At 43.8% G+C, this 72,089-nt stretch overlaps 1 protein-coding gene across 1 annotated transcript; it reads right to left on the bottom strand.

The window, feature by feature from the left end:
• Window positions 1-34,642: 34,642 nt before the first annotated feature.
• Window positions 34,643-44,260, bottom strand: KCNA1 (potassium voltage-gated channel subfamily A member 1). The gene is made up of 2 exons (XM_005533303.2): window positions 43,648-44,260; window positions 34,643-42,904 (listed from the first exon to the last, which is right to left on the bottom strand). The coding sequence occupies exon 2, from the start codon at window positions 42,472-42,474 to the stop codon at window positions 40,999-41,001; it is 1,476 nt and encodes a 491-aa protein (XP_005533360.1). The 5' UTR covers window positions 42,475-42,904; window positions 43,648-44,260; the 3' UTR covers window positions 34,643-40,998.
• Between the last annotated feature and the right edge of the window lie 27,829 nt (window positions 44,261-72,089).

The raw sequence follows: 72,089 nt of genomic DNA, 5'->3' as shown, positions 1-72,089 counted from the left end.
AAACATCTAATAATTTAAGACAGATTTAGCACATAAATACACCCTTCACTAACAAAAGGGGAAGGTTTCAAAAGCAGAGCAATTCTTTGTCCCACTACTCCTGAAAATAAAACAGATTTTTCCCGGATGAACTATTGCTTCTTCAAAAAACATCTGATTGGACAATAATACACCAAGAAAAAAATATAGTAGCTGAACTGGTAAAACATTAATTTTCTTAATCAGTAATAGGAAAACAAACAAGAAAAAAACTGTCTTTGAAGGTATCCTTACTTTTACTAAGACATGTGACACCTTGCTTTGTTATTTTCTGTTTGAATTCCATCTAGTGAAGACCAAAATGGCTTTACATGCAAATGTCAGTTAAGAATATAGAGTCTTAAATAAGATCAAGGTACTTTCAGATTCTCAAAAGCCCCTAACTCTCAACCAATTAGCTTCAAGAAATCTTTAAGCAATGTGAGAGACTTTGGAGTCTTCATATAGCACTTGGACAGCTTGAAGTTTAGACCATTTTGTCTTTCCCTGGATTTTATGCTCTTGGATGCTTGAAGCACTTTTGAAGACCCATCCTACTGATGGAATCGATACCTATAAAGACTCAAAAGGCAACAGAGACACTGGACTTTCAGAAATGCATCTTTACTCTCTACAAGAGTTGCCTACCTGGAGACTGAGGGCAGCAACAGCAAATTCCTATTCCCACAGACTGGGAAAAGAACTTGATTATTAGACACAGATTATGCAGGAGCAGTGGATTTGACTAAGACAAACCCTGGTCCTTCCTGCTGCTTTTAGTCCAAGGTAAAAAGTTCTGATCTAACCCTGAAAGGGAACGGGCTAAAGAACCTAATCGTGGCCTTTCAGTGTCTGAAGGGAGGCTTCAGGAAAAATGGAGACTATTTACAACAAATTACACTCCCAGCCCAGGTCCTGCAAGGCAGAGAAGTTCTGGTGCAGGAGAAGTACAGAGTCACAGCCTTCCAAACCAACAAAAGAAGCCACAGGCAGAGTATATCTTGTTTTCTTTCCCAGCCTCCAGAAGCCTTCCCTGGAAGGGAAAGAAGACTGACCTCCTTCTGCAATGTGGCATTGAAAGCTGGATGTTAAATTCTCCCCCTTCCTGCCAAAAAGAGACATTTTCAGAAGTCAAATTCAGTTTCCTGACTCTTGTGTTTCTCCTTCTCACAGGATGATATTTAGCTCCCCATATTTCTTTCCCTCTAGCCGGCCTGTCATCCAAGGGTGTGATTAGTTCATCAAAAGAACAAAGGGCAGTTCAACTTGCCTGAAGAGAGGTGATGGAAAATACAGTCCTTGCTAACAAGAGCAGCAGGACAAGGGTCGCATATTGGTAGAGGTGATGAAAGCTCCTGCAGGTTTATTCAGTGTGGCTGTAGCTATGCGAGTGAAGAGATTTGCTGGCCCTGAAGCAGGGAGAGGACACAGATGCTGTTTTGTTCTGTATCAGTTACAGATTCTGGTCACTTGTGTAAGTTAATACTCTCTCAACTTCTTTTAGGCTCATTACAACTGTTCTTCTGTTACGGCTTGGCAACATAGTTCTGTCTCTCTTTCCACAGGGAGGACATGCTGCCTTCTGCCCCTAACAGGCACAAGGTGGCCAAGGGCAGATTTTAATCTCTGGATCTGCACTGGTGGTTCTAACTGAGGTTTATTACCTGTGGGGAAGAGAAAAACAACCTCAGGAGTGCTCTCCCATTCAGAGCCAGTCTAAGGCTCTATTTGTACTGATGAGAAAATATCTTTGCACCCCTGTTCTCAACAGGATCATGCTGGGCCATCTCCAGTCATTTTCTGCTGAAAACAATAATGTGTAAATAGGGAAGGAAATAAGGACTTGATTCTCTCTCTCCAGGTGAAATAAAAATATTGTAGCTATATGAAACAGGAAAGTTCCTGGTGCTGTTGAACTCTCTTTTGAAAGTTTGTTCCTACCACAATTAGGTTTTAGCTGTTGTTTTTCAGGGCGACAGCACCAGAATCATTGCCCAGAGCATTGCTTCAGAAATTAATTCTATTTCAGGGAGGATGACAGGTTTTGAGATAGCCAAGCAAACAGCAAGCTGAAGTACTGCCCATAATGTGGAGTGCTGTGAGTGCCATATTAAACACAATTTTAATCAGTTGTAATGAAGGGGAAATGGTAGAAACACATGTTCTTCCTCCCTGTTCAGCTCTTATAGCATTCAAGGGCTACATCCAGAGCTGAAGCCCCAGTACAAGACAGAAGCCACCACTCTAAGAGCATATGGAAGGTGAGGGCCTCTGCTTCATTATCCACTCAATAACTCTTCCTCTTCCAAGGGAATATTAAATGAAGGAGGCATTTGTAAACAAGAACATGCAGAGCCCCAAGCCAGGCACACAAGAGAGAGAGAGGCACTGGGAAAGAACGTAAGTCTTTAGCCACTTATTGATGGGACCACCAAGGACCATCAGGCACAGCTTTGGAGAGGAATCTGTAACTGATAAGGAGGAAGCAAGAGGAACAGGACAACTGAGGGTATTTGAGGTGGGCCTGAGGGACTGAACTTAAGGAATGTTTAGTGTGTCAGGGCAAAACAAGAGAGAAGGAAAAATTAGGACATTAAAAGGGTGTAAAAGAAGGGTCAGTCAAATGTAACATCTCACTGATCAGTGTATTTGGCTGAGCAATCCTGCACCCAGTCACTACAGTCCATCCTATATTTTTATTAAAGCCCCTTAAAAAGGTCTTTTTAAGTATTTTAAAGCCTTCCACTGTCTTTTTGCACAATTCCACAGTCTGTCCCATGTGTGGGAATGCCCTAAGGACAAGGTGCCAGCTACTGGGGACAGGAACTGACACAAACCAAATACAAAGCATTTTGGAAAGGTCAAGTAGGGTGAAATGTCTTTTTTTTCTAAACTCAGTTAGAAAAATGGACTTTTTTGCAATCTAATTTCACCTCAAAAATTTTATTTTTCAAATGCTCTCATGTGACAACAGCTGAAGCAGCTCTCAACAAATTTATGTGCTTAAATACAAAATGTTTCAAGTTGTAAAGACTGTATTTAAGGAGAAAATAGATGGTCTTTTGGGTCAACCCTAGGCAGCAGGTCTTGCTTCCTATAAGATGGTTTCAATATATTCTATAGATACAGGTACAGACACACTAATGTAGCATTTAAAAAAAACAAACAAAAAACCCAGAAAATGATAATAAAGGTAACATTCTAATTTTTTTCAGAGTCCTTATTATTATCTTCTGAGCACCAGTGGGAGAGGCAACAAGTTTCTCCTATGAACACATTACAACAGGAATGGTTTAGCAGCAGACTCTATTCCTGGGTCTCTGTTGAAAGACTCCTGATTTGAGCACCTTTCAGTCAAGAAATATAGAAATATATCTCCCCAGAGATATGGCTTTATCGAGGCATAATCCCTAATAAAGTAAAGCCTTGATTTCACAAGGGAAGCAGATAAGGAAGCAATGCCCAGAATGGGTTTAAACAGAGAGGCTTTAATAGATTCCCCAATTCCCTTTTATTTTGTGTATTTCTGGCCAGAGAAACAGGTGCAGGAGTTCCTGAAAACTGGAGTACATAAGGTTTTCTCATCACCATCTAACTCCACCCCAGCCTTATTTTGTACTTTTTTCACAAAGCCAACCCTTTAGCTTCTCTAAAATTTGTTGCCATAATTTTTTTTTTCTGACATCTTGCGGAGACAGGAAACCTTCAGAAGCAATCATACACTAATGCCAGCATCAATCAGCAACCACATTAAACAACAACAAAACCTCTTCCAATATGTCAATACAATAAACAGTGATCAAATTCCACTCAGTGCAGGCAATGAAACCTTGCCTGTACTTCCTCATGGTTTTTACATGACAACTGCTTAAATTTACGGGAACTGTCCTTCCCCATTTCTAAAGAAAGGAGTCAAAGAACTGTGGGTATTCAACTAAAGCAGGAGAGACAATTCTGTCTCTTCCCAGAGACAAATGCACAGCCATATCGTCTATAAAATGGATAAATTAAATTTCTGGGGTTTTTTTCTGAAATTGCTTGAATTTTAACCCAAATCCAGCAGCAGGCAGGCTCACTTGTGGTGGAACAATGCCTATGCTTTCCTGTGACCAAGATATCTCAGATTCATTTCAGACATTGCAGAAATTGCCTTTTTGGAGAGAAAAAAAAAATGCTTAGAGGTGAAAAAGCACATTCTAGGAGCTGCACAGCCAGTGCTCCCTGCAAGTACCATAGTGCATGGCACGAGCCAGGCTACCACAACTGCTGGAGCTACACATTCCCTTCAGGAGCCTCTCTTGCTCTGTCCTTCAGAAATCCAGCATCCCCTGAATCCTGGGGTGGGAGAAGGGTGAACTTCATGATGAAACAGTATGTCATTTTGGCTGCTTAAATACAAAGCTCATTTATTATGAAGGCAGGTTTTCCACAGAGTTAACAGCTGTGCTGAAACTAAGATTATAATGTCTGCAATCCATTCCCTTCTGGAATCTTTACCAATGGCCCAGGCATCCGATTGGAATCTTGCCTATATAGATGCCATTGGCTCTATGGTAAGCCACTAACCTTTTCTCAGCCTGTTTTTTGGTTTGTTTTTTTTTTATCTGTTTACCAGCATATCCCACAATTACAGTTTCCTGCAGTGACATGAGGAAGTTTCTCTAGGATGCCATCAGCATTCCCTAGTCTACAAAGCCCAGGAATTGCACTAGTAGCATATTTCTTGCATTGAAGAAAAATGAGGGCTCAGAAAGCTAAATTCTCTAAAGCTATCTCCACAGATTCAGCACAGCATTTTTTATTTCAGAAGTAAATACTCTAAAATCCAATTTCATCTCCTACGAAATTTCTATGCAATATTAATATGCATAACAGATTTTCCTAGTATTGCTTCCACTTCTTATCTTTCCTACCACTGCACTTTTTCTTTATAGAGTTATTGCTTATAGCGGAGAAACTTCTGCCACATAAGGCCTAAAAAAATAATGTTTTGATTCTCAAAGGTCTTTTGGAAATACAGTAATACAAACCATAAAGGCAAAATTTCCTGGCGGAGCTTTTCAATACAGTATTACCCACCCACCCCTCCCAAGAACTTACACCATAACTCTCTTTTTCCTAATGCTGGTAATTCAGAAGAAAACACAGAAATGACAGAATTTAAAGCAAAAAGACAGATGATGTAGACATTTGTCATGCAGCCCTTCTATATGCTTGTTACACTTTCTCATCCTACTTTTTCTCTCCCCAGATTAACTGATTTGAAACTCTGATATGCTTTGAAACTCTTCCTTCTGCTGGAATCTGTAGCACGAATCTTGATTGTTTTTAGAACAAACCGTGCCCAGTTCATTTTAAAAATAAGGGTTTCTGTCCTACAAGACCTTAGAACCCATCTCCACTGTCTGTAATGTGCAGGAAACTTTACTTTCTTCACTTCACTATCTCTTCCAACATTCCCATTCTGTGTTACTGCAGCATTTTTTTGTGGGATCTCTCAGAAATTCCTGCCCCACCACCATGCACGTAGCTCTGCAGTGCTTGCATATTCCTTGTACTTCATGGCATCTCCCAGCCACTCCCCAGCATTCCCTCAGCCCACCTCCTCTGGAGACAATAAAATACTCACTGCCAGGCACTGAGCTCCTTCATCTTGCCAGACATTGTAGGAAAGAGGACAGGGTCCATGTAGGAACTAAAATGGAACTGAGCACTGAAAAAGCCAAAGTCACATTTCGAAGACTGATTCTCTCCAAACATAATTTCTGCTGTGTATGGAAAAGTTATTAAATAGATCAAAGAGCCTCATTTTAGCTCCCTTCAAGGGGCAGGAGACCAAATCCAACAAAGCTGTGAACTCTGAAGTTTCTACACTAAAGGTTATCTCAGTTCCTTCCCCAGGAGATGATATCAGTGTGTTGGACAGGTGGATTACATGCAAAAGCTGCAGGCCAGGGTTTGCTCATCCTCTGATTTTATCTCAGCATTCTGCATTGAAATAATGTCAGCTGGCTCAGGGCTTGCAAGTGCCATGGGGGGGCAGGCAGGCGAGCCCAACTCACCTTAACTCACCCACCCTCCTCCCAAAATCCTGAGCTTTATGCTGAATTGGAAATAAAACCAGCTCACAGAATCACAGGATAGCTTAGGTTAGAAGGGACCACAGTGGCTGGTTGATTTGTTTTTTAAACAGCCAACTCAGGAGATCTCTAAAGTTTATGACAAGTATATCCTGATATTTACAGGATAAATTTTGTTTATAGCAATATTATTGACTGGACTAGAATTCGACTCCTGTGTAATTCTACCTCTACTTTTAGCAATGTTTTTGGATTTTCTTAAGAAGGACTCCACTGTTTTGGATGAGCAATGTAGACGTTTATAACCTTTATGGAAGAAGGACACATGAAGTATAGCAGGACTCACAAAAGTTCAGTGTACAAATGCTGAGGGACTCAAAAATGGGGAGGAAGGAGGTTCAGGTGGAGCACTGACACACTTTTAAAGGCTAAGAGAAAACACATTGCATTTTTCCTGTTAATGGTATCCACTTATCCACGGTATTTAGAGCATAAATAGGACCTAAAGAGCAGCCAATAGCTGTTTTCTAAGCACTGTTAAAATCAGTTCTATTCAGTGGAACGACATTAATCACTCTATAAGCAAATTTAGCATATGAGGAGCCCTATCTTAAACCCTGGGACAGTACCTGGATGCCATGCCTGGCCTTCCAGAGATCTGGAATTTGATGCTGCCCTTTAAGTTTGACAGGACTCCTGTGATTTTCAGCTTCAGGATACCAGAGTGATGCCATCAGGGTGCTTTTAGTTCAGGATACTGAGAATTGTATGGAATCCTGCTCCCTCTTGCAATTTTCCAGTCCTTCCCACTCCAGAGGGAAGCTTTGATCCAACAAGGATCACAGGCAAAAGAATGATGAAATCCCAGATGGAACAAGGCCAGTGCAATTAGACACAATCCCACTTTGAAACTCACGATGTTTTTCCTAAGTAAATTATTGCTAATTTGATATACCAGGAAACACAACTGATGTTTTTGAAGAAGGAAAGAAAAAAAACCTCTGTTCATGAAGACACAGCACTACAGGCCATAGAAAGAGTAAGCCATGCTTAAGGACCAGCAATAATTATGGATTATTGGAGCAGCTGAATTTACCTCAGGACCACTTGGCACAAGCCAAGTAGGCATCACAAATGATGTGAATGGATAGACAAAAAAAGTAGTAGAGAAGGAAATTTCTGTTTAAAGACTATGATAAATGAGTGACATGACTGTTAGCAGCATATTTTCTTAAGGTTACCCATCAGAAAACTACGATTAAATATAAGTCACATCACCAACATAGACAAATATCACAGAATAGGTAAATTTGGAAGGGACCACAGTGAGTCATCTGGTCCCACCTCTGTGCTCAAGCAGGGTCAAAATACACAGCCTAGATGGCAAGAACAAGAGAAGCTTGAACAAAGACCACGTCTCAAACAGTGCTTCAAACCTTTTTAACTTTGCTTTTAAGACTCTGTGCTTTTGGGTATGAACCTCACAGCTTTAAAATAAAAAAAAAATGCCCACACACACTTACAGCCTTGGGATAACTTCACAAAATCCAGCATTCCACTTAATTGGAGTTTGAGGAAGATCATTTCTGAAGAGGCAGCTTGCTTCTCCCCACTACAGACCAAATGTTCCACTCTTTCCTCATCCAAATTTGAGAGAGAGATTAATTCATCTTCCTTACTCCCTGTTGTGTAGAACAGTTTGTTCACTAAGTGGAAAAGCCTTCTGGAGACTTTATTAGGGAAAAATAAGGGACAGAAGCTGACAATTAATAACAGTAAACTCCTGGAGTGACAATGACTGTGGCTTGTCCTCCAAGTTATTACATTCCCACCCCCCATACAGATCTAAAATTCACGCTTTTCTGTTTGTGTGCTTTCCATCTGTTGCAAAGACAGCAAGAAGGAATATTCTACATGCATTTCTCCCACCATGGAAGAGACATGAGAGGAGCTGATACTCCTATATTGCTGTGCAGCAGCATCCAAAGGCTTCCCTTTGGATCAATATTTGCTGGGCTGGGCTCTGTCAGCGCAGAGGACTTCAAGACCATGCTGTTTACATCTGTTTACAAGGCAAAAGCAAGTGTAAATGTCTGTTAAAAAGTCTCTTGGACTTTAAATATAAGTATTAAGATTCTTAAGATTTCAGAGTGATGCAAAAGTGGGGACAACTGAACAGAAACAGAGCCTTGGGCTCTGTCTCAGATAAGACATTCTAACCAACCATCAGTACCTTGCCTTCCACACTTGTTTCCTACCTCTGTGCATCAGTGGGGGAAAGCAGCATTCTTTACTTAGTAAAAAAAACCCCTTTTATTTATTCCATAACACAGCACCCTCCTTTTCCTTAAGGCAAAAAGAACAAAAACCAAAAAAACCCCAGAACAAACCAAACCACCCAAGCAGCTTCACAGCAGTTATTGATACACCTTGAACAGCGTGAACTTAGAGGATAAATGTTAAGTTTATTTTCACTGATTATATAAGAGGGAAAGCCCTGAACAGTATAATAGGGAAAACAGTGGAAACCCAGTGGTACAAGTATGTGAGAAGTACATGAGCCACAGAGCCTGGGAATCTGCTGAGCCCCCCCTGCAGGGCTGCATCCAGCCCTGGGCCCAACACAGGAAGGACAGGGAGCTGCTGGAGCCAGGCCAGAGCAGGGACACCAAGGGCATCAGAGGGATGGAGCAGCTCTGCTGGGAGGAAAGGCTGAGGGAACAATTGGGATTGTTCAGCCTGGGGAAGAGAAGGCTTTGGGGTGACCTCATTGTGGCCTTGCAGTGCCTGAAGGGAACCCACAGGAAAGATGGAGAGAGACTCTTGGCAAGGGCCTGGAGTGACAGGACAAGGGAAAATGGCTTCACACTGACAGAGAGCAGGTTTAGATTGGATATTGGGAAGAAATTCCTCCTTGTGTGGGTGGTGAGGCCCTGGCACAGGTTTCTCAGAGAAGCTGTGGCTGTCCCATCCCATGGCAGGGGGTTGGAACTGGATGGTCTTTAAGGTCCCTTCTAACCCAGACCATTTTGTGATTTTCTATGAATGTTAAAGAAATACTGATTTTCTGTAGGGGTACTGAAAAAATTGGGGAAGTGGGTGCCTGCATCCATGTGCTGTGCATGCTTTAGGAGATAGGGATTGACTGCATATAATTCTACTTGCTGTGCACTCATTTTACAGCACCAGAAAACCCAGCAGGTTTTGTTTGTCACATACCAGGGTGTCCCTCTGCCTCCCCAGTCACATCCATCTTACACAACAAGAAGTTCAGATTAACTTTTGGTGCATATGGACTACACTTCTGTCACTAATGGACACAAGATAGGAGCATGGATTCAATTATAGCAGGCAGAGGTATCATCAGAAGAAGGCTTTATTTCAGGGTTTTCAGCCCCTTTTATAAAGTGTTCCGATACAGGTTTAATATGACTGGTAAAAGGAACAACACCTCTCTTGTCCCATTGGTGGGACAAGAGAAACACTCAAGACATCTGTATAATACTGTTCTGGGAACCAAAAACCTATTTACAAAAAACAGTCCTTGAAAGAGAAATGTTCCCAAAAGATTTTCCCCCAGGAACAGATCAGCCACTGACAGGTTGAAAACTCTTTCAGATTCAGAAAATCATGTCCACACACTTTGCCAAACACATTTTCTTAATGCCCTCCCAATCCTTTGTTATGAGATTAGTGCAAGCAATTATCCTAATGCCTTCATCTGTGTGAGGCCACCTCACACACGGAAGCCACCAGCAGAACATGGTTATTACCAGGCTCAGTGCTCCAAAGGGCAAGAGAAAAAATAATCCTACAGAGGGCTAGAAAGGCAAATTGCTCATTCATAGGCAGCAGAACAACCCCTTCCATCCAACTGCTCAAAGATACAACCCCTCCATTCCATACACAAGCTAGCCCACATCTACACTCACATATTCATTTCTCCTCAGACACAGTGGCACGCAGATATATTTTGCTCCTGTGGGTGCCTGTTACTACTAAGTTGCAAAGCGTTAGTGGACTTTCGTCCCACCTCCCTATCTTTGACAAAAATACTCTTTTGTTTTGAAAGAAGTGCTTTCTTCCACCTCAATCTGGTGTATTTTTGATAAAGCACATATCTCATACTTATTTTTTAACTTGGTAGACTCATTTCCATGGAGATCTCTGGAAGGCCAGAGAACAGAACCATCACACTTCCCCCTTCTGCCATCCCCACTAGAGTCTGCAGTGCTTTTTTCTACATTTTCTTTTCATCCTCTCTATTATTGCACTTGTGCTTGACTAGAAATTCATGTTTACCACTACAGCACTCCTGACTCATGCAAAATGTGAGATCCAACATTAACACAATTCATGAGAAGGGAATTAGAGAACAGAGAAAACGATGTCACCCTCTACATCTCACCACCCACTCCATCCCAGGTCCTTCTGTGGCCCCAGCTGAAACAGTAACTGAGCACTTCAGTGCCCATCACTTGGTGGATCTATCCCTAAAAAAATTCATACAGAAATGCATTCATTTATCTATTTAAGTTAGCAATGACCCATTAAGCACAAGCCAAAGAGAACTCTGATATTTATACAGAGACCAAAAAAATTTAAAATATACTGGAAACCTGAAAGATGATCCTGAAATACCACTACATCAATTGAATCACAGGCTCTTCTGCAGATGTTTCAAATATTGTGCTCTAGAGCTTCCCAGGTTCCCATGGGTCATCTGGGCCTGCTCAAAGGGACTGGCATTCCTCTCAAGGCTGAAAATCTGCATCAGACCTGTACCTAATCTCTCACAGATTTTAGAAATGACGGGTTTACCCTGGTTATCTCCAGTGATTTATGGACTCACTGAACAGCTCAGCCAGTGATCTGAACTCCCATTACAGTCACTGGGGTCAAACTGGTATTTCTGCAGCACGATTCACTTACTGTCGGGTCAACATTTAAGGCTGTCCATGAATCACACCCAGCAATCCCTTTTCCTCTCAACCGAGTGTATAAAAAACAGACAGCCAAATGCAGTGCTCATAGTCTAGGAAGGAGATCATCCCTTGCTCTGAGCAACTTGGTCCAGTGGGAGGTGTCCTACTCATGTCAGGAGCACTGGAATGAGATGATCTTTAAAGGTCCCTTCCAAACCAGGCCATTCCATTATTCTATTTTTAGGTAGTGTTAATTGCTGTAGTAGTTGAGCACTAATTTGTAGCCTGGCTCCCATTACCATTCACAATAATGCACAGATGACATTCACAGGGCAAACAAGAATGGAACCCCCAAAACCCAAGTAGTACATGAAGGCATGCAAAAATTGCTTCAGAGAGTCTTTGAAAGAAATATAAAGAAGATTAATGTTTTCTCTGTCATTTTTTCTCGCAACAACAGAATCAATGTGAGTCTGCTGCCCTGGACAACTCAGATCCTCAGGCATTGTATATTAGTCAGATAAATACAAATATGTATACAAATAACTTCCTACCCACAATGCAGCTCTGACTGCTTCTGTAACTCTGAATTTTCTTTTTTTTTTTTTTTTTTTTTGGCAGACTTCAAGAAACCAGTGAATGTCACCAAATGCTTTCAAATTGTTTTAACAAACTGGATTCTCATCTGTTAAAGGCTTAAAAAGGTAGAAAGGCAGCAGGAAGGAGAAGTGGATCGTGGAGCTGTTGAAGAACAGTACTAAAAGCCAAAAAGGGAAATACACAGAGCAACCAGTTTGATGGTGCAAGTCACCAAAAGAATCTTCAGCCAGGTTGTGTAGGAGGGTGTAACAACCTTATCAGCTCTGAAAACTGGAAATACCAGAAAGATCCTAAACCATATCCACCACTATCTACATCGTGCAGCATTGCAGAGGCAGACTCTCAAGTGAAGAAGAATAATGACCATCTCCAGGCAATTGTGATTCTCTCAGGACAGACACAGGATGGAGAATTAAAAAGGGAATCTACAACTAAGACTGATGAATTTAAGTGCAAAAAATGGCACAAGTGCCAACAAAAATGTCCCAATAGTAAGATGTGGAAAACAGCCCCTTGAGAGGTATAAAATAATACGAAAAGCATTCTACAAGGCAGTCTTTTCTTAAAAGGAATAGAAGAGGTTTAGAGAGATGTCTAATGCAGGGATATAGGTCATGCTGTTATATATAAATTCGTGATTCCTGACACTTTTTCCAGTATATTCCTGAACTTTATCTTTCATCACAACAGCAGAGTGAGTGGTACAAGAGTCCCTTCAGGATTCTGTTCTGCAGAACTGTACAGAGAAATTAGGAAGAAATTCAAGAGGTAAATGAAGTCACCATCAGCAGAAGCTTTTCCCAAATCAGACCTTGTGTTAATACACTGAGAAGAAAATCAGGATTATTTTCACTATTGATCACAGAAAGGCTGTAGTTATCAGGGACCTCTGGAGGTCATCTGGTCCAACCCCCTGCTCAGGTAGGGCCAGCCACAGCTGCCTGTGCAGAACCATGACCAGTCAGCTTTGGAATATTTTTGGATGAAAACTCCAAAGCCTCCCTGGGTAGCCTGTGCCAGTGTTCAGTCACTTGAAAAAAAAAGCCCAAATAAACAAAACCCCAACCAAATAACAAACAAAGAACCAGTTTGTGCCCACTGCCTTTGGTCCTGTGGCTGGGCACCACGGAAAAAAGTCTGGCTTCATCTTATGTACCTGCTCCCATCAGATAATTCTGCACCTTGGTAAGATCCCCTTGAGATCTCTGAAGAGTTACAGCACTCTCAGCTTTTCCTCACAGCAGACATGCTTCAGTCCATCCATCAGACTCTCTCCAGCACATCCATGACTTTCTTTTCCTGGGCTCCCAGCACTTAAGACAATACTCCAGGTGTGGCCTCACCAGTGCAAAACAGAGGGGAAGGATCACCTGCTTGACTCGCTGACAAGCGAGCTCAACAGCTCAGGATACCTTTAACTTTCTTTGCTACCAGAATATGCTTAGCTCACATTCATCCTGGTGCCTGCCAGGTCCTTTCCTGCCAAGTTGCTTCCCAGTCACTCAGTCCCCAGCAAACACTGGTGGCAGGACAGCCCCCAAGGACACCAGCCAATATTCCCAGCTCTGTCTGCCATGGGATACTCTGCCCCATTACCCAGATCATTAATGATGTTGTTGGACCCAGTCAATGAGATTGAACCCAGTCACTGCCAGTTACAGGCCTCCATTTAGAGTTTGTGCCACTGACCATCCCCTTCAGGCTGTTCTCTGTCTTATTTATCCCACCCTCCATCTGCTCTGCTGTGAGGGACACAGTATCAAAAGCCTTACTGAAGTCCAGGTGAACAATGTCCACTGCTGTCCCCTCATCCACCAACCCAGCCATTTCATCACAGAAGATTGTCTGGCTTGGTCTAGCAAGACATCTCTTTGGTAAATCCATGCAGCCTCCTCTTGGTCACCTTCCTGCACCTGGAAATACCTCCTAGGGCAAGTTGTTCCATCACTTTCTCCAGAGATCAAGGTGAGCATGATCAGCCTGTAGTTTCCTGGGTTCCTCCTTCTTGCCTGCTCATGAAAGGGAGTGGGAAGAGTATGAGGATATTCTTTTCAAGGAAAGAAAACTGACAAGTGTGTTGCATCTACTCTGTGTTCCAAAGGATCCAGCCATATCCTCAGCAACATTCCACTGGTAAATTGAGGACTTCAGTGACATCTAAATAATCTGCTTCAGTTTGAACCTCCCCAAAAGTGACTGTTTTTCCCTCCACAAAGGAGAAAAAAGTCTGACATGGGCATCCAGCAGCCCTCAAGAAAACAAGGCACTTCACATGCTGGTAAGAACACATTATGATAAGGCAACAAACAAACAAAAACGTACCTAGAAAGATAATGAATTAAGGAAAGGTATCTTCCATCTAAGAGCAATGCCTTTTTTGAAAGCAGATGGTCTAGAGTCTGAAATAAAATCAGACCTCCCCCAACTGCCTCCATCCCCCATTACTTGATTAATTTTCCTTAAAGCATTTGGATGTAACTGAACTCCAACCATTGAATTAGCTACAAAATAAACACGGCTTGTTGTCCTTAGGCTAAGTTGTTGCATCTTGAAATAGTATTCCTGTCGAAGTTAAAGTCTATTCAGTTAAAGAATTAGTAATAACTCCTTTTATTAACATTCCTTTGGCTGAACTGTTTGGTGTAAAAATGTTTTCTTTGGTAAGAAGATATTCTGGAAGAAGCAGTGTTCTATCAGTTGAGGAAGCAAACCCAGAAAAAACAAAGAAAAATAAATTATCATCAGTTCATGTTTTAATTGCTGCTATTAACAAACCAGAATTACAGCATGTGACAGGTTTGGGGTTTAGTTGTCTTTTTGGGAGGAGTTCTTTTTACTTACAAGTCCACACCAAAAATACGCTTTAAACACTTTTCTTAGGTACCTGAATTAGCAGAAGGTATCAGCTTAAATTATACATTTCTTCAAATTTATGTGGAAATGTGTACACAATAGTTGCTGCTGGGCAAATATTCATTACCTGCAAGATGCAGATATAACCAATGGCACAGCTATTTCTGCAGCATTATTGATCACCAGCAGAGATGACAGCTTCATGCACCAGGGTATGGAGAATGAAGTGGGCCCTGTTTTCTGTCTGCACCAGAACAATGCCACTCAGCATTATCTAACTGGGATTATCACCTGACTGGCAGCAAGAAAGGCTGATGAATCATTTTCATTCCAAAGCACATTAAAATGAGAAAGGGCACTACATTTCCAGTGGAAAACCTTACTTCTTCATGGAAGAAATCTTCATCAATATCAAGTTTCACCTTTCACATAACTCACTGCAAATCAATCTTGTGTACCTGAACAACTTTCACTTTTACTGGTAAGCACCTAAAGCTTCATTCCCCTCTTCAGGAGAGAAATTACTCTCAAAACCAATAGCTGGGACTCACACAAAAGCTCAGTTACCTCTGAGGGGCTAATACTACTCCTGGGATTCAGCATGTTCCCACTAACTTATGTGTGGAAAAGCTACGTGCCATCAACAGAACAGAGAGTAGCATCCTACTCACTTAAACACATCCCTGCAGCTGCACAGAAAGCAAGCAGCAAACCAAAAATTGCCTCTGAAACGCAATCACACTGACTGCAACCCAACATTTCCAAGAAAGCCTTGATTAAGTCCTGGAGACCAGCCAGATAGAAAATGAAGTACTTCTATGAAAATTATAGTCACTGATTCGTTTCTATTGCCTGCAAAGTTGTTTGTTTAAAAACGTTTCATTCCCACCACACATTTCAAGTAAACAGGTACATAGAAAGCTTTAGGACTTCATCCTTTCCCCTTTCTCCCTATTTCCTCCCCACCTCCCCCAGTCCTTAAGCTTCTCTCAGCAGCTTGTAAATGGTACCTCCTTCTTCCACTGAGGTCACCCCAAAGCCTTCTCTTCTCCAGGCTGAACAATCCAAATTCCCTCAGCCTTTCCTCCCAGCAGAGCTGCTCCATCTCTCTGATGCCCTTGGTGTCCCTGCTCTGGTTCAGCATTGAAAGCAGAGGGAAGTGGTGACTTGAACTACCTGGCCTCAGCATTTCAGAAGGGGTTGATTTTCCTGCCTGGTCACTAAATACCACACCTGCTACATCAATTAGTTTATCATGGGGATTTTGTTTGCCTGCTTTTTGAGCAAAAGAATTAAAGCATTTTCTTGAGGAAGAAAAACCAATCAATACAGTCCTCAAAAATGGGTAGTTTTAAGTCAATTCAACTTAGCTCATAATTCATCCTAACTGATGATACAAGGAGTCTGTCTAAGCAAGTACATGTTAGTGAAAGAGTAATATGACCACAATGAATCACTTAACACATCTTCATGTGGAGAGGGGAAAGCATTCCTAGGACAGTTATTCCTCTTTTGTTAAAGCAAAGTTACTTCAAGCCCCATCCTAGTACATACACGCCCTGCCAAGATCTCAGTCACCTTCAGTACCACAGAATAGAACCACAGGATCATTATTGTTGGAAAAGATGCCCTAAATCAGTGAGTATAACCTTTGAACAATCTCCACCTTGTCAACTAAAGCATTAAGTGCCACATCCAGCTGCTTCTTGGACACCTCCAGGGATAGAGACTCCATCAGTTCCTTGAGTAGCCCCTTCCAATGCCTGCCCACCCTTTCTGTGGAGAAATTCCTCCTGATGTCCGTCCAACCTGAACCTCCCCTGGCACAGCTTGAGGCTGTTTCCTCTTGTCCTGTCCCTTGTTCCCTGGGAGCAGAGCCCGACCCACCCCCCCAGCTGTCCCCTCCTGTCAGGGAGTTGTGCAGAGCCAGAAGGTTCCTCCTGAGCCTCCTTTTCTCCAGGCTGAGCCCCTTTCCCAGCTCCCTCAGCCTCTCCTGGTGCTCCAAACCCTTCCCCAGCTCCATTCCCTTTTCTGAACACATTCCAGCCCCTCAATGTCCATCTTGTCCTGAGGTTCCCAAGCTGCCCCAGGATCTGAGGTGTGGCCCCAGCAGTGCCCAGCACAGGGACAGTCACTGCCCTGGCCCTGCTGCCACACCACGGCTGGCACAGCCCAGGTGCCTTTGGCCTCTTGCCCCCCTGGGCACAGCTGGACTCAGGTCCAGCTGCTGTCCCCATGTCCAGTCGCTGTCACAGGAAAATGCTGTGGGAGACCCATGTGAGACCCTGTTACCACTTAAAGGACTGGGCCTCACTTTCTGCCCAGCCCATAACTTTGGCTATCCCGTTCTTCTCCCACTCCCCCATTTTCCTCCAGCACCACCAATCTTCCATTTCAGGAGGATTGAAAGCTGAGTTCTGAGCCAAGCTTGGGGAGCTGTTGTGAGTCACAGCACAGCGTCCAGAACACCCAAGTAGATTTGGGCCTGTTGGGAGCGTTAGCTGAGCACAGGCAGAGTAGCTGCTCCTTTTGGCACCACATCACACACAGCTCAGGGTGAGCTGGCTGTGAAGCCGCATTCCCAGTCAAACCCTTTCTTTACCTCAGCTCCAACAGCTGCAGCCACAGAACAAAATTCACTGAGCCAACAGGTTGCCAATCTCCCTGGCCCAAGGACCGAGTTTTCATTTATCTTTGTACAGTCCCCAGAACCAAAAGGCATCACAGCTCAAGTGAAAGTCTTGAGCTAGCTCAGCTTTCAAACTTTAAACTATCACAATCACTTCTCCTAGATTCACGCTGATCATGCTGTGATAAATGTAACCTTGGATAAAAATTCGTGAAAGAATAAATAAGTATATAACTGTATTTGTAACAATGTAAAAATTATATAAAATATAGTGTGGCCTAAGGATTTCTCCCCAGACCCAGCAGTAACTACCCATTCAGGCGGTAACGACCCTAGGTGACGTTTATCAGCCTGAAAGAAAGAGCAGGACACGGACAATCAGGCCAAACAATGAGAGGAGCCAGGCTGAGATGCCCATCGGCTCCACACCGCACCTGGACACTCCACCCTGAGAGTCCAACCAAGGATACAATCGGGAAGCACTCAGAACCTTTCACATGCGAGAGGACTCTGCCCAGTCGTCTATTGATTCAGTTCCACGGTTCCAGGAAATTCATTCAACCAGCCATCTAAACTCTTTGTTGAACAGTAACTGCTCGGAGTTTTAGCCTCAGGACACAAAATCCCTATAAAAACCCCGGACAGTCTACCCTCCTTCGTGGATTTGGGTAAATCTGTACCTCTGGGTATAGACCCCTGTCCACCCAGCGCTGTGCTGATTTATTTTATTGTGGTTTTTTTCTCTCGTTGTTTGTGATTGAAATTGTTTTATAATAAATCGCTTTTTGTATTAACCCTATTTTGCCATTGCATTTATAACAATGCCACATCAGAGTCCAGCTCTTGCCTCCCTGCAGAAAACAGACATATGTTTTATGAGCTTTTGTCATTCCTAAGCTACCCTGTCCCAAATAACCAAGCTCTTGGTTCTTTTCCCTCTGAACCCTGTCAGGGCTTTCTGCCATCTGCCATGTCTGTGACAGATGCTTGTATAACTGAGGGATCAAGCTAAATATAAGATATCAACACCCCCATATGCTCCAAACATTCCAAGTTTAGTACTCCGATTGTAAGTGAGGCCTAAATATAGCAAGGTAAACCAAAAACATCTTTTATGTTGAAGTATTCCTAAGACTGATGACACCTCAGCACAAGGCCTCGAAAGCTTAGCAGGGAAGGGAGGGAACAACATCTCCTGAGAGTGTTATTTGGAGATTTAAAGCATCATTGCCAAGGCTGTAGCAAACCCTTCCCCCACATGAGGATACTCTGCTCTGAAGCAGCACTACTTAGCTGTGTTTGCCACCATGGCTACAAATCCACAGTGCCATGGAAGCTCCCTGATGGAGAGCAGCACTCTGCAGGCAACAGCAGCCCAGCCCAGGAGGGGACTGACACGTTTTATACTCCTCATCTTTCTCAGCAGAGGAAAACTACCCTCTTTTCCAGGGCTCCAGGGAGCAACACAGGTAGAAAAGCTGTCCTCTTTTCCCCCACCAAAGCCACAAGGCTCCCATGTCTTAAGAGATGCTGAAATCAAGGAGTAGGGACCCTTTGCAGGCTGAAGAACACCCAACAGCACAGGAACTGCTGTCTCTGGAGAGCTTTTCACCTTGAAGTAATACACAGCACTTCATATACTCCAAGTAGCCACCATTTCACCCATCCCAGAAACCCAGGTACCCACAGGGTAAGCTGACAGCTGCTGAGGCAGGCTGTTGGGGGAAAAACATTTTAAATGTGAAAGTAGAACACACCACTGAGCAAAAAGCATCAGAGAGGAGGGAGAGGCACATCTAAATAAGGAAAAACAGATGCCCACACTGAACTTTGGCCAGCTACTCTGTCTTGAGAGACTTGTTGACCACAAGGAGCCAAAATCTTCTGGTTTTTTGTCTCAAATACACATTGATAACACAAATATTACACTGTTGCACCACTGCAGTGCCCAGATGCAGTCACAGTGCATCTGATGAACCAGAGCTACAAATACTACAACTTCCTTCCAAGTTTTGCTTAGGAATCTCCTGTTTGGGCACTCTTTACATGACAATACAAATTATTTTGTGAATTAAGTGCAGCCTAAACTTCTCACACTGTTTGTGAAGTCCTGCTTACTGCAAACAAACCTGTCTCTTCTGATTTTGCATTTCATTTCCCCTGAAGATAGCAACTGAGCTTTGGGTGACTTCAGTGAGCTTTAGAGCAGAGCCCAAAGGGTTGAACACCTCTGTCCAACAACAGAGAGCTGGCTGAAAACGTAAATGCTCTTCACCATCAACGAGAAAATCCTCCCTCACCTACCACTTCCTTAAACATAAAGAACAACTTGGCTGAATGAAGCAGGGAGGACATTGTATCTCTAAACAAAAGAGGTCTATCGCTTATTTTATGATGGGTCCCCCTCCTGCATTTTGATGTAAGTTAACAAGCACAAAGATATCCATACCCCATTTCTAGAAGTACTTGTGTGCTCAAAACAGCCAAAACTACTGACAGCACACATCCAAAATCTACCCAGTACAGCAAAAGGCAAGATTAGGCACAAGCATACCTGCAATACAAGTCAGACTGAGCCGGGTGCCTCCAGCCAGAGCTGACAGGGAGCTATCAGTCTGTATCAGGTGTGCTGCGGCAATCAGGTGAGCAAGTTAATTAAGTCCTATTAGTGCCCTCAGGATCATGACACCAAGAGCAGGAGGGCAGCTGCAAATTGTAAATGAAGACACAGAGAATTGCCACACATGGTGGGCAAAATTCCTGCTTCATTCTCAGACGTCCCAACCTTTATGGCTGAGAGACATGGAATTCAAACCCTGGGCTGAAGCAGTTGGTACAAGCCAAGGCACAGCCTCTCTCCCCAGCATGACTGGATGATGCACAGCCCTGAAGTCCTCAGCATCCCCCTGTCCCTGACAGATGCCACAGCATGACCTTTCTCCTGCTTTGTTCCTGGTGCAAGAAGGACAGCAAAGGTGATTTCTGAGCTCCATCCTGCAGCTCTAATAACAACCTGTGATGTCTTGCTCTTTCCTCTGTCGCTTTTTACTCATGTAGCACCTATTTTCATCGCAGATGTGCTGGCTGGAATTGAGGAAGTTTGGGCTGGGATAGTTTCTTCACAGGAGTTAATACAGGGCTATGGCCTGGAGTTTTGCTGGAAACAGTGTGGATTACACTGGGATATTTTAGTTCTTGCTGAGCAGGGCTTGCACAGAGCAAAGGTCTTCTCTGCTTCTCACCAGTCAGGGGGCTGGGGGTGCAGAAGGGGTTGGGAGGGGACACAGCTGGGACAGCTAGTTCCCCACTGACCAAAGGGACTTCTCATACCACAGCACACATGAAGAGGAGGAGGAAGTGGGGATGTTAACAGTGATGGTGTTTGTTTTCCCAAGTCAGCATTACAAGTGATGGAGCCCTGCTTTCCTGCAGAGAGCTGAACCATGGGCAATGGTGAACGAATTCTATGTTTTGCTTTGCTTGCAGCCCACAGGTTTCCTCACTTTCACCTTCCAATTCTCCATCACACTGCAGGGGAGTGAGTGGCTGTGTGGGGCTCAGCTACCAGATGATGCTAAACCATGACAACAGGTGACCTAGACCAACCTCCTGCTCAGAGCAGCACCACTATCAATGCTAGACCAGGTCACCTGCAGCTTCATCCAGCCAAACCCTAGACATTTCAAAGGCGAGAGGTGCCCAACAGCTCTCCAAATGACTCATTCCACTGCTGGAAAGGTCACATGGTGACTTTTACTTTTTCCTCATGTCCATTCTGTACCTCAGTAATCTCACTGGAGACCTCACAAAGGGATTTCTCTTCAATCCAATGTCTTTCCCCTTTCAGCTAACTCCCAGCCTTATCCACTGAACTCCCACACTAACACACACTGCTTTGCCCTTACATTTTCAAAGGTTTATATAGGACATACAGCTGTAAAGCTCCTGTTAAATATGACCTAATTTAGTTCCACGTTTAGCATTACCAGGACATTTTCAGGGATGGGAATTTCATGGACTTGTGGCTGTGCAGCCATGTGATTTTATGAAATAGCGTTCAAGTGCAACATTTTCAGTAAGGCACTCCAGAAGAAGATATTTACAGGGGATCACTATTTTCCAGGGTTTATAGGGTCCCGAAAGTTACTGAGCACCATTTGGCTGTCTCACACCAACACAAATTTATGATTCTATTTCAGGCCTGCCTGCATCACAGAATCCCCATGGAGCTGTCAGATACCTCGAGCATTATTTCAAAAGCATCACAGAGAAACCACGAAAAAGGTCAAGAGATCTGAGACCCAGGAGCACCAAGAGCAATGCCAGACCTTCCAAATATGAAAGAAACAAGCTGGGAGAATCCTGCCTCTACATTCTCAATGGAAGACAAAAAAATCAAAGGCAGCCTGCAAACTGAGAGGCTCTAACTGCTCTTGGTCACAGTGTGCAGCTCTCTTTGAAGCCAGCAGAACCACAAGAGAAAACACTTCTGATATGTTGCAGTGGTCCTTGAAGCCCTGTTTTGCTTTAGAGGGGAAAAAAGCCCAAACCATAAAATCCATGTTGGATTGTGCATTCTGACAGAAGAACAAAATGAATGGGCATAAGGAGGCAGGAGATGCAGTGTAGGCAATGCTCAGCACAGCACTTAACAGCGTTTCGAAAATTACTCTTGAAATATAATTTGGACTTAATAAACAGAATTGTATCAGAGAGCACCAACACCTTGGAGCTGATAAGAGCTCATTAATTACATCTGTTTAAACACCTGGATTTCAAAGGAGGGAAGCAAGAGAAACCAGAATGGAAAGGAGCAGCCCAGAAAACCCAGAGAGTAATGACAAAATTGGATTCTTCACTGACCAGGACATCAATGCTGAAGGAGAGCCATGCTTTTCAGAACAATCTGGCATAATCACACAATGAAAAACTGGATGAACCCTGTTATCTGATATGGCCACACTGCCTAAATCCTCTTCAGGGTTTCTCTATATGGGGAAATGACAGAGTGGGCAGAGAGCCCCATTTAGCCAGGGAGTTACAGAAACAGCTTTACAGACACATCACAAATGAAATGCCCAGAAATCAATGAACTAATTTAAGCTACAGCTCCTCTGCAGACATAAGGTCCATGTCTACACAGTGCCTTAAATAGCACACAGTATGGATTCTCCAGCTGGCCCCATGCAAAGAAACTGCACAGAGAGAGAGAGACCATGCCTCAAATGATTGCACTGATTTCTGGGATCATCTCTATTGCAAGCATAGAAGGAACCTGGAACAACTCCATTCAAGTGTGACAAAAAAGACTTCAAGGGCTCTGTTTATGAAGAAATTAATTCTGCCCTAATTTTACTCCCCGTTTTGCTTTCAGAGATTTGCCCAGCCTCTCCCAGACAAAATGTTACATCGAGTTGAGATAAAGCCAAGGGGAGTGACAGACATCTGTCATGCACTTGGGAAGAACCAAGGAAAAGAGTGGGGAATTAACTGCCACTAGAGGGAAAAGTCACAGGAAAAAGAAAATGTAGTATGTCACATTTTCCAGTGATTAAACCCTTGCTGAAGATGTTTGAATGACAACAAGGGTTGCTGAAGATTTCTGCTTCTCATATAAAACTTGGAATTCAAAGGTCCCATGCTCAAAGGGCTGGGTTTGTATCTTTCAGATGTATTAATCAAGAGTTACTCTGAGATAAGATTAAAATGCTCTCTAGAATGGGCTAGCAGGAGTTCAGTAAGCAGGGAATTTCTTTAGGCCTAATCACTATGCTGATGGGATTCCCGTTACTACAAACTTACGGTTGCAATCCATGTAAGCCCTGAAAAGGACCAAATATTAACAATTTTGTCTGGCTGAAAATTATCCATCAAAGCCTTGTCCAGCAAAAAAAAAAAAAGGGTTAAATTTGAGTTATCTTGTCTATAAAATATCGATGTTCAGAGAGTCTCTAAAGACTCTAGGATTTCTTTTGACCCCCCACAGTGAGTTCTGTTCTCTCTACTCTCTAGAGGAGACAAGTTCTCCTCTCTCCCCCACAGCAAGCAGAGAAGGATGTAGCTGAACTGGAGCTGTGGGAGGTGGTACCTGCTGGAAAAACTGAGTCTGTACTGCAGCAGCTCTACACAACCCCCTTTTTGGCAGGAAAACAGTCAGTGTCACAGGTAATGATTTAATAAATTAGGGAGCTCACTAGAATGAAGTCTGCTAAATGTGTGACAGTTTTTTCAGTTCCCTTTTGCCCTCCAAAAACAAAAAGGTATTTGTCCACAGACTGGAAGACAAAATAGTTTTATTTTTGAGGATTTTTTTTTCTTCTCTTTGGACAGCCAAATGTTTTCTTCTGCCAACAAAAGAACTCTTGGATGTGTTGCTGAAAAATAACGGAGAAAAGAGAAAGCTTCTACTTCAAATCATGTTTTTGCGTGTTTGAAAAATCTTTTCAGCTGTTTTTTCTAGCTGCGAGATTTTTATATTGTTGAAAGTAATTAAACTGAGGAAAGAAAAACTTCCTCTCTCTTCTGCTTCAGCTGGTGGTTTGTGAAAATATCACTCTTTACAGAATATTGATGGCATATCCTTTAGGCCAAAGTTTCACGTCTCTTCCATCTGACAAGCAGCAAAGTGAGCTCTCTTCTGTGACACACCTGCTTTGACTCCAGACCTCTTTATTTTCCCTCTTACTCACCCCAAAACTTCTGCAACTGGACAAAACCCAACACCCTCCTTCCACTCCCCAGGAAATCAGATTTCAGGTCAGAAGGTTCCCTAAACCAGAAAAATCTAAGCATCCTTTTTGATCCCTGATTCTGCAGAAACTGCTAGTTCCAGATGAGGACCCCCAGCCTGTAACTTTGTCCATGTTATTTTTCAAAGACAATGATTGCCTAGAATGGGGATATGAATGATTTATAACAGTGCATTCCAGAGCAGCATTTGTCCTTTGTGCCTGGTTTGTTACAGTGGCAGCATCTGCTTTACACTGCCATCAAATCCCAGTGATGTTTCCACTCTCTCCTCAGGCTATGATGAATGTAATTTTCCAGTGTTTGCCCGAATCCCACACAGCACTAATCAGCAATTATCAAAAGCAGCAAACACAAATAATTAAGATATTTCCACGGCATGCAGGCACAGTCTTCTCTGGGATGTGTGCCTTACACTGCCATGGCTAGAAATGTCTATACCACCCAGGAGAAATCCTGAGGGGAAGGGCAGTTTCATCTCCATGTCTTGACCCCAACTCAAGCAAAACAGCACAGATGAGGCATCCAAGTGATTTTCTGTTTTCAGAGGAAACAAGGGGCTTAAAAGTGACATCGTCTGTTTCATAATCATCCTTGTAAACATGGGCGAGCCCAGCCACTGGATGTAACCACATCAAGTAGCTTTAGTATCTGACAAGATTATAGGTGCTATGGCAGATCAACCAGTGACCTTCATCCCCTCACTCCCAATTTCTCCCAAATACAGCCCAAACCCAAGAGATTTCAATCTCCCTTATATAGACAAGTTGTTTCTCAGTCACGGCTCCCCGTTTGCTCCAGTCTGGGCTCCTCAGCCAGCCTCCAGTTCTGTAATGCTCTGCAGCCAGGGGCTCCTATCAAACTTTGACGTGGAGGATTTATTTTTGCTGATATGTAATATTTCCTCCTGCTACAATTAGAGGGATACTAAATAAGCACACTTACATATTCAAGTGTACTTATCACAAATTCCAAGGAATAATCAGTGAAGCTGTGTGAGCATGCTGAATGGGTGGGAATGCTTGCTGAAAAGCCTACACACCCAGCTCCCCTCTCCTCTCTCCAGCTTATTTTTGCTGCTGAAATCACCATTCCAATTTGGAGCTGCTATAAAGTGGCAGATCTTTGAGGAAATCAGTGGACCTAACAGCAGACCCCATGATGCAAGATCTTTTAATTATAAACAGAGCAGGTTTGACTTGACCACTGGTCTGCCGAAAGTCCAGACCTGAGAACCTCTCTTCCCAGAATGTGCGTCTTATGTAAATCTCTGCTTTAATCTTTATGTGTGTAAATCTGCACAGGACTCCATCCAAGAGAACTGAATCAGCATCAGCTCAAACAGGGGTCCTCCATGTGAATAATTCCTTAAGGGACAAGAAACATGAAAAGTTTTGCCTCCAGGTTCTGCATTTTCATTCTTGCCTTGACCAAAAACCATAAAGGGGAAGGGAAGGTGCGGGAAGGGAAGGGAAGGTGCGGGAAGGTGCGGGAAGGGAAGGTGCGGGAAGGGAAGGGAAGGTGCGGGAAGGGAAGGGAAGGGAAGGGAAGGGAAGGGAAGGTGCGGGAAGGTGCGGGAAGGGAAGGTGCGGGAAGGGAAGGTGCGGGAAGGGAAGGGAAGGGAAGGGAAGGGAAGGGAAGGGAAGGGAAGGGAAGGGAAGGGAAGGGAAGGGAAGGGAAGGGAAGGGAAGGGAAGGGAAGGGAAGGGAAGGGAAGGGAAGGGAAGGGAAGGGAAGGGAAGGGAAGGGAAGGGAAGGGAAGGGAAGGGAAGGGAAGGGAAGGGAAGGGAAGGGAAGGGAAGGTGCGGGAAGGGAAGGGAAGGGAAGGGAAGGGAAGGGAAGGGAAGGGAAGGGAAGGGAAGGGAAGGGAAGGGAAGGGAAGGGAAGGGAAGGGAAGAAAGGATCTTGACATATAGGTATCAAGGGTATTTCTCATTTCTATTACTACCTGTTTAACTTTTGAAAGAGATGCCGGCCATCACCTTTTAGGTTTCAAAACAAACTCTGTGTACCAGAAACCAGGCTGCACATGAGAATATATCTGTAAGGTGATTTAGATGACCATACATATAAATTTTCCAGGGTTTCTGTGCCTTCTGCAGCATCCAGTGCTAGAGGACAGGTAACAGGGCTGCCAGTCACACGAGCTTGGGACAAACTTCAGGCTCCTCATCTGGCAGGAATGTGCAGGGATGGGACTCCAGTTGCCTCTGTCTGGATTCACAGTTACTCATGATCACACTGCCCCACTTGTGATCACACATCCCACAGAGATGATCAAAGGACTGGGAACATCTACCATATGCTCCAGGAGAGCCTGGGAGAGCTGGGACTGTTCCTGGAGAAGGGAAGACTCAGGAGAACCCTACCGATGTGGACAAATCCCTGATGGGGCAGGGTGTAAAGAAGAAAGAGCCAGACCCTTGTCAGCAGTACCCAGTGACAGGCCAAGAGTCAACAGGCACAAACTGAACAACAAGGAATTCCAGAGAAACATAAGAAAAACACTGATTTTGAGTGTGAATGTGATTGAACAGTGGAACACATTTCTCAGAGAGGTTATGAAATCTCCATCCTTGGAGCTATTCAAAACATGACTGCATGTGATCCTTTGCAGCTGGCTCCAGGAGACCCTGCTTGGGGTACAGAGGTTGGACTAGAGAATCCCCAGAGATTTCATCCATGCTCAGCATTTCTGTGATTCTGTGCTACTGCTGAGCAAGAAAATAACGAATTTCAATACCTGGCCCAACACAAATGAAAACAGCACCTGACAACTATAATTATTTGTTAAAGAGTGCAAAGACAAAGTATTTACCATCCATCCTGAAATTGTGAACACAAGGAATGACAAGGGAAAGGGAGGGAGGCAAGGGGACAGGAGGGCAAAGACCGGGATGCCCTGCACTTTAACTGCTCTTTAAACTGTAATATTTCTTCACCCTCCTAAGAGGACAAAAGTGACTCCATGAGCCACAGACCAATATGTCCATGTGTCCCAGGGCTGCAGAACAAGTACCATATTCCTTGGAGAACTGAGGAAAAGGGGAATGCTGGGAGAAGTCTCCAACTTACCCCTCATGGTGATTCTGCTCCAAAGGCCAATGTTCATGGAACCAAACAGACCCCAAAGAACTCCTGTGTGCCCTGGAGTCCAGGACACCAGGAATTCTCTCTACTTCTATGCCCAGGGACTTTGCAGAGTCAGGTACTGATGGAAGCAGTGTTGGTACTCATATTTTCTCAGAGCAAATGACCATGTGTGTTGGATAGTGAATTTGTAGATGTGGCTGTTATTTTTATGTAGCTATTTATCCTGAAGACCAGGAAGGGTCAAATGATTACTTGAAAGACTGGAACTTGCTCACAGCATCATTGGATTATAATGTCCCATCACCATATTTATGAGCAGAGAGACATTCACCAAACGCATCTCCTAGCAGACCCATCAACTTGCTGCTTCTACTGAGCTTCACATAATGTGACTCAACAGAAACCCTAAAAGAAAGAGTGCAGCAAAGGGTGAATCAGTCTTCTATTCATACAATAAAAAATATTGCCTGGAACAAGTGGAAATAGCAAGACCGTTTTATGTCTCAGTTTCCCCATCAGTCACAATCTCATCTTCCAGAGAGATGCTGCTCACACAGGTTGTAAATAAAATGAGTCAGAGAGCTTTTCTCCCATTTATCCACAAAACACCTGCCTCACTCCAGATGTTACTGAATAGAAATAATCAGAGAGGGCTTTGTTTTAAACACTAATCACCAAGATTATATATTTTTTTTTAAATAAAAATGCTTGGTTTTACTCATGTTTTTAGTGTAGTCACACTCTGGGATCAAAGGCTCCATTTTACTTGCTGCTACTTTACACCAGCAGTTCCCATCTTGATTGGGTGACAAAGCACAGGAATTTCATCTGAGCTAACCACAGAACATCATTCAAGCAACAGCATCTACTGCCTTCCCACATGCAATTGTTAATGTAATTCCTGCTCAGTAACATATGAAGAGGTGCTGAACTCCACAGGAATTTAGGACACTTGGAAAGATCAGCTCAGAAATGCACGGGGACTCACAGACAAATGCCCTCAATCACTCCCTGCTGCCATAAGCGACTTTTGTACTACAATTTCATGGCTGTTTCATGCTCATTCACTTCACACTGGTAATCTCACAGGGCCACTGGCTTCCCCAGAACCCAGTCCATATAAATCAGCTAAGCATCTAAGTGGTCCTTAGTCTCCTTTCTTGCTAAAGAGACATTCTTATAGGGCCTTCATTCCCTCCCATGGCACCATCCTCTAAGGAGAGTCAGGACAAGGGGGAATGGCTTCACACTGACAGAGAGTGGGTTTACATTGGATATCAGGAAGAAATCAACCCTGTGTGGGTGGTGAGGTTTCCCAGAGCAGCTGTGGCTGACCCATCCCTGGAAGTGTCCCAGGCCAGGTTGGATGGGGCTGTGAGCAACCTGGGCCAGTAGAAGGTGTTCCTGCCCATGGCCAGGAGATGATCTTTAAGGTCCCTTCCAACCCAAACCATCCTACCATCCTGTGATCCTTCCCCACCCTGAAACAAACCAAAAAAATCTGCTGGGATGTATCTATTAACTCTCTGTGTGACGTTGAGGAGTCGGTCACATCCTACCAGCCATGATGGTCTGAAAAGATCCAGCTGTTTTAATTGCTTTGTCATCATCACTGCTCATCAGTGTTTCATCATGAAGATTAACAAGTCCTGAAGCTGGGTGTAGGTTTTGGTGCAATTCACGCTTAAATTGAAGAGACTCACCTCCAAAGTTGCATGTAGATTATGTTTGTAGAAAAAAGAATTCTGGTGTGCGTTTTTAACCATGTTCTGCATGAAGTGAGATACACAAACAGACTTAAAATATCACAGCAGAGACTTACTGTGAGAGAAATAAAGACTTCATTCCCCTACACTTCCAGATAATCTTTATCTGCAGGAGATTTTAGGTTCTATTGTAAAAGCAAATAAAGCCTGGAGCCTATTAATTTCCATTACAGTAAATAATGTTTTCTGATACTGCTACAGTAGCATTATCACAGGAGTCTTAAAAAATTTCTGGAGAAGAGTAGGAATCACAAGTTTGCTTGCTTTGTAGAAATCTCCATGAAAGCTGACCTTTTCCAGGCATCTTTAATAGTATAAAATTAATTCTCCATCTTTCACTCATGTTTTTAATAAACTGTTCCACATTAAGTTCAAATCTATGCACACTAAAAGAGAACAATTTAAACCTTCACTAAAACAGCAAAATGGGAAAAATAAAGGATGCTTATGTCTTTATTTCATTGCCTTAATTTTTATTATCTTAAAGCACAGACTGTGTAATCACAGAGCACTGTCCAGAGTCATAGAACACCAACAGATGAAAATCTATTTGAGTCACTTTAACACATCTCTCCTTTAAAAGAGGTGGGATTTTTTCCTATTCATTGTACTACAGTGGAACCTGATAGGCAAGATTCTTTCCTTCTGGCCAAACTGAAGCTCTTATTTACGTAAAACTTTATCAGATGTGAATAGGAAAGGAAGACCCTAAGCTGGTTATTTCAGAAGAAATTAGTTATGTTGACTTGCACCAGGGCATTTTTCAATTTATATAGGAGCAGTGAGCTGCACAAATGCAGCCAGTGAAATTTTTGTTCTCATGTTCTTCGCATTCATTTTGGTATCCAAGTCACAGGAGTAAGAACTGAGTAAGAATTACCAAAAAGAGACACAGAAATCAAAAGACCAACACCCCCCCTACTCCGCTCCTGTCAGCCAGCCCCAAATGTTCCAGCCAGGATGTGGGGTTGTGTGGACACACTGATCTGTTCCAAGCTGCCCGCTGTGTTGGGGGGTTTCAGCAGCCTTTTGAAGGTGTCACAAACAGGTGAGATCACAGACACCTGCAGGCCAGGAGAAGCGCATCCCGGTCCTGTCAGACAGAACGCAGACTTTGAATATTCATCAGCAATAGTGTCTTTATACCCTGCTGTGATACCCAGCTTCCATTTGCTACCTTTAATTAATAATTGAAGGTATTGACTCCCATAGTTTCCGACTGCTGTTCAGGATCCTTGATAAATAGATTGATACCCTGGATTAACACAGCACAGCCTGAGGATCCCCAGACCCTTGACTGGTCTAAGGCACTGACACAAAAGCTCCCTTCCCATTTCTGAAACTCCTGAGACAGGACATGGTTTCTCTCCAACACTGAAATGCTACCAAAGGATGAGAGCAGCACATGAAATATTCACAGGGCAAACAGACACAGAGCCAAAGCAGACCAGAACAGAACTCCAGGCTTGCCCAGACACCAGGAAGGCTTCACAGTTAGCAATGCCACCAAGATCTTATTGCACTCCTCATCCCAAGTGCCGACGAGGTACCAAGCTGGAGATAATTCAACATTACCCTTGGAGGACCAGAGCAGTGCATTCAAAATCTCAACATCAAACCTACAGACTTGCTGGAGACTCAGCAAAAACTTCACACAAACTGTATATTTTTGACAGACTGGCCACAAGACAAAAAAAGGCAGTGGTCTGGTTCACTGGCCACTTTTATGTTTCAAACACAAGAGCATAAATATAAGCCTAAAGGAAAAACATGCAAAATGTTAAGAGCCAAAATGCCAGAAGCCAATGTGGCATAAAGTCCACAGGAAGACATTAACCCATCATGACTTATTCCACAAGTTCAAGACAAGACAAGACAAGAAAGTTTGTGTCAGAGCAACGTTTTCCTCATAGGCAAAAAGATTTCCCCTTTGGTGTTTGGAGCCTTAAAGTTAAGCCATCCTTCTGTTGAACTAAAGCAACCACCCAGGGTGACTCTGGGGTCTCAGCTCAGCGGGCAACACCCAGTTCCAGCTGCATCCCTACACTCCAGTTACCAGTTGTGGATGTTACCCCAGAAGTGCACAGCCCTCTGAACACCACCCTGTCACTGTACAAATCCAGCAGCTGCTCCTGCAGTACTTACATCTTACCCTCTTCAGGATTTAAATATTAAATACCACAAGAGTTTAAAGCCTCATTAGCAGTAAATATTCTTCTCTTGGAATGCCAGCTGTTTTTTTTATCATCTAAATAATCATAACAAGGGTATGTACCCCAGGTAGCAAGATCTTTTTTGTTTCTCCTTCTAACTTTCCAAATTCCCTAAAATAATAAAATATTTTGTAACTGAAACAACCAAACTTAATGATACTAACTGAAGCTGCAGATGTCTGGGCAGAGGGAAATAAGCATATCCATGAGTATTTCAGAAACATTTGTAAGTTATTTATTTTGCATTAAAAGCCACAGCAACAGCCGAAGTCCAGCAAATCATGTTTATCTGGCTAATAGTAAATCACCAAAGGAAAGCTACATCCCTGAAAGACGGAATTGGCTATTTTTGAGCTCAAGATGAATACTGGAACACACTGAAAACAAAACAGAAGACTCAAAGAAGAAGGCAAAGATACATCTAAACACCTACCATTGCCCGAATGATTCCACTTGAAGGCAGGACACTGTTGACAGTCTCAGTTCCCACCACCAATCCAGAATGTGTCATGACCCACCGACCAGAGAAAACTAGAAAATCCTTCATCCAGAGTTTAGTGCAGAATTCTGCATGCAGATTTGTGTTCAGAATGGCCAAACAGCAATGAGTAAACATTCAGTAAATTAAAAAACTTACTTTTGGTCCCCAACCTGAAAAAAAGAAATAGTTAAAATCTATTGTGTGTTCTCAGTATTCATGACAAAGGAGCTGCAGGATCCATCTGGGTATCAGCCTAGGAGATGTGGGACTCTAAATGCCACTTCCGCTGCACCCGAGTTTCACTCAGCAAAATTCTTACGTGAACTGAAAACAGGTGAGGGAGGATGAAAAGGGTGACCCATGAAATGGACCTGTTCTCCTCTAATGCTTTTTCTGCAGCTCTCCCTGCCACAGTGACAACTGTAGGCTCCCCTGCTCCAAAGCCAAATGTGCTACTGCTCCTACCTAGTGAGAGGAGGTCACCAAATATACCATCTACAATTACAGTTTCTGCTGCTAGCTGTAGAAGGTTTCTATTCAAGAGTCGCAATTGTCTTCTCATTGGAATAAAATGTGAGGTATTTTAGGAAGCTCTTAGGGAAGCTGAGTGGATTGAAGCATTGTTGTGCTAATTAAAGCTTCTTTGATTTTCCAGCGCTTAATCTAACACTGTGAAGAGACCATTTGTATAGCAAGGCCAACCATGGGAGATAATGCAACCCCAAAAGTACCTGGTAGAAGCCTTGAGCACAGAATGTTTCTCATCATCTTTTCTCCCCAGACTGAAAAAGAGCACGAAATCGTGGTGTTTCTACAGCCTTCCAAGGGGAAAATGATGCAGGCCTGTTTACTCCTGTGGTCTCTGGGTTACTTCAAGAGCCTGTATTTGGCTGTGGCAGGCCAGAGCAGCTGCTCTCGGGGCAGCCCTGAATCAGATGTCTGATCTGCTTTGTCAGTCAGAGCATTTGACATAAACTGCCAGCCCTGAAGGCACCTGCTCCAGATGTTGCAGAGGGTGGGCAGCACTTCAACACTGGGGAAAGGTGCACCCATCAGAAAAGTTTGGTTTTGCTTTCAGAGCAAAAAAGTTGTTTTATGGCTTGGAGAAGTTTTAGGATTCTTATTCATTGAAGAATAAAGACCTGGTTTCTGCGTGGCAAGAGAGTGGATATTCACACCTGAGATCCATAGGATTCCATAAAGCAACTGTTTTATAGCCTTTAATCAAACAGTACATGAAAACTGACCAACTTCCAAGATTAACTACCAGATAAATCAAATCTATGTTTAAATCTTCAATATTATACAAAAAAGGTAATAGGAAAATTGCACCTTGTTACTGAATGGACTCAGTCCCTCTCTGTATTGAAAGTCTGCTGAATTATTGCTCCTCTTAGAACACACTTGCCAGAGCGGCTGAAAAAGAAAGGAGCTTATTCCATGGATCTTCATATCTGTTACCTAAGCTATACCTGCAGAGACACACATTTTTTCCCCTCACTGTAGGATGCTTTAGAGAGAACCTATACAGGAGGTGTCTTGGTGTAACCAAAGGAAGGACTCAATATACAACCTTTTTGTAAATTATGAAGTATAAAATATAACCTAGGAGGATTTTCATTTTGAGGTAAAAACCACACGTTTACTTTTGAGATTAAGAAAGGAATTAAGACAAAGATTCAACTAACCCAGTACACAGTGTTGGTTGGTTGGGTTTTTGTTGGTTTGTTTCTGTTTGTTTTGGTTTTTTTAATGTAGTGATTATAGAGGGCAAAATCATGTCCTAGGACCTAGTCCTGAATGCACAAATTTTCAACAGGAAATAACTGGAGCTTTGCTAAGAGCAAATGGGAGAACTACTGCTACTGCAGAGATGAAAAACAAGCTTTTTTTTGGTTTGGGTTGGGTTTTTATAAAGACAGGAAAGAGAAAATAAAGAAGCAATGAGACTTTAGACACACCTAGAGCCAGAAAAACTCAATGACAGTGATCACCCCCTTGACCACCACAAAGCCACCAACAACAGACAAACAGCTTGCACCAGACGCATTTAAGATCACTGCAAATCCTTACTGACAACTCAACAAAACAATTTCAGACACTTTGTAAGTGATATTCAATCAACTGACTAAACACTCAAAGCTATCGATGAATGAGGGTTTCATTGACAAAAGTTCTTCTCGACCAAGAAGGCAAAACAAGTCAGGGAATGAAATCACACGACAGGCCACACAAAATGTTCTGCCTCATGTAACGTCAGGATATTTTCACTTCATTTCGCCAAGTGTGATCAGCGCTCTGTGTGCATCCCACTGTTGGAAACTGCCCCCATCTCCAGAAAAACGTATCTCTGGGTCAACTCCCAACACACAACAGCTTTGGCACAAAATAACGAGAATTTATGTCATTGCCTCCTTTGTGTACAACACAACACTGGGACATGGCACACATGGCTCTATCGGAGCACTCTGCATGAAACACGCCTCCATAAAGCAATTTTCCACAAAAAACAATACCAAGTCACTTGGATTTGATGATATCCAACCCAACCCAAAGCCCATGGTCAGTCACATAGTGCTTTGAAACCTTGTTACAAGTCTGCACTTATATGATAATGTTAATACTCACAAACCTTTGGAGGGTGCAATCAGTTTTTATGGCCAGTAGATTTGACCTGATTTTGAGTTTTGGTAGGACTGAATGATGTCTCAAAATTGAGGGCAAAACAGTTTGGCCCCATAACATTATTCAGGGCTAGGTCCAAAGCCTAAAGAAGCCAAACCTTTGGATTAATTGCACTGTAAAGCTTGAATTTACATTTCTAAGCCTCTCAAAGCCCACAGCCACACTCACTACATTTCCCACTCACTACATTGCCACTTCTTATATCACTCAGTAGGAAAATTTTCAATAAAGCAACCATTCATTTCAGACAGAACTGGCCAATAGTGACAGCAGAGAAACCAGACTCCAGAAAATAACCAGACAGAATAAACCTGGGTAAGATCCTTAAAAATTATCTTTAATTGATGCCAAGTATGAACAGATGAACTAGTACAGAAGCAGGTAAAACTGCATAGATGAAAACTATGCATTTCAAATAGTTCAAGAACTCATAACATCAGATGTTCTAAAAATGGTAAGTCAAACAGTTTCACTACTTGGAAGTAAAATGAGCTGTAATGTGACAATGAAGTACATACTTGACCCAAAGTACAAGCGATTGATAAATGGTGGAAATAAGTACAGCTGTGTCAGCTTTAAATGGTTTGTTGCCCTGATGGTGCACTTTCATATGGAGACTATTCAGTTTATATATTTCAGATCGGCAATATTTAATCTTTAAAGTCAGAGGTATGTCTGAGAGGCCATTTACAGTTCTATTGACAGCTGTTATTTATTCATTTCAAACCGACATACTGCAAATGTTTTACATGTAAAGGAAAAGAAAAAAAAAAATCATTTTAGCAGGTTATAGGTAAGGGTTTGCTGAATTTAGTCATAAAAATATCATTTTTACTTTTGTACAAAAGTAAAATATACATTTGATCCCAATTACATTATAGAAATGTCACTGAAACAATAACATGGATCAAAGAATGATGCACCTAAAGGAACTGAATGCAGCGTCTTCATTTTATTATAGAAACTAGAAATGAAAGATGATTTTTTTTTAATATATATAACTTGTAGTGACATTTGCTAGAGCCTGTGAACAGGTGAAATATACAGAATTACATAAATATTAACAGAAACCTTGCGACAAATTTCAGTTAAGACCTCAGTTTCATTTTATTTCCTTTGAAAATATCAAAGCATGCTATGCCTTGACAGCATAAATTGTTGACCTCACTGTTGGCAAGTTCACCTGTACTGAGTGAAACTGTAGAACACCCTGAAGTTTCTTTTTTTTTTTTTTTTTTTTTGCAGATACAAATACTGACACCTTTAAGAATACTTGATAAGCATTTCAGGAAAAGGAAATTCCCTACACCTGATTAAATAAAACCAGAACAACAGAAAACAGAAAGAGAAACTCAGCCTGAATTAAGTCCAACCAAAACTGAAGTGTAGGTCCCTGGTTGAAGCATATCAGAAAAGGATCCTGTTCCAGACTTGCAGGAGGCAGGTCTGGGACAAACTTGCCCTGCTGTGCAATTGCAAGGACAGCATTCCAGTTCCATCCAGCTCTGCAGCTACAAAGGCTAAATCACACCTTGGAGCTGACTCTGCATCCCTGTGAGTCTGAAATTACTCTGAGGATCACTGGCATCAGGCTGCTGGAAGCCTACAGGATCAGACCATTCCTGGAAAAGCTGCAGTACCTCCCTCTTCTTCAGGTTAGGGGAAAGATTAATCCAGAATGGCACCCCTCAAGCAACAGTTATCAAGGTAGTATTTGGAAAGGAATACATTCTGTCCGTGTATTGCATATATATGTAGAAGATTTTGCTCTAAAATACAACTTTACACTTTTTTCTAATAAATTTCAGATGTTCCTGACCTAGTGTTGGTTGTATTTTGTTTAATAAATGCACATATAAGAAACTACACTGTTCAAGTGTGGACTATGGAAAAGCGAAACTCGCCCCCAGTTCCTTAAAATCAGCAGGTTTTGAGGTTATGTTTGGGCTTCAGCTCTCTCACAGTAGAAACTAAATTCCTGTACTTCTGCCTACTGAAAACAATTGTCCCCTAGTAAGGAAAAAACCCTGTCAATACAAGTTGCCACTGCTCCTGTTGCCAATTTGGGCCACTGCAGCCTATGATAAATGATACACACCTGGTTTGCTAAGAGCGGTCTGATCTCTGGAATCTCTGTGTGGGCAAAAACGACTGCTGCAAACAAGAGGACCTTGGCTGAATTTTGTCCTGTCTCCAGTGCTTCATTCTGTTTCACAAGTGCTTGTCCACTTGATTAACAGTACAACAGGCTAGCACATGTGCAGTTTTACAAAGTGGAAATTAATTTCCTTGGGCCACAATAGTTTTCAGCTTCCCAGAAGGCAGCAGAATGGATTATCCTCACAAAGGTGTAAACAGGGAGGGACTCACCAGAACTGGCACCAGGATCAAGTATTAGTTTTCCCCTCAGTAAGCCAGGCTGTGAACCTGCAGCACCCGTGTACCAAGAGTTTTGGTGCATGTGGGTACCCCCTGCACAATGGGGTCACTTCCAGTACATCTCGTGATTACTACAGGCTTATCTGTCTGAATGGACTTGTGAGGCAGATGAGGTAAACTGCATTAAGCCCCATTGTGTTCGGAATTAAAGCAGCCTTAATTCAATTCAGGTTACTTCCCTTTCAAAAGAATGACTCCAAATCAGATTAAGGTTGCTTTAATACTGCAACAGAATGTCCATGCTGGGCTTTAAAGCAGTTTAACAAATCTACTTTAACTGCACACCTTTCATTAATTCAGATTGGCTTTCCTGAAGTCCCTGGTGGAGATAAGCCTTAGGAGACCCCATGCAGGCAATCTGCACGGGTTTGCTAGGATGCTGTGAACTCACAGCCTGGCTTTCTGCACCCTAGCTTACTCATGAAGGTGACTAAATCCAGTTGATGGCCCGTGCTGGAGCTGCCATTCTGAGGGTTTGAGCTCTCAGCAGTCTTGCAGCAACCTCTCGGTTCTGTGAAGGAACAGGGTACAGAGTCCTTCATTTTCACTCTCACCCTTGCTCCTCTGCCTCTCCCTAGTGCTCTAGAGCTAAGTATGGTAGAACCAGATGGGTAAGTCTGGCAGGGATACCAGCCTATGGGATTCCTGCCCACTGACTCTCTGCTTCATTCCTGCTTCTGCACTGCAGTGCACTGCTGCCTCACCCTTTCCAGGTAAATTCCCTCACCCCTTTCCCTGAGTGGGTGAAGGAAAAGCTGCACAGGACCAGCTAAGAAGCAGAGAGAGGCGCAGAGCAGTGGGTGGTGGAGGGGGCTTGGGGAATTTTTCTTCTGGAAAAGCTGTCTTCCCCTCATCAAACTAAAGACTATCATGTCCACTGGGTTCCCTGTCCAGCATAACATGGGCATTACTTCTAGGAGGTCCCTACCAAAGGAATTATCTTGACTCTTTCAAAGAAGCACTACACTGGGAATCAGCTCATTTCCAGTCCTCTTCCAGTTACATTAAAAAAAAAAAAACCCTTAGAGTCCACATATGGCAAAAAGAAACATAAGGGCCAAAAGAAAAAAAAAAAAAAAAAGAGAAAAGAAAAGAAAGAAATAAAAAAGGGATGCTTGCTGATAAGAACAGGCAGTTTGTTAAGTGCACCTTCAGGCCCACAAAGACATTTCAGCACTCCTGTATAAAGGGAGTTAGAACCTTGTTTTTGTTGTTTATTGGTTTTTTTGTGTCAAACTTGTTGAAAATGCATGCCTATGCTACATGAGGTTAATTCTTGTGCTCCGTATGGAATGAGATCCTTTGCAGTGAGCTATAAATGGACAAAGTAACATTCAGGCTCCCCAAACCACGAGTTCCTATGATCCATCCTGGTCTCCTGATAAAGAATCGCTGCATGCAGCACTTTTCCCTGTGCATAGGCAGAATGATCATCACTCTGCACATTAAATTAAGGTGTGCACACCCAGCTGGGACAGAAGGTACCCAAGTGAGGCCCCATCTCCCAAATGCATCCTTCTGATCATCAGTCCCATAGCACTAAACCGATTATTGCTGTCAGATGGTGGTTTTATAAGCTGAGTGCAGCATTCAGATCCATTTTGACATCAGAAATCATATCCTACAATTCAAGAGTTTGGGAAGATGAGGAATTTAATAGGGAGAGAGGTGTACAATGGGCAAGAGCATGAGCAGGGGACAGGAAAGAAGCTTTACAACATTACCTAGAGGATGTAATGCCCTGTTTTATCGGATGCTTTGCACTTTTTGCAGGAGTTAGAGCTCCCTCAGTTCTTGATCTTTCTCATCACTAAGATTCACAAAAGTCACACAGTGAGAAATAAAGTCAAGTCTTTCTGGAAACCTGTCAGGTCAAGCTTGTGCGTAACTGCAGTTAGGGTTGGTTTTTAACTCTAAGTGCCTTGATTTTATTTTATATATACATGTGTCTGCATACATATGTGACGCACACAGAAGCAGACATACATATATATATATATATATTTATACACATATATACATATATCAGAAAGGGGAGGAAAGGATCTGTACAGCATGGAAGGAGATGTGTTCAACAGCAGTTGGCCACATGCTAAGTGCAGAATGAAGATCCTCAGCTTTGCCCATTTGAAGAATTGGGATTAGTGCCTACATTCGTTCAGATCAAAGGTTGTTATCTTCTAGGGCCTAGCTGTCAAGGCTGGCATGTTGCAGAAGATACCTTCTCCTAGCATTGCTTCCCTCACCAGGAAATGATGGAAGTACAGTAAGATCAGGACCAGGAAGAAGAACATGGCTCAAAGGCTATGATGGGATCTAAGATCTGAAAGGGGATGGAGGAGACAGGGATGGGAGGGCAAAGCCTTTCCCATCTACCTGCTGGGGAATCTAGGGGAAAGAAGAACACAGTCCTCCAGCCTGGTTGCCTGACTGGGCGATGCCAGGGCTCCTGCTCCTCCTGCGCCCTGCTCTGCAGGGACAGGCTGCCAAAAAGCCACCTTGGGGAAAGAAAGGGCAGGTGCAGTGATGGCAGTGACACCTCTATGAACTACCTGGGGAAACCTGAAGCCTTGCATGTACACAACTATGAGTTATTTGGCAGAAGCCAATGCAGAGCCCTGCAGTGTCAGACTGGCTGGGGAAGGAAAGTATTCCATGGCCACTGATGGTCTCTGCCAACCTCTTCTGCATTCCTCTCACTCACACTTGATCTTTTCTATCCCTAAACCCTTCCATGCTGGGCCAGTAGACAGCACAGGACACTCCTGACAGTGGACTGACTCCTTGTCCTTTCCCTCAGTGTCTCTGATCCGCTCAGTTCCTGGAGGCACTTTCAGCAGTTTTGGGGGGTGTAAGATAAAGGCACTGCACAACTCTCTCAATCAATCTGCTGAGTCTCTTCAGTGAGCTTTGCGGGGGGATACAAAAAAGTCTCAACTGATGACTGCAAAAGAAACCAGCTGCTGCAATTTGGATGCATATAATAGATAAGTTTCATTTACATTCTGAGAATGCACCAAAAAGCATGCATCTGCACCTTTCATCTATAGAGGATACTAGGTTTTTAGGTGTTGCTATATATAACTTGACTTCTTAATTTTCCATATAGCTTTCCCTTTAAGGGATGGGATATATTCCTTTCCAACAACGCCTGGACAAAAGTCAACACATTTCCCTGAGCAATGCAGGAAAACAATCAGATTTCTCTAATCAGTTAATTCAGGCCCTCAGTCTATCAAGCACTTTTTTTTTTATTTTTATTGTTATCATTATTGTTGTTATTATTATCATCATTATCATTATTATTATTATTATTAGCATTGAATTCATGCACTAATTAATTCAAGTTACACTTTAATCAAATAGGCCATAATGCTGAATATTTGAACATGCTTCGATCTCCAAAAGTTATTGTTCCCATTTGACTAACATATGCACTTAAATACAGTACTTTAAATTACTAGTCAACGATTTAATAAATTAAGGAGTGCACTTCTGGTGAATGCAAATCAAAAAGAAAAAGAAAAGGATTGAAAAAATAGAGGAGAAAGGACCTAGTTTTAGAAGATTCAGTTCAAACGAAAGCTTATCTGCTATTGTCTGAGGTAACGTTTCAAGCATGCTATCATAAAATAAATAGTATCAAATTCAAACATGCTTATATTAAACTCCATTGTGCTATCTTGCAACAGAGGGGTTTAGAGTTTTGTATCCAGTTGCAAATGGGGGGGGGGGGGAAAGTGTGTTTCTATCATCTGCATGTGAAAGAATTTAGCAGCATTGCAGATGTTTTGTCTTCAGTTTTGTTTGCTATTCTCATATTTCTTCTACAGACAGCAAAAGAGACCAGGCTTAAGTAGGTTTTTTAATAAGGTGCTGTGTGGATCTGTAGGTTGGATAGATGGAATCTTTCACAGAGGGGGCGGAAGGAAAATTTGCACTCCTTCATAAACACCACGGCAAATGCTTGCTGCAGGTTTTGGCTGATCTTTTTTACTATTATTATCAGATGCACCTTCTTGCAACTGTGCATTTTTGCAGAATATTTTTACTGGAATCCATGCATATGCTTAATAGCTCTAAAAACTGTCTTGCTTAGTTTAAGATAAATTTATCAAAAAAAAAAAGAAAAGAAAAAAAGAAAAACCCAACAAAGGAGATAGGAGAGGAAAAGTTTAGGTCTAGTGTCATAACACCTTAAAACTAAACTAGTTAAAATGGTTATCATTTACCAGGTGGGAAACATTTTTTTGAAAATAACCAAAATTTTGTCTTTTGTGGATCCTGGAAGCTTCTTTATCGCAGAGCAAAGATTTGCAATGCAACAATGCATTTACGAGGTAAATAAAGCATTCAAAAACTATCAGTAAAGCATCTACAAAGTGTGACTGTGTCACTAAAGTCTTCAAGCTGTGAGCGGGGATTTTGTTTTGTTTTGCTTTTTTCTGTTCTTTTTTGTTTTTTTTTTGTTTACACATCAGTCAGCAGCTTGCTTTTATTAACACAGTTTTGGTTGGCTACAGTGCAGTTGCCAGTTCTGAGATTAGCCTCTCTAAAATTGTCTATGCTATTATTCATATCCTCTTCGATTTCCATGTACTCAGATTTGCTGATTGTGGAGGAGCTGCGGCGACTGAGATCACTGTCAGATGCTAAATTAGGGGAGCTAACGTGAAGTAACTGAGCCTGTTCTTCCCCTTCTGTTTCTCGGTGGTAGAAGTAGTTGAAGTTGGACACGATGACAGGTACAGGCAGGGCAATTGTCAGCACACCAGCGATGGCACACAAGGAGCCTACGATTTTGCCTCCAATTGTCACAGGGTACATGTCACCATAGCCCACAGTGGTCATGGATACCACCGCCCACCAGAAAGCATCAGGGATACTTGTGAAATGAGACTCAGGTTCTTCAGCCTCAGCAAAATATACTGCACTAGAGAACAAAATCACCCCAATGAAGAGGAAGAAGATTAGTAAACCTAGCTCTCTCATACTTGCTTTGAGGGTCTGTCCCAAAATCTGGAGGCCCTTAGAGTGCCGGGAGAGTTTGAAGATTCGAAAGACTCTTACCAGTCTGATGACTCTCAGGATGGCCAAGGAGGTGGCCTGCTCTCCTTTCTGAGTCCCCTCCCGTTCGGCCATCTCGGTGCCCAGGGTGATGAAGTAAGGGATGATGGCCACAATGTCAATGAAGTTCATTATGTTCTTGAAGAAATCAGTCTTGCTAGGGCAAGCAAAGAAGCGCACCACCAGCTCAAAGGAGAACCAGATGATGCACAGGGTCTCCACAACAAAGAAGGGATCTGTGAAGATGTTGGATTTGTAGACCTGGGTGGTGTTGTCAGTGCGGTGCACTGTGTACTCCTTGTCTTCCTTCAGCTCAGGTAATGTCTCTAGGCAGAAGATTACGATGGAGATGAGGATCACCATGACAGAGACTATGGCAATAACCCTTGCCGGCCCAGAGCTCTCTGGGTACTCAAAGAGGAGCCACACTTGGCGCTGGTACTCTCCCTCTGGCAAGGGTCTCTCCTCATCTTTAATGAATCCTTCATCTTCTCGGAACTTCTCCATGGCCTCCTCGCCCAGCTCATAAAATTTGATCTCCTCAGAGAACATGTCCAGGGGGACATTGACCGGCCGGCGCAGCCGCCCCCCGGACTGATAGTAGTAGAGGATGGCGTCGAAGCTGGGCCGGTTGCGGTCGAAGAAGTACTCGTTGCGCAAGGGGTCAAAGTAGCGCATGCGCTTCTTGGGGTTGCCCAGCAGTGTGTTGGGGAACTGGGCTAAAGTCTTCAGCTGCGTCTCAAAGCGCAGTCCCGCAATGTTTATCACCACGCGCTCACAGCACTCGTGGTCGTCGTGGGCGGCGGGCTGGTAGCTATCCTGGGGGTGGCCAGGTAGCGCAGAAGTCTCGTCCATGTTCTCTCCAGCCATCACAGTCATGGTGGCACACAGGAAAGGGGACCAAAGGGCAGGGGAGAAGTGAGGGAAAAGGAGGAGGAGGAGGATGGAGGAGCACAGAAAGACCCAGGGCAGTTGTAGGGTGGGGGGGGTTGAGGTGGGGTGGGGAGCTTGAGGAAGGGGTGGATGTGGAGCCTAAAGGATGGAAATACTCAAAAGGGGAAAAGACAGGCGGGATGAAGGGAGAGGCATCAGGAATGATGGGAGGGTGAAGAAAGAGGGAAGAAGTACCTTTAGGGGGGGCAGAGGGCAGGTAAGGTGAGGGGTCCTGGTCCCCAAACCGGGAGGCTGAAGGTCTGTGGAGTGCACCCCCAGGCTGGGGTTTCCCTCCCCAGCTGTCGCCTTTAGCCTTTAACTCGATCCGTCCACTTTTCTTGCCGGCTCGACCATCACCGCAGCTGCAGTCACGAAGCTACCACACACACACACACACACACACACGCACACACACACATAAAATAAATAAATAAATATAGAAATAAATATATAAATCACGGGCTGGCTGGGAGGTGAGTCCTTGCAATGCCAACTCAGCAAATTTCCATCACCTGCCTCTTCCTTCCCCCCCCACCCACCATCACCACTGCCCTGGCCCACTCCTCTTTTGCGCTGGGGAGGGAGAGAGGGATGGAAATACTCTGCTTTGAAGGCATAAAGCTCACTTTAAGGATGGGGGCTGCCAGGGAGGAGAGAACCAGAATAAACCAGCCCCCAAGCCCCTCCACACACGCACACATACACACACACGGACAGGCGCAATGGATTGGCTTTCACACCAGCAGGAACATCCCGTTCTGCCCACTTCGGCAGCACATGCGGAGTTCTACGCGTTCCTACACATCCCCGTACATGCACCAAGGCCTCCGAGGCAGGAAGGTGCCCCGAACTCATCCGGAGGGCTTCCCGGGCAACTTCAGCTGGGTCAGCTCCTGCAAGGAGTCTCCCGAACACCGCGCTCTCCGCTGTGGAGACTTAGCTGAGCACTGACAACTTCATCACACCAGCTGAGGGGTGGGGGGGGATTGGGAGAGGGGGAGCAAAGCATCTCCTCTCCCGCTTTGCAGCAGCTAAAGGTAACTGAGAGAGAGACAAGGGGAGACCCAAACAGTCCAAAATTGAGTGTAACAGCGGACGGGAGAAGGGGCTTTTCCTTACCTGCTCCGGGTGAGACGCGCCGCTTAGGAGTAGGAGCCAGTGCCGGAATGCGTCAAGTCGCCTTGCAGCAGCATCCAAAAAAACCAAACCAAAACAAAAACCGCAGAGGCAAACTTAACCCTCCTCCTCCTCCTCTTGCGCCCCTCTTTATAACACAGATCGCTTTACAGGGCTGCCTGCGAGACACTGAAATATTCATACACTGTCTTAGGCTGCACCAAGGGCGAGTGGGTTCAATTAGTTTCTGCTGAGAACCGCAGTGGGGGGTGGGGGGTGCGCATGGAAGAGAGTGCAAAGTACCTTTTCCAAAAGGCTTGAGTTAGTCAATAAAATCAAGGAGTCCTAGATAGCCGCTGGCTCTCTTCCCTTAGGACATCTGGAAAAGGAGCCGGGCGCTGGGCAGCGGCGGCGAGGGAGACGTCAGAGCGCCGCAGCCCTGCAGCCGCATCCCCAGAGTCGGTCTTGGCTCGTCCCGGCAGCAGCAGCGTTGGAGGCAGGAGGAGACAAGAGCTGGACGCGTGCGGCAGGAGCGAGAGGGCTGCTGAATGCATAAGAGCGAGGAGCAAACTCGAGCCATTTCTTGACGCTGCAGTATCAGCAGAAACCTGAGAGCTATTTGGTGCAGCTCGGGGATCGAGAGGGCGGGGGAGCCGGGGGCCGGGGCCGGCGGAGGAGGGAGGGATGCGCGCTGCCCCCGGGCCGGCCGCCCCCGCACGCTGCGCGCCGCGCCCCCGACGCAATGCGGGCGGCCCCGGGATGGGACTGCGGGATGGGGCTGCGGGATGGGGCTGCGGGAACCAGCGGGAACCAGCGGGATCCCGGGTGGCCGGCAGGGGAGGCACGGGCAGACCGGACAGGTGCGCCGAGCAGCCGCTGCCCGACGCGCCGAGGGACGGCGGGACTGCGCTTCGTCCGCCGCAGGTCCCCCCGCAGCACCTGAGGCAAAGCGGGGCCGCACATCCCGCACGGAGCGGGGCCGCACATCCCGCACGGACCCCGGCTCCGGCTGCTACGCCTGCAGTGCCCGGAGCCCCCCGGGCCCCGGTCCCCGGTCCGCCTCGGTACTGAACGGGGCTGCGCACCAGGAGCCTCCTGGACACACAGTGGTGGAGGCTAAATCCCGAGGGGAGTGGCTGGAATTGGGAGGGTTAATCGTCAGGCAGGGACAGTGCCCTTTCACGCTGCTTTATCCCACCGAATTTGTTTAATTGATGAATCACATAACTTCGAGATGGAAAAGACCCATTATGTCATCAGCTGGCCTCCCCTGCCAGCACAGGATTGTTCCCCACAGTATATGATCATTTACATTATATAAAAGCCTGCTGCTCACTTTGTCAGAGAGGGAGAGGTGATCAAATACAACCCATCCCTGTGTAATATGAAGCACTCCAGAGCTAAGTAACACCAAGTCCGTGTTTAACAGACCTAGTCTCATTAGCTTTCCACTGCATAATACATTATCTTCACTTAAGATCACCACCTTGGCAGTCCAAAAATACTTAACCACCTGACCTCCCTGGTGATTTCTGTCTCTTCCTCCCTTCCCCTTACTTATGCCCATGTTCTGTTGTTCGGAGTGAGGTTTTTTGATGATGTTGTGGTTTAGTTTTAATTTTTTTACTAGAGTAAAAACCATCCTAAAATCACCTACCCCTGGCAGTGCTGCAATCACAGCTAGTTAGCATGCTGCATTCACCAGCCCTGTGGAAACATAAGTGCAAAGAAACAAACAGATTTCCTGTCTAGCCTGGTAAAAGGGTGGGTTTTGCTGTTTGGTTTGGGGTTTTTTTTCAGTATCATGTATGCTGAAAATTTTGTGAGAAACTTCTGGTGAAGTTCTGAGCAAAAGAAAAATCTCTTTCTTCTACACCCGAGGGAAACAATCAAAACACAAAATAAAAAGAGAGGGTTTTCTTCCAGTGAAAAATAAAGCACAGCTTTCTGTCTGAAGTTCAGCAGCTCGGCACCAGCACACAGCCCTGGACCCTGTAAAAAATAAAGCCCTCCCAAAAAAGAGAGGCTGTCCCATCACCTAAACTAACAAGGCTGTTTTTCAACCCCTCAAGAGACAATCTTTCACTCAATATCCTCTTATGGCAGTGAATTCCATGCCTGGGTAACACAGCTGGCTGCAGAGTATTCTGTATTCTGCTATGCATTCAGCACGCTCGGAGCTGCTGTGCAGACGGAGATCTGTGACTGAGAGCTCCCCCTGCCTCTGGTGTAGAGCTGTGTCCCCCTGACCCAGCCCAAAGGATGCTCAGGAGTGGGCTGAAAATGCAGGTCTGACAAGCAGAGGCTCAAGTTCGTGGTGCTGCTCTGTCCTTGGCTTCCTGCAGGATTGCAAGCAAGCCTATACATTCTGGTTTTGCATCTGCAAAACAGGACTTAAAAGTGCTTCCTTTGCCTGTCACAGCTCCTTAGGCTGCTGCTTTCTGAGAGCTGCCTTGGCACAGCAGAACCCAAATCCTCATTGGGAGCTGTGTGCACACCAGGCACAGAAATTAGAGGAGTGATAGCAACCTTCGTTTTTCCATTACAGCAATAGGACAAACTGGGATATTGCTCTCCCACCCTCCTCATTATGGATAGCTTTGAACTGTGGGATTTCTCTTTGCAATCCAACTACCATTACTGACAAGCAGTCATTCTGGAAGGGAGAGATCTTTCTAAGTGGCCTATTAGCCATAGGGTCAATAAAATCTTGTTAAAGCACACAGACTAATGAGCAGTGTAACTAGGGCTTGCAAGAATGTCGTATGTTACACATTATAGTGCTAAGTAGCTTCAATTAAATCTTGAGGAATGGAAGGAGAATCCAGCTTGCTGCCAAATCCAAAGCCAGGCTGCTGCTATTTCCTACCTTCTGTATTACAGAAAATGGCCAGCAGCAGTTGAACTGGTAATCCCCCAAAGAGCCACACTGAGAAGTTCTCTTCAGGAACAAAATTTTTTCATAGGTAAACTAAGAATTGCAAAAAAACTTTGCAGAATTTTTGTGGTAGGAAGTCTGGTGGTATTGTTGTGATAAGAAAGAACAGCATTTTTTGTTTGTTTTGTTTTTTGTTTTAGAAAGAAAGAATCAAGCTGTTGATTAAAAGTCCTTGTGTGTTGTGAGGATTACAAAAAGAAATTGTACTGAATGAATGTGAATCTGAAACAGGATTAAAAAAATAAGCATTGGCTTTACATAGTGAACCAGGCTTTAAACACTGTCACCAGGGAACATAGAAAATCCTGATTTAAATCAATGGATGCAGAAGCACAGGGGATTTCTGAGCATGATGTCATTCCTGTGAGTGTCTTGAGTGACGCCCAAAACTTCCTCACCTGAAAGAGACATTTTGTGTGATAAAAATCATTGTGAAATCCAATGGCAAAGGGTGTCCTGGTTGTTTGAACACTATAGATCCTCATGGGCACTGTAATCCCAATCCATCTAAGCCTGGAAACCAACCTGGAAACATTATAGCCCCATTTTGAACTGCCTAAAGCCTGCAGATATCACCACACACCTCATTTAATGGCCTTGGGAGGCAGAGGATAAAGTGAGGTGTTCTGGCCCAAATTTGCCATGCAGAGACTCTGTCAAATTGTTCTGGTTCATGACATGGAAAGAGTCAAGAGACAGAACTAAAGGAGAACTTGTGGTGTTGACAGTTGGGATTTCTTCCTTGAGGGGAACAAAGAATCCTTTAAAAGTTTTTAATCTTTTAACACTGATTTACATCCTTCAGTATTATTAGGCATTTTTTGTGACTGAGATAATCAAATCTCATGCTTCAAAGAATACTGAGAGCTGATGGGAGATGACAATGACTTTGGTTCCCTCTTGTTATATAATTTTATTTTTTGTCCTGTTCTCTTTTAAAGCCTTAAATATGGGCCCACTGTGATCAAAAAAGCCAAAGAACAGACCCAGTCTTGTTGCTCCACAGAGGGAAGAGGAGAGCTTGGGAGTTAATCCTGTGAAGAAGGAAGCAGAAACTGCCCTCACTCATATGATAGTTGTGCCATTAGGACAAGCCTGGAGAGAAAAGATGCCCCTACCTTGCCTCGATATCACACATCAGTGGGTTGGAGAGGCACAAAATGTGGCAATAGGAGAATGGCTGGGCAGAGAAGAACAGAAAATGTTCTGTATTAGGTTGGGTTGAGCTTTCTTCTGTCCTCCTCAAAAGCAGCTCTAAAATCAGAAATGGAAACAAAGTGCCAATCCACCCCAAGCATACTCAGGTTTGTAACACACAGGACTTTTTTCCTGACAGGACCTACTTTTGGCTTCCCATAATTGGATGACTTAGTACAAGATTTTATAAAATCACCACAGCAAGAATATATTTATCAAGAGTGCTGGTGGCCACCAAGTGCAGAGTGACCTTTCCCCATGTCATGAGGGGTGAGCACCACACGAAGCACCACTGGGGAACACCTGAGCAAGACAGAGCACTACCAGAACAAGTACGTTCCTGTAAAATCCCCAAAACAGTCCTTCCAGGGGGTCCTTGCAATACACAACAAAGAAATCAGCTTTGGGAAGTCTGAGTTTGCTCCTGTGTGAGTTCATCAGCAGGATGATTCCACCCTATAAAATATTATTCTGACACATATCTAAACAAAGCCCCACCTCATATGGCATTGAGCTGCTCAGGAGTGAATCAGAAAGTGGTGGTGTTTTTGAAACAACAAGTCTTGTTATGAAGCCCCAAGCTTGAGGCTGAGTGGTGATAAGTGATAGAAACACATAATCATAGAATGGTTCAGGTTGGAAGGGACCTTAAAGATCATCTCATTACATGCTCTTGCCATGGGCAGGGACACCTTCCTTTACCCCAGGTTGCTCAGAGCCGCATCCAACCTGGCCTGGAACACTGCCAGGGTTGGAGCAGCCACAGCTGCTCTGGGCAACCTGTGCCAGGGCCTCACCACCCTCACAGGGAACAATTTCTTCCTGATATCCAATCTGAACCTCCTCTGTGTCAGTGTGAAGCCATTGCCCCTTCTCCTGTCACTCTAGCCCTTGTCAAGAGTCTCTCTCCATCTTTGTTGGAGGCACTGGAATGCTGCAATGAGGTCACCCCAAAGCCTTCTCTTCTTCAGGCTGAACAAACACACTTACTGGAATTCTCTAAGAAAACAAAATGTGCGCTAGGAACTCATGGCATAACAGGATACTCCCAGTGCTCAAATAATCTACCAGTCTTGCCATAGTCATAATCACAGCTATCCTACAAAATCAGAGCCAGGTTTAGCCCTAGGTGGGCTGCAAGGTCACCTGCAACAGAACTCCGGAAGCACTCATTAACAGCAACGTTAGACTGCAGCAATGGGACTTAGAGTTTATAGCAGAGGATATTTTAAGACCCATGGACAGTTGCAAGCTCTCGATGAGTTGCCATGAAATGTGGCACATTATCATTTGGTCTTATGATAAAGGATACTCAGAAAGACCACCCATCACTGAGCAAGCCATGTGGAAGGAGAAGTCCTTATGGGCTTCATTTAGTCTTCCCAAAAAGTGTTGCCTTATTGTTTAAGCAGGCTGGTACCTGCCTCAAAAGCTGACTGCAGACCTGAAATTCAGCCTACCAAAACTTGGTGTCTTGGTTTTAGAAGACAAGTGTCTGCTAGGGAGGGCAGAAGCCTCCCTTGGAATGAAAGAATGTAGACCCCCTCCCTCCGAATTATTATAATTCTGAAATCAAGGGGCTTTCAGGCAGAGATCTGGGGATAGGAATAACAGTTCTTTACTAGTAGAACCAGGCAAAAAAACAACAGTAACTACAACATTAACAAGAAAACAGAACCAGGGACCCCGTGACAGCCTTCTCGGCTGAGACGGGATGGAGGAGAGGCTTTGTTTTCACAAACCCCTCGGGCAGTCAGTCCCGGTGCTCCTGCAGGGCTCTGTGGAACGGTCGGCTGGAACAGCAGGGATGAGCTGAGATCCTGGGCCGGTGGATGAGGTGTATCAGCAGCTCCGCGGCGGTGCCTGGCACTGCCACACGTCCCAGCAGGACAGGGGGTGCGAGGCCACCAACTAAGAGGGAAGAAGGAGAAGCAGTTCTGTCTGGGTGATGGTGAAATTCCCTTCTCCCCACCGCAGCAGCTCTGCCCCCAATGTGTCTTTCTCCAAAGCCAAAGAAAGCCCACCCAAACTGTCCCCACCCTCCTTTTTTCCTGCCCCCTTCCCCCCCTGGCCCCGGCCACTCTTTGTCCTTTGTTGAGCACCCACCAAGTACCCACAGTTAGGTTGTCCCCGCAACTGATGGGTAAAAATTCCATGGGCAAGCCAGAACAAAAAAAAAAAAGGACACCTAACCCCCAACACTTGGCAATCTGTTGGCACTCTCCATGTTACTGAGGGAAAATTCCTGAAAAGGAGAGATATAAAGGAGACATGGGAAGAGACCTACAGAGAAAGGAGCAGAGTATATATCAGTGGCAGTGAAAAAGAGGTATCTGCATCAAATGAGAATCTACACTGATGACAAACCAGTGTCTACAAGATTGAAGTCACCAGACTTCAGCAGTAATAGAAGTCAAGCTCAACTAGGTCTATCGAATTCAAAAGTATTCAGTGTTTCTTATGAGTCAGGGCAGCATCTTACACTGGATTCATGTCACCTGACAGAATGTGAATGCTGGGATCATGATCATGCATGCTCCCAGCAGAAACTAAGACATTGGAGAGATTCCCAGGCACCAAGGCAGTGGCTGAGGGCAGTTTCCACTGGAAATGGAAGTGTTGAAGAAGAAAGAGCCGCAGTCATGATTCCAGACCCTCAGAACATATTAGACTGAATACAGACAAGCTGCAGCTTTCAGAGAACAGTGACATCTATGAATTCTTCAGTGTTTCCAGTTATACCTCAAAAACCTTAGAGCCATGAAGGAAATGTCCAGAACAAAAGTAGTGAAGGATTTCTTGTGGTTCATAGAGAAGATAAACTACTAGATTATTCTTTTTGTCCTCCTGCTTCTCAGGACACAAGAATTATTGAAGAAGTTATCACACAGAGACAAGATTTGGCAGCAGTCAGGGCCCCATGTGATAGGATAAAGGCAATCCAGTGCAGGGAACCAGTCCCAAGTTGCTATAAACCCCTGGAAGAGGCAGAGCCACAGAAAGCTTGGACCTTGCTGCAAAGTCCGCACCTGGAGCACTTCCTGGTGGAGCCCTGACACTACTGGGTTGGAGCCAGAAAAACAAGATGCTGCTGCTCCTGTACAGGGGTTGGGACAAATGCCAGCGTGTCACTTTGGGGCACAGCATGAAGATGCAGTGTGAGCTCCAGCACAAGGAGAGCATGCTGACGAAATGCTGAGTGCTCCTGGAAGGTCTCTGGATGTGTCGATAAAGGCACGGAACTGCTTTGTGTCCAGAGTGTGCAGCTCTGCTGGGAGGAAGAAGGAGCACTGGCATTGCCTGTCTTGTTACCAGGCAAAGGTTTGAGTGTTTGTGTCTCTGTGTGTGTGCACATGTGCAAGATGGGATTTTATTCAAAGCAGGACAAGCAGTAATTCCTGAGGATAAAAGAGCTGCCATGAGGAAATTAGTAACTTCATACCTAGGGATAGAGGGTGCTTTATTGGAGCCAGACTATTCTACTGGCCAGGCACCACTGTGCACTTCAGAGCATATCAGGGTAAGCACTGATCAGTTGGAATCTTCCTGCCATTCCAAGACACCTTTGCAAATGGCCATTTTTAAGGACAGGATGGTCAGCCTTCTGGGAGCTGGCTCTGGAGAAAGCACAGTCAAGAGCTGATCAGGAGTGGAGTGTTGCCTTCTCACAGTCTGAGAGGCCTTGCATGCCCTGCTTTGACACGGCTCGTAGCACTCTGCAGCAGAATTTGTGCCATTCAGCACTTCACAGGCCAGATTTGAGCACCAGATGTCTTGCCATGGGTGTCAAAAATGAAGAAGAGCAAGAGCAAACAAAGTTAGCAGCATAAACACTGCTGGGACTGACAGTGAAAACAAGGCAGTCAGGAAAGCGATCCTTACCTGGCTAAGCTGGGACCCAGCAAAGCTTTTTCCCTAGGACTGAACAGGGAATGACCAATGCATCCACTGAAGGAAATGTGTGGAGGAGGGTGGGCTGCAGTCCAGCAGTCAGGCTTTAGAATCAGTTACAGTAAACAAGACACTCACAATAAAGAAATGGAGAAAACAGAAGGTCATTCACATCTGCCTCTCAAAGTGGAGCAGATACAAAGATAGACAGAGAGCAGCAGCACAGGTAAGGCCAAAGGGAAGCAGCTGCAGCCTGGCAGGGATCATAGATCACAGCTACAGTGACAGGACAGTGCTAAAGGAAGGCTAGAGGTAGCTGCAGAGCTGGGAGAAATGTCATGACACAGGCTGAGCAGAGACCAAACCAGAAAACATCAGTACCAGGGTGTTTGTGCAGCAGAGCCACACCAGTGGGAAACGGGGTAATGTAAAAGATATGAGGGCAATCAAAAGCCTGGCAATAAGGGGGTCCTTATCTCTTGGAGGGACTCAGGATCTTCTGCCCCAGCTCTAAGCCTGTAGAAAGCCTGGAAGAACCCCACAAGAGCAGAAAATACTGGGCAGGTAGTTGAAGTGTCTGTGGCAGAGGGCTGGAAATGCTGCCTGCTACTGCTGTCCTTCCTTGATGAAAATTCCCATTGCAGGTTGCTTTGCAGAGGTGCTTTGATGGCAGGGCTTCCTCTTGCATTATTTTCAGCATGCAGGAGAGGCAAAAATGCTTTGCAAGGTGTGTTTCAAACATACACTTGTCTTAGAGCCCAAATTTAGAGTTACAGTTGCATGTCCTCTTTCAGGAACAGGGTTCTTGCTGACCTGCCTGCCCAGAATGCTTCTTGTCTGCTGGAGAGACAGCTCAAGTGAAGCAGAAGCAATTATTTACTGAAAAATAAAGAACTTGAGTAAACAAAAACACCAGCGGCTACTGCACATTAAAGTGAAAGACCCAGATGCTTTGAAGCCTTGTCCTCAGGTGATTTTAAGTGCTTCAGAATAATTCTAAGTCTTACCCAAAATGAAGGCAGTGAGGCACCCATCAGACACTACCAGGCCATCAATGTCCCATCTTTTCTGTGCCTTGGGCACTGCTGTTGTTCCAGCTTCTCAGTCTTGCTTTTTTGTGTCTTGTCCTATTTTATATCTGGGCCAGGGTCTGCTCTGGACTCGAGAAGTTTGTGACCTATTCCCTTTCTGGAGTCTCCTCTGTGCTGGCTGTGATAGGAACTAGTGGTCTGCTTCCTGTTGGTTGTATTCCTTTAAGTGTTTGTTAGATTGTAGCTCTTGAGTTTTGAGCATCTCTTTTTATGATTTATTTTCACTGGAAGCCTCAAAATCAAGTCTCATGGTGTCTGAAAAGCCACCGAGTGCTTAGTGAGCACATTGCAGTAGGGCCATTACACTTCAGACAAATCTCTCCCTATGTGGCAAGTTGCTGATTTATTTACAAATTGCTTGACTTTAGAATTTCTAAAGCTTTTGTCCCATTATGTCCCACTTTTCAAATCTTTGTGCATTATGGAGGAAAAGAGAAAGGACATTCAGCTGTCTTACCTCCTATGTCCAATTGCCTTAAGGCAACAGTCAGAGAGTTAATATTCAACACTTACAGCAGTATTTTCTGACTTCAGCAGTGTCTAAGGACTGATCACAGGATAATGACTCCATTATACTGTGTAGCAGAGAAATACATTGATAGTGTGAGGCCTGCCAGGAAGAGCCTTTCAACAAGGGACAGGCAGTGGGTGTGGAAAGATGGATGTTGTAGGGCAAACATTACAGCACAGGGCAAAACACTTTGCCAGCAGCTACTTCCAAATATTCTGCTAACAACAGTGTGTGTAAGAGGTGAAGACACACACTGGGATGCTCCAAATCTGAGCCAGAGTATCAGACTGTTCTTGCCCAGTCTTACCAAATATGTGCTTCCTACACTCTGATATGTGCTCTGGAGCAAGTAATCAGTGTCAAAGCCACATCCTCAAAGCAACAGAACCCTTGGCAGAGATCTCAGCCTCTGGGATGTGTGGCAGGAGTGAGCAAAACCTGCTTGTGGAAGGAAGTTTGCTGTCTGCCTGAAACCTCAAGGTGGATCCATGTTTGATCATTTTGATTCAGAGCCTGTCCTAATCATAATCTTTGATTTCCCTCACGCTTACTGATACAGTTTAAAAACATTAACTGGTGGTTGTTTGCTGTAGTCCGCAATCTCAGGATCTCGTCCAGGGAAGATGCAGGGTTCCGGGGACCAGCATGGAACACCAACCGAGACGGGCTCCCAGTTCATGAAACCATTTATTCATCATTGGAACAAACTCAGATCCAGAACAGAGAGCCCCGATCAGAAGCACAGCAGGGGCTTTTGAGGGACAGAACTCTTGAGGGTCTCCACCCTTGAGGGTGGAGTTCAGGGTCAGGGACCACTAGAAACACAACAAGGGAGAAACCCCCAGGGTCTCAAACCCAATCAGAACACCTGGGCCGTCCTTCACAAGGGGTTTGGGGTGGGACAATGCTTATGTAAAAAATAACCCTTTGCCTCCCCAGGCATGTCACAACATCTTCTAATTTTTTTCAAATTTTAATTAGGAGCTTAAAATGTTTTTAAAACTTACACCATAAAATCTCACCTCCTCCACATAGCACCCGCTTTGCTTTGTGGGACACTATAACTCAATAACACATTAAGCAAACAAACAAACAAAAAAACAAAATTAAAAACAAACACTTAAATCTCAGACCACAGCCGGGCAAATTAAACAGTGATGGTACTTAATACAAATATAATGTTTTTTTACTTCAGTCTCTTCCAGTTTAGGATTTTCTTTTAGGAAGGGTGCAGCTCTTAGATCTTCTCTCACGAGGGGCAGACTTCTTCGAGCTCCAGTTTCAGCTCTGGTTCCCATGTGGGCGTCTCCCCTTTAGATGTTCTTGGTGAAACGCTGGCTTTCGAGCTCAGGTTACAGTTTCAATCTCCCCAGAGGAGGTGTTGCCCCTGTTGCCGTGATGGAAAAGGCACAGCCCCCAGGGGTGGAGCACCGGACAAAGGGGTGGGACCGAAGCAGGAGTTACTGGGGGAAGGGAAGGTTCGGGGCCGGAAAAGAAGGAGCAAGGCGGGAAACAAGGGATCCCAGACCGCGTGGCCGGAGCCATCTTGGGAAGGGGGGGTGGTCCAGGACAGACTTTCCCGGACCGGGAACGGGGAGTATGGAAAGACAGGGGGTGAAGGAGGACATGGAACGGCGGGCAGACGGCAACCAACCCACATCACTCTGCATGTTCTCCGTCCCTTGCCTGCCTTCAGGAAAACAGGGGATGGGATGGCAGAAAGACACAGGGGTGACGGGGAGCTTGCAGCAGTCCCGAGCCATCTTGGCATTTTTCACCCTTTGTCCTGCCCTTAGGAGCATAGGAGAGGGGAAGATACAGGGAGGTATACACCAAAAAAATATTAGGAACTTCACAGAAGACAAAAAACAGTTCATAGGAAGGGCCATACTGTCCATAATCATCCATAATTGTCCATAATGTTAATATCGTCCATAAAGGTCCTTCCCCAAAAAAAAAAAAAAAACCAAAACCGTCCGTAATACGTCTTGTTGGGTGATGTTAGATGTTTGTCCCAGTGTCTGGTCTCTCGGCCCCCCCACCTCTGTAAGCCCTTTTTCCCCATGCCTCTGAGGCACTCTCAACATGGCCTCCCTGCCAGGTCTCTTGAGTCCTCCTTTCTAAGGCGGGGGTCTCGCCGGCTCTCAAGCTCTTAAAAACGAGATTCACTTAATAAATTATAAAAAGAATTTAATATAAATAAAAGACAATTAGGAGACATAAGAAATAAAGCAAAGGGTTAAAACGGCCGGGTGCCTTGGCGCGCTGCCAAGAGCACACCTGGTATCCTAGGGATCTCCTTTTTATCCCCTCCTTGCTGTGAGGGGTTAATGCATATTCAAGCATGTCCCCTCCCTGGTTCTGCCTTCTTGGATCATGCTTTTCACAGTTTTATTTTCTGCTGGTCAGCATATATTTTTTGCTGGTCATCATTATTCTTGCTGGTCAGCATTTTTCTGGAGTTTGGTTTCCTTTCTTTTTGCAAATGGTCAGGGCAGATAACAGTCCGGGGCCGTCATCCTTCCCCTGAGGACAGCTGGGTTTCATATCTTCCGCTGATAACAGTTTGGCCTCTATTGTTCTCTTGATAAGAGTTTGGGCCCCACTGTCCTTGCCCTCTGGGGTTTCCTTGCCTTGTACCTAGGAAATTCTTTTAAGCTTAAGACTTGTTAGCAAGGAAAAAGTACATATATAGCTAAAAAGTATTTAACATATAATATTCATCTGCGAAAGCCAATATCACAATACAAATTTATAACAAAGCCATCAGCCGGGGACTTACGGGGTGTCCATGGAGCTGGTCCTGCTGTTCTGGTGCTTCACTGGATGCCCGCATTCTCCACCATTTGTTGCAATCCAAACTTCAGGATCTCGTCCAGGGAAGCTGCAGGGTTCTGGGGACCAGCATGGAACACCAACAAGACGGGCTCCCGGTTCATGAAACCATTTATTCAGCATTGGAACAAACTCAGATCCAGAACAGAGAGCCCCGAACAAAGGCAGAGCCGAGCTTATTGACGGACAGAACTCCCGAGGGTCTCCACCCTTGAGGGTGGAGTTCAGGGTCAGGGACCACTAGAAACACAGCAAGGGAGAAACCCCTAGGGACTCAAACCTAATCAGAACTCTTGGGCCATCCTTCACAAGGGGTTTGGGGTGGGACAATGCTTATCTAAAAAATAACTCTGCCTCCCAAGGCACTTCACAACAGTTGTTCTTAAAAACATGAACTGTTTCGCAGTTTAAAAACAAGAGCTGGTGCTTGCCTCACAAGCCAACATTTTACCTGTGGAATTCGCCATGGCCTGGGTGAAGTGAAAGAAATCTCACCTACCTGCAAGGACAGGTAATACCCAAGCACCCAGGCCTCCAGTGTCGTGGCATATTTTACACATGGCAAGTCCATCCCTTTTCTCCTGTGAATGAATATGGATTTATTTAGAATTCCCAAACTATAGGTGGATTTCAGGTTCCCTTATGAAAATTTTACCTAGAGCTGCCTGAGGTCACTGTATGTGGTTCAATGAAGCCAATTTCCCACAACAACAGAGCAGTAGAAAAGCAATTATGATGTTTTGTTTGATTGATAAAAAGAGCTAGAAATATAATCATTAAGTATCAGATGATATCTTCATCTGGAACACTATTTCTGTGTTTAGGCATCTTGTGTTGTGGGGAAAAGGCAGAGATTGAAAATGCATTAACTATAGCAGCTAAAGATGGTGAATGGCATAGGGAAAAAAAATGAAAATGTGTAAAAATAATGTATTTCAACATAAACCAAAGCCTTCTTTAATAGGTTTCTGGAATTTTTTATATTTATCAGAAATCATGAGTAGTTTCAGGTTATCCCCAGCTGTGGACTTTTAGAGTTAACCCTGTTAAAAGAATGATCACCCTTCTAACACACAGGCATCTGTGACTGTGCATATCTCATTGGATTGCTACCAGCTGGAAAATCAGAGCGTGTAGCAGAACTCTGACCTCTGTGCTGCGAAATCGGAGAAAACAATCAACTGAAGGAGATAAAGGAGAATCCTCCTCATTACGGAGGAAGTGGTACAGAAATCAAATTCACTTGTGCAAAGATTCACTTTGCCAGCTAGCCCACCAAGGCAAAGAACTCCACCTACTCAGCCAGTCACAGGGAGGATCTGGGAATTTTAACTCGGAGCATTAAATTAATCGGAGCACTGTTAGGAGTTGGCACAGCAGGGGTTGGAGAGCCCATTTGCTGTGGAATTCTGTTTGTGGAAGAGCTGAAGGAGCAGACCAGGCTGCTCTTTCATTCTAGCCGGTGAAACAAAGGCATCCAGTGACATTAGTGCCGAGTAAACACAGAACAATCAAAGGAGCTATTTCCTCGCACTATATGAAAGTCACCACTGTATTCAGGACAAGCACAAGTCATATGTTCCTCTTAAGTCCTACTTAATCCCTGCTTTGAGGATTTAAAGGACATTCAAGTGATTCATAAAGCTTGTGCTTGTTGTCTGCACAAGAATAATTTTTACCCATCACAGACAGCTGAGCCACGGGAAATTCTGCAGTGGGTCTCATCAGTGGAATAATGCTCCTGTGTTCAGGAAGGTCTGGCTGGGGCTCTGTCTCACTTGCAGCTGTAGCTTTAACATCTGACATCCTGATAATCCAAACTTCTGGTTTATGATGTGCCTTGATTGCCCACGGGGTTCTGCAAGTAATGTATGCGTCTTACCGGCATCATTACATATCTGGCTGGGAAAGTAAGTCAAGGAGGAGCTTTGCATCAAGCACAAGCCAGGAATAAAGGAAGGAGGTCTCTTCTGACAGTTTATTGATCTGAGCCAGCATGACCAAATTCCTGTTTTCTAAAACAAAAAAAGGATAGAAAAATATTTTCTTGTTTTCAGATAATATGTTCAGCTGGAAAATGGGCTGAAATCAGCAAGATGATGCCTAAATGTTGCTGCTTTTGAAAGTAACAACCAAACTGTGAAAGATGGCTTCAGATACCTTTTGAACAGTGCATGTGAATTTATTTTTTGCCTGGGTTTTTGGTTTATGCCTTCTTGTGGTGATCTGTTCTTGTTCCGCTTGCATTTTTTTTTTTTTTGCAGGTTCCTTGGCAGTGACTCCTGCATCTATCACAGCTCCATTCTGCAGCACAAAGGAGATTATTCAGATCTATAGTTCTGTCAAATGACACTCCTTAAGATACTGTGTAAGCTTAAAAGGTGAATTTATGCTCTGGCTTATATACCTCTTTATGCCTGAGGCACTTTGATGTATAAAAATATTTCAATAAAAGCAAATAAACACATACACCCACCACTGGGGCCATGAGCTCTGAGAGTTATTTTGTGTTTTGTTATTAACCTCCTTTCTTAAAAGGAAAAAGAAAATTAAGAGAGACTATTTACAAGGGCCTGGAGTGACAAGGTGAAAGGGAATGGCTTCACACTGACAGGAGTAGGGTTAGACTGGATATGAGGAAAAAAATTCTGTGATGGTGGTGAGGCCCTGGCACAGGTTGCCCAGAGCAGCTGTGGCTGCCCCATCCCTAGAAGTGTTCCAGGGATGGGCCAGGCTGGATGGGGCTCTGAGCAACCTGGTCTAGTGGAAGGTGTCCCTGCCCATGAATCTTTAAGGTCCCTCCCAACCCCAGTCATTCTATGAGTCCATAAAATTCAAACACATTGCAAGAAGCAGAGAAAAACTGGTATTGAAAAAGTATTAGTGACAAACTCTGGCTAAGGTAATCTTCTTTCTCATCCACAGAATAAATCCTAAAACCTGGATAAAGTTCTAGAGGCTGGATTCTAATCCCAGAAACCTGTTTCTCACTTGTGACCCTCAGCAGCAGCAGTGTTAGCTTGGTCCACACACTTTTCTTCCCCTTCCCATCTTTTATCTTGCCTTTCCCATGCAGACAGTAGTCTCTGTGGAGCAAGAGTTTGCATGTCCATGTGTTATGTAATTCAGGTGGCTCTGATCCTGAGCCAGTAGAAAAATATAAAAATCTCCAGTTTGACACTCCAGCAACACAGCTGGAAGGTTGAGAGGGAGCAACAGTACCATTTGTTCCCAATGGAGCATGAACTCTGGCTCTGTCCAGCTTTGATAGCTAAAGGAAAGAAAGCTTTCCCAGGTCCTTTCATAATGCTTCCCCTGATGTGCTGTTCTTTTTTGCTCCTAGATAGTTCCCAGCTGTGGCAGGAACTCCCAGCTCTCTGTCCCTGCTGGGGGAAAATGGTGCTCCCTGCTAGCAGAGGTGTCCTGGATGCAATTATAAACCAGAGGGATCTCCTGTGGCATGAGGAATATTGCATTTACTCTGGATATTTAGCAAGAACGAGTGATCCAAAGCTTGCTGGCCCCACCACTGCCCTCCTTTCCTTCAAAGCCGCTCTTGAGTATAACTCCAGCCCCCTCCTATAACTCCATCTTCCACGCTGGAACACCTTTGGCTTTGCAGCAGATGGCAATGCAGCACTGCCCACTGCCAAGATGAACCAGTACATTTTTCCATTGTCTGCATCTTACAAAGAAGCAGCCGAAAAACAGGGAAAAAAAGCCCACTTGGAAGCTGATCTGTGGCAGGTTATCTCCTGTTGTGGGGCTCTCAGCAATATGAGCACACCGATTCAAATAACTCAGGAATAAGCAAACAGAGAAGTCCAGAAGACAGCTGGCCCTTACTGACGTGGTGGACATAGTCCTGAAGGCAATCTACAGAGTCAGCTAAAACATGACCAAACCTCAGATTCCTAAACAGCTCAGGATTTTCCTGTGGTTTTCCCACAGGAGGGGCAGAGAATGTCCCCTCGGTGCAGCATTGAAATGGAACATTTTCTTGGCATTGTACCTTTCCTATCTGTTCTCTCCACCCACTTTCATCACATTGTGTCTCAGCATTAGCCTGGCTTTTGGGCACGTGTTTCTCTGGAATTAGGAGCTTGAGTTTTCAGTAGATTAGTCCAATGGACTTTATGTTGTGACAAAAACAGAAGCAACCTTCAAATGGGGAACCAGGTATCACAACAAGGAATACACAAGATATCCATGAGTAGATTTAGTTCAATTAAAAATATCAGTTTTATTTCTCATTCCATCTATGTGCTTTTAATAATTTCAATAAAGGCAAATCAAGAGCTTTTAACTTGATAAGGCCCACACTGAGTTTAAACTCAAATTTTATGAAGGAAGAATTTTGCAATTTTCTATTTTTTGGAGCTAAGTGGCATTTTCCATGGGCCACTGAATGTCTTCAAAATAACAACCAAAGCTTCATAAATACAAGCACAGCCTTCCTTTCCCTCTGAAGCTCTGAATCTCTCTTAGACAGTAAACAGGGATGGACACTTCAAGATGATGGTTCCTGTTCCAAGACCTGAAGAATTTTACAGAAATCCCTCTTCCTGCTCTTCTGCCTTGGGACTGTGGCAGAAGGGATCGATGGAGCCAGATTCAAGATCTTGGTGCAGTGCACAGCTGTGGCTTCTGATGGACTTGTTCCTCACTGAGGATGCCAGAAGAGTGAAAAAACGGGTCAGGAAGTTCAGATACACCCTCAAGGAGTAGCCTCCAGCAGCAGGTAAGTGAGCAGTACTAAAAGATAGAGAGCATCATCATTTTCCAGAGAGCTTGACAAAGTTTTCAAAGAAAGCAGCATTTCTGATACCATGTAGAGTAAATGCAATGCTCTGTTGTAAATCAAATTAGGCAAGAGATGCCAACATTTCAACACCCCCTCCCAAAAAAAGTTCATGCATTGAAAACAAACAACAGGAAAAAGAAAGGGATATGAAAACATCATAGCTAAAATGTGCCTTTTATCTTCTTGTGTCAGAATCTTAGTTATTACAGACCAGCATTGTCCTATCCTGCTGCATACCTGTGAAACATCCATAAGGAATTTTTTGGTTCGACTTGAAAACAAAACTCAACAAAAAAAACCCCATGCAAACTATTTCTGCTAAGTCCAAGGAATTATTTTGTATTTCCAAATGCACAGAAAACTCAAGTCACTTGAAGTCAAAATTACCTTTCCCAACCCAATGCCATTCATTTAGGCTCTGCAGTGTTTTTGCTGAGCTGTGCTGGAGTTTTGACTTGTGTAAATGGGGATTTTCATGCCTATGCTTGTCCATGCAACAGAAATAGCAGGCAGCAGTGTGTACCTAGAAAAAACTGACCTAGCTGAGAAGTCGAAGCTGATGATCTTGGGGTACAAACCTGAGAAGTTAAGGAAAGAGAGTGTTTTCCTGTGCTGCTTTTACCATGGGAAAAGCAAGAGCAGAAATTCAGGGTAGACAGATGGAAGTGCATATCAAAAGAGCAGTTAAACTCTAAAGGTTCCACAGTACAACAGCATTTTATTTTCCTGAGCTGAAAGAACCTGCTGGACACGGAAGAACCTGTGTGGGTGAACACAAGCATTCACCATCTTTATGTAGATAAAAAGACAGTGCAAATTGCAGGAGAACAGGCTTCAGTAATGGTGTCTTAGACAAGACTCAGTGAAACAGAAAAGTGAGGACAGAAATCTGATGATGAAATTCTAAAGATTTATCTTTATCTCAGTGCATCAAAGATTGACACAGTTCAGATACCTCAGATCCTTGGAGACAGGTATTTTACTAAATATTTATTGGAACTTCTGTCTCCAGCTACCATTGTGCAATTGTGGGATTTTTCCCCTTCTCAGATCTGTTATCCCAGAGGTGCTGACGCTATCCCTGATGGGCTCAGCCTTGGACAGTGGCAGGTCCATCCTGGAGCCACCTGGAATAGGCTCTGTTGGATATGGGGGAAGCTTTCAGCAGCTTGTCACCCCTGCTACCAAAGCTGTGCCCTGTGAACCCAATGCACCCCAAAATGAGAATAACCACAGTGAGATGTTGTATATTTTTCTCAAACCTCCTCTGTGTATTTTTAAGGCTTAAAATAAGGTGATTTTAGAATACTACCTGTTCAAGGTAAAGCTGGGAATGGCTTCCCTTGCCAGAAGCAATTTGTGTTAAGCGCATTCTTTAAATGCAGGGTTGGCCTTTAGGGATCTGCTTGTATGATGCAAATGTGCAAAGGGGGATGTGGAAATAGGAAAAATCCTTTCACACAGGCTCTTCATTTGAGCTTTCTTGTCCATAGAGAGCAGGGGTGCAAGGTTCAGTGGCCTAAACTTAAATTGTACTTTGGAGTATTTTGCCATGTTACATTTTTTTTCTGTGACTTTCCCAAGTAGATGTTATATGTCAAAATATGATCTCAAACAGGCTAATTTGCCTCAAAGTGTTACCTTCTGCTAGCCAGGATTGCTTCATAATTTTCAATCTAAACCTGCTCTTGGTCAGTGTGAAGCCATTGGAAGTCATATCAGGTCATCCTACCATAGAGAGGATTACAAAATATGGCATGTAATGTTTGTCCAGTCACAGCCAAAATAACACACTTTAATTCACAGGGAAACTCACAGAATCACTGTGGGATGACACAAAAAAAACTGGTGAAGATGGCAACTGCAGAAAATGTCTACTGGTCTACTAGGAGAGGAAACATGAAGAGGAACTATTTACAAGGGCCTGGAGTGACAGAAGAAAAGAGTGGCTTAAAACTGACAGAGAGGAGGTTTAGACTGGATATCAGGAAGAAATTCCTCCCTGTGAGGGTGGTGAGACCCTGGCTTAGGTTGCCCAGAGAAGCTGTGGCTGCCCCATCCCTGGAAGTGTCCCAGGCCAGGCTGCATGGGACTTTGAGCAGGGGGTTGGAACTGGATAATATTTAAAGTTCATCCCAACCATTCTGGGAAAATGGTTCCAGGTGGTAAAACCACATCTGCCCACCACCCCCTCAAGCCATAATTTGAATGAAACAACACAGGCCAAACATTGCTTTAGCCTTTTGCTCTTTGGATAATATTGCCAGATCTCCCAGGCTTGAGTGTAAAGAGCTTAGTTCTGCAGCATTATTGTGACTAATCTCATCAGAGACTGCTGTGGCAGCCAGGCTACCCTTAGACAGATGATGGGGAGGATCTCAGGGAATAAGGGAAAGGCAGATGGGGAAGCCCTGTATAAATCATAAAGAATATGAAATAAACATTCAATAGCTCAATGAAAATCCCAGATTAAAAACCAAAAATAAAAAAAAAAAACATGTCTAATTTCAGGCTGATTTGCACCTAAAAATATCCTAAAAATATCAATAAAAATAAAATATAAAATATTTTAAAATATAAATATAAATATAAATATAAATATAAAATATTTTAAAATATAAAATATAAAAATATAAATATATTAAAAATAAAAATAAAAAATATACTTAAAATATCAAAATCCCATTTTCATTCTCTCATAGACTGAGGGAATGCAGATCTGTATCAGAAGAATCAAATGTTTGCATGAACCTATATGGGACATTTCCATGGTTGGAAAGTCCAGTTCCATTGCTGGACTTTCCATGAGTTTAAAATCCATTTTACACTTCAGAAGTACTATATTAGAAGTGGCAAGTTCGCCAAATAATGTGACTCCATCCTGAAAATTAATTTGTCCTCAACCTCAAGGCAGCAAAGTTACCGTAAGAAAAGATTAATTAAAATAAGACTTTATTTTTATTTTCCTTCTCTCAGGAAAAAATCTCCTGGCTGGAAATAATAGGATAAGAGAGGATGCCTGGCTTAGACTGTGATGAAGACCCAAAAAGCTAGGACATTTCAGGTCTTCCTATGGTTTCCAACAGAGACAAGAAAGAAATTTGTACTGTAGGAAGGGCCAAAAGGATAGATCCAGCCCAGGGGGATAGATGGGAAGAGACCCCGGGCAAGATTATGAACTTCCAAGAGAGAAAAGTGTATTGCTGGGAATCTACTGTAACTGTTCTGTGACTACAAGCTTCCATTGTCATGCAAAATGTGCTTTCTCCAGTGATTTTAATTTGTATGCAAGGAGCTCACCTGTTAAGGCATCATTTTATTAGCAAAAAACCCAAAACCAACAAACAAACAACAACAACAACAAAACAATCTTATGGAAAACTTGGGTTTCTGGAAGTATGTAGGCACTGAAAAAGGATAGTCACGAAGACTGGACAAAGTCACATCATGATCTCAATCCACAGATAGGCCTAATCTTTGTCAGATCTGTTGTAAGACGTCAGAAGAACAGGGAGAGCCGGCTGGGAAAACATAAAACTGCCTGAAAAAATACATTTATCCACTCATATCTGCCCATCCATCCATTCATTGATCTTGACAAGACATGCTTCCAGCTTCCTTTCTTTCCCCCCTCACACATCAATCCAGGCAGTTACTGGACACGATAATTACAGTAAGCTCTTCAATTTCAATAAATACTACCAAGCTGGCTACTCAAAAGGCTTCCATGCTATCAACTTTTTAACACAGTAATGATGATTAGACTGTATTGCATGTGAATACTTTTAGAGGTTTACCCCTTGATTAGACTTAGGGAGAGGGAGGAAATACTGTTAGAAATTGGAAGGAGATATTTCAGCCTGGAAAAATGTTGTGTTTTCAAATTTTGACTTTCAGAGCAGTGGCAGAATAATAAACATGTAAAGGTTCCTAGTTTTAGGCTCTGGTTTTCTTGCAGTGACAGAGAAATGATGCCTCTACTGCTGTGAGGGCTCTGGAATAGCCAGTGCTGTGGAAACTTAGTTTATCACTGGCTAACCCATGTCCTGCATTATGAGTTCAATTTCTTAGGCTGTACTTGCAAAATGGCCAAAAGCTTGGCTTGCTACTCATGGTTGTGCCTAAATTTCATCATCCAGCATCACCAGTGGAAATGCCCAAGGTTTTCACTACGAAGAGCAAAATCAGAACCAGAGTGGGGGGCAGTAGAAACAAAATCAGGGATGTAGCACCGCCCACCCTCCACCTGCATGTTGTCCAAGCATTGCCTCAGAGTTATATCAGTCCTACCTGCCTTCTCTCTCCATCCCACCTGGGCCAGGAAAAATCATGCCACCTCCCTGCACAGGTCACCATAAAGTTTAGGAAACACAGATAAGTTCCTCTTCTGGCCTAAACTCACAGAGCTCAAATGCTTCCTCTGAGGGAAATGCCTTCTGAATCTCAAATTTCTCATGATTCAGAACTTACTCAGAGCCCTTCTTTCCAGCACATCCCACAAAAGGCACCATTTAATTTTGCTGCCTCAAGATCTTTCTACTATGCAGCAGCAGAGTGGGACTGGGATGAGGAGGGAAACACACAAGATAAGTGAACATTTGGCAGTCCAAATGACTGAAAAGGGAGGAAGGGATCCTAGCACATGGTGAGTCAAGAAAAAAGAAAGTCAAGAGTCAAGAAAAAATCTAGGAAGTGTTGATAGAACTTCACTTGGGAGGAGTATGCTCTGGGTAGAGAAGGCTTGCAGGGGACCAGCAGCATTGAAGGGGCTATGAAATCTTTAGAGCACTTTGGGTGAGTAGAGCGAAGCAAGATTCATCAGATCCTCCTCCCGAATCCAGTAAGTGACTCTTACAGAATCTGAATACCAACAAATACATCAGAACCAGGTGATTCACTCCATTTTGTTTGCTGTAAGTGCTGTGAAATTTGTGTACAGCAAACAATGATTCACAAAGGATGAGTAAGGCCCAGCAGTCTGTGCCAAGAGCAGTGGAAACCTGCCAAGGCCATGGCAGCCCGTGTGTTCCCTATGTTACAGTATTGGAGTGACATGCCAATCCCTTTTCCTTCTTGTTTTCCATTGAATCTTGCCCAGACTCCTGGCGATAATCAAGGCCCATTGGATGCCCAGGTCATTTTGTACCAAGACACAGCTTCTGGTTCTGGGCAGAATTGCTTCTGAAGGGTAAAAAAACAAAGTATCATCAGTACTGTAGCTCATGGTAGAAATTAAGGCTCTGGTTCTGCACAACACTGAGGAGGACAAAAGACTTTAGACAACAAGCCCTGTTACTATCTAGGAACAGCAATATCAGATGACTGCAAATGTATATGAAAGGCACCAAATGAAAGAGACCAAAGATATGTCAGCTGAAGAGGAAATCAGTTGAAAGGGCCAGTCTCAATTTCTTCAGCAAACTGCAATTCAAAGTCTTGATCAGTGAAGTTATAAAAAGGTAGATTTTGATATAGAGGTTATTTTATATTCCTGATGACTGGCCTACAAAAAGAATGTTTATGTTTCTACTGCTTTGAAATGTTTTATACCTTCCAGCCCATGTTTATTTGTTGCTTGTATCCCTACTCACTTCCATGGACACTGAATATACACAGAAAAACAGCTGTCTTTATAAATTCCAGCATCTCATCTGTGGAAAGCTCCCAGGGCAGGACGTGGCAGCCATTTAGCAGCACACAACACCCCTTCAGGGTATGAAGGAGTACAGATCCCCATATTCCATTGCCATTGCAAGATGAAAGTGTAGATACTTAGGCTACAATTAACCACACTGAATTTGAGCAGTAAGCTAAGGTTAATGGTCCTACAACACTTGAGAAAAGTGTAATTGATCTCTTAGAGAGCATGAGTGATTAGGAGATGGGTTTGTGTCACTGGGAAGGTATTGCTGTCAACACTACAGTGTCCACTAACAGTGTTCCCAGGACACCCCTTCACCCAGCCTGATGAAATGGATGTGCTTCATCTCCCACATTTGCCAGCACCTTATACAAATTGACTTAGCCTGATTCCATTGCCTTTTGTGTTAGTCACAACCAGAGGAACTGCTCGAATAGGGATTCATACATCTCAAAATAATCCGTTTCCTGATCCTCCCAAAGTCAGGTAATGCTGCTGTCCCCATTTCATTACCCCTGAGTCAGAGCTGCAGTAAATTGCCTCAAACACCAGGAACTGCTGTGCTGCTGCATCCAAGGTGATGAAGCCTGAGCCACTGAGGATATGGCAAGATCAAAGAATTACAGAATGGTTTGGGTTGGAAAAGGCCTTAAAGATCAGCCATTTCCAACCCCCTGCCATGGGCAAGGACACCTTCTGCTATCCCAGGTTGCTCAGAGCCCCATCCAGCCTGGCCTGGAACACTTCCAGGGATGGGGCAGCCACAGCTGCTCTGGGAAACCTGTGCCAGGGCCTCACCACCCTCACAGGGAAGAATTTCTTCCTGACATCCAATCTAAACCCTGCTCTCTGTCAGTGTGAGGCCATTTTCCCCCTGTCCTGTCACTCCAGGCCCTTGCCAAGAGTCTCTCTCCATCTTTCCTGTGGGTTCCCTTCAGGCACTGCAAGGCCACAATGAGCCCACCCCAAAGCCTTCTCTTCCCCAGGCTGAACAATCCCAATTGTTCCCTCAGCCTTTCCTCCCAGCAGAGCTGCTCCATCCCTCTGATGCCCTTGGTGTCCCTGCTCTGGCCTGGCTGCAGCAGCTCCCTGTCCTTCCTGTGCTGGGCCCAGGGCTGGATGCAGCCCTGCAGGGGGGGTCTCTGTTAATGTGGGCTTACAGACTTGTTCTAGTCCCACAGTGGGACTCCAGCATGGGAAAATCTACCCATGGAAACGAGAGGGAAAGAACAATAAATTTTTTTGTCTGATCAGAATCACCAGAGTTATCTTCCAGAAAAATTTCTGGGGAAGAACTGTTCAGCTGCAAACCTCTTCTTCCCAGCAAAACAAAACTTAGCAAAATAAAGTCAAACAAAACAAACCAAAGAACTTATCATAGGATGTAAGTCTTTCCCTCTTCTATTTCCATTCACAGATTGATTTTAATTCATTACCTTGTCTACCCCATCATACAACTAACAACTGACTAAAATAACAAATGATCTTTCTAATTGCATGCCCTTTCTTAATGCAGATGTGAGCCTAAATTCCCTTCTCAACAATTGGTTGCATATCTACTTGAGCTTTTCACTGTAGAACAGAAATAGATCTTATCTGCCTCCAAAGGGATTGTTAGCAATGAGCAGATTAGAAAGAAAACAGATGCTGGGGCAGAAGTGATGTGGTTCTGCTTGTATCTTTAATCAGATATGCATATTGTTCCCAAACTAAGAAACACTGCAGCCAGGGTGCACCTACCCAGGACTGAGTATGTGTTTAAACTGCTTCTGCAGAGAGGTGTCATTTCCAACAGGCACAAGCTTTGAGCCATACAAGTGCACAGAAGATACAATCCCCTTAAGGACAGTCTTTCCTCAACATCTTTCATCCTGCTGCCCTTGGATTTTGAGAATCTTTTGGAAAGGGTGTGTCCTTCGGCAGGTGAACTGCTTCTCTGGTGTCACATGCACATTTGAATACCTTTATTAGAAAGATGAGTAAGTGACATTCTTAAATGTTCTAAGAACAGAAATTTAATTTTGTGGCCAAATGAAGGCAGCTGGATCACAGCCACTGTCTGCCCATGCTGCTAGAAATTCCTCAGAAGTCCTCAGTGTGATGCAGAGTGGTTCACAATGTGAAGAATGCACACAAAAGCTCTCACTCAGAGCTGAGTGAGCTGGGAAGGATTTTGGCCCCCTCATATCCTTCTTCCCTCTGCTGAGCTAAAGCACCAGGCATTAAGACGCTGAGTCAAAATGTAGCATTTCCTGCAGACCTCTGGTTTAGAGGCATTTGTAATATGACAATGAAGACTAAAACTCATGTTTTCTTGATGGGAAAAAGAGGAGGACAAAAAAAATTATTTTCAAGGACACAGTGTTGCTTGGGTCTTCCAGTCATGAGCAGAAACTTGTTAACAGGACAATGTTAACAATGAACACTGAATATACCAGTATTTGGGTATCCCGGAATATTTGTGAGTGATGTTTTCACTTTTAAGCTCATAAGAAAGCTCATGACCTTGCAGTTGCACATCCCTACGGCAGAGAATCCTGTCCACTAATTCTTCAATTAAACCTGCACCTTGCCTTGAGAACAGCTCACATTAAATAGGAGGCCAGGGACTAGAAAGGTGCAGGTTATATTTTGCCAGTTTAGCAATAGCTGGACATAAATTTAATCCTGGGTATGCCAGCCTATCACATTCTGGGCTGGGAAATGTTCTGTTTAATACATTTTCTCAATGTTTTCCCACCAGCACTTGAAATCTTGCTAAGGCAGTATTTGCTTTTTTTTACAGTTCATTCCTCTGCTACAAACATCTTTAAAAGCAGGCAGTTAAGCAGTGTAATACCACAGATGGACACCACTAATCTTCGTAAAAACTAGTAGAACCCTTTGTTTTCCATCAGTGCTGCATCCATATCAAATGTGTGTCTGAACAGGCCAGCACAAGAGAGGGTACACACTGCCCATGTTTCCAGCATTAGTGTTCACCTTTCCTTCAGCAACCCATTGTCAAGAGGAAAGGGGAATTTGCTATCCTCTCTGGATGACAAATGCAATTCTTAACTTTCACACCTACAGCTGAGAGCTTGATTTTGAGGAGAGCCACAATAATGAGTGAGGAAAACACTGCGATGGTGAAAAGGGAAGTTGTGGCCAGCACAAAACACTTTGTCGAATCTGGTGTGATACATGAGGCATCTTTTGTCCTTATGGCACTTTAATTGTTGACTGATTTAATTTCAGTTTGAAAAAGCTTTTTGAGATGACACCTCAGGGTAGAGTGTTTTCAGGACAGTTAACTTTGCTATTATGCCAGTTAATATTAAGACAGGCAAAAAATAACTTTTAAAATGAAAATATAAGTCTTATCCAGCAAAGTAATCAACTGTTCAAGCTTGGCATCTTTCTTGATATATATTTAGTCAAATGCACTGAGCCTGCAAGGGCGCAAACATAAAATATCTGTAGTATGTCTTTCTGCACCCCCACATCCCCAAAATCCCAGCAGCTGACAAATGTACAAAACCAGCCTCAAATCTGAGCAGCAGGGTCTTCACTAGAATATACTTGCCTAGCTCAGCAGCTGGACTTTTATTTAACACAAACCAATAGCCAAAACCTGGAGAAAGCTGCTACAATGCACTCTGTGCTCTGCTATCCCCAAATGCATGAAGAAGCCTGGAAGTCCAGGTGTTCTCAGATGGCCACAGTTTCTTGTATTTAATCATGCCAAAACTCACTTAGCCCTTGATATCAGACAAGATCAAGTTTATGAAGTGTGGGAAGCTCCTCCAGCATTCACTCAGTGGCAATTTACTGTAATTCCAGTAATGAGTTCCTCCCATGAGGCACTTGCATATCTGAAGCACTATTTCCCGAGGTTGTCATGTCATTAATTTCCAGTGTTTAGAGGCCAGTGGTGCTCCTGGATTTGCTGTGTGTAAAAGCTGGGAGACTGTAATGCATCTGCTGCAGTGCAGAGCATGAGTATCAAGGCTTCAACACAACCCCTTCAGAAGCAGGAGCTCAAAACAGAGGACACCCCTAGAATTGGGAATACAAGTATGGTGAACACATTTGCTTTCAAATGATCCTTTAAGCCAAAAGCTAAACACTTGCTCATCAAAATTATGTTTGCCCTCATCAAAATTAGGTTTTTAACTTAGATTTTCAAACCCTCTCTAAGACAAATCAGATGGAGGAAATTTTCCTATATTCCCCCAGCCTGAGTTCAAAATTTTCATTGTGAACCATTTAAAGCTGAGTAACTCAAATAAATGCTGCTATTTGTTGCTGCTGTAATGAAAAACTTGTTCCAGATTGGAGCAATCTCTCTCTTTTTCTTTTTTCCCTTTTTTGTCTTTTTTTTTTTTTTTAAGATAAATTATTAAGCCTGAGTAGATTTTTCCTTTTACCTACCAAGTTTTTTTAATCAACCAAGTAAACAAAGAACATAGTACTCCATCACTTCTATGAGGAGCTACAAAGGGGTTTTAAGGATTTTAAGGCATCAGCACTGTGCCTGTAAAACTATGGATTCTGACCAGAGGAGGGAAGATGCTGAAGGCAAGGCAGAAGGTTAAACAGTAGAGTAAGCAGCATGTCAGGAAATGCAGAGCAAAGTGTCATTTATTTTCATCCAGAAGCCTTTTGGCTTGACAGAACTGAAGAACCCCATTTTATAGGAGGCATGCAGACTTAAAGTAATTCCATCTAAATTTTAAGCTAGAAAAAAACCAGTATTTCCATTTAGGTGTGTGTGTGTCTGGTGGAGGAATGGCACCCATGGGGGTGGGCCTGCCTTGGCAGGAGGGTTGGACTGGATAATCTCCACAAGCCCTTTCCAACCAGAACAGTTCTGTGATTCTGTGACCATGAATCATGCTATAGGATTTGGATCACAACAGGAATTTATCACCTGAAAATTCCTCAAGAAGTCTAAGAAGTCCTCAGGGAATATGTGATGATGTAACTGCTGTTTGATAGCTTTCTTGTTGTTCTTCTCTGTATTCCCCCCTTTGTGAATCACATTTTTAGTTCTTGAAGATCACATTTTTTATTTTAGAGTTCTCTTTGAAATAATTACCTTTTTTACCTCTCACAAAAATTTGTGATTTATACCTACATCTCCTCTAAGGTAGTTTTGACTTTTAAAGCTTTGAATATTTGTGCCTTTCCATAAAGTTAAGGAAGCAGATAATTTATCTGTTGATTCCTAACATTGCTGTAAGGTAGTGAACTTTTAATATATTGGTTTGTGGTAGTAACCAGACAGTCCAGATGAGTCCCTGCCTAAACATCTTACAATCCAAGAAGGCAGAGAGGATTTTATGGGAAAATGAGGTATGGATTGATCACACACAACATGGGATATATACCTGAAAGCTGGACACATCAGCCTGTCTCTGCCCTGGCTATTAGCACACAACAGCTGTGGTAAAAGTGGGATTTGATCCTGACTTCCTTACACACATGGAAAAAGAAGTTCTAATGCTAGGATCCATGCAGCTCTTTTAAAATAACTGTCCAAATTAAAAAATACA

Source organism: Pseudopodoces humilis, chromosome 5 (assembly GCF_049639895.1).
Source record: "Pseudopodoces humilis isolate 2021_Gansu_Grassland_sample_001 chromosome 5, ASM4963989v1, whole genome shotgun sequence".
NCBI classification, from domain to species: Eukaryota; Metazoa; Chordata; class Aves; order Passeriformes; family Paridae; genus Pseudopodoces; species Pseudopodoces humilis.
This window is presented reverse-complemented; position numbering and strand designations above follow the sequence as displayed.

Bases quoted from the DNA above. Each gene is read 5' to 3' on its own strand.
- KCNA1 (XM_005533303.2), bottom strand. From the start codon at position 42,474: ATGACTGTGATGGCTGGAGAGAACATGGACGAGACTTCTGCGCTACCT.